General features: G+C 47.3%; 2 protein-coding genes and 1 pseudogene across 3 annotated transcripts; all 3 read right to left on the bottom strand.

The window, feature by feature from the left end:
• Positions 1–35,752: 35,752 nt before the first annotated feature.
• Positions 35,753–48,509, bottom strand: LOC100191932 (uncharacterized). The gene is made up of 7 exons (NM_001137356.1): positions 48,172–48,509; positions 43,422–43,488; positions 37,047–37,093; positions 36,582–36,669; positions 36,302–36,435; positions 36,114–36,212; positions 35,753–36,037 (listed from the first exon to the last, which is right to left on the bottom strand). Exons 1-7 carry the CDS (start codon positions 48,391–48,393, stop codon positions 35,963–35,965), a joined length of 732 nt encoding a protein of 243 aa, NP_001130828.1. The 5' UTR covers positions 48,394–48,509; the 3' UTR covers positions 35,753–35,962.
• A 3,436-nt stretch (positions 48,510–51,945) lies between these two features.
• Positions 51,946–60,132, bottom strand: LOC103635893 (cullin-1-like). Of its 2 annotated transcripts, none has more exons than XM_020542302.3 (18): positions 59,764–60,129; positions 59,541–59,640; positions 56,665–59,437; positions 56,530–56,577; positions 56,027–56,230; positions 55,829–55,906; positions 55,571–55,660; positions 55,401–55,481; positions 55,234–55,296; positions 54,901–54,936; positions 54,746–54,832; positions 54,510–54,659; positions 54,385–54,440; positions 53,971–54,253; positions 53,690–53,833; positions 53,386–53,604; positions 53,124–53,291; positions 51,946–52,436 (listed from the first exon to the last, which is right to left on the bottom strand). In XM_020542302.3, exons 3-18 carry the CDS (start codon positions 56,854–56,856, stop codon positions 52,335–52,337), a joined length of 2,001 nt encoding a protein of 666 aa, XP_020397891.1. In that variant the 5' UTR covers positions 56,857–59,437; positions 59,541–59,640; positions 59,764–60,129; the 3' UTR covers positions 51,946–52,334. The 2 variants fall into 2 exon arrangements, with proteins under 2 accessions (XP_020397891.1, NP_001333753.1); NM_001346824.1 differs by having other exon boundaries at positions 52,022–52,436; positions 56,665–56,850; positions 59,764–60,132.
• On the bottom strand, positions 57,260–57,437 carry LOC111590064 (uncharacterized; annotated as a pseudogene).
• Positions 60,133–71,276: the final 11,144 nt, after the last annotated feature.

Raw genomic sequence — 71,276 nt, 5'->3', positions numbered from 1 at the left:
ACTAACTAGTTTGCTCTATATTATGAGTTCTATAGGTGCCAAAGGTTCACTTCAAACCAATAAAAAGACCGAAAAAGGGATTCAAATATAGAGAGCAAAGTCAGCCGAAGTGTCCCCTGGTCTGGCGCACCGGACTGTCCGGTGCACCACCGGACTGTGTCCTGTGCACCAGGGACTCCAACTCCGAACTGCTCACCTTCGGGAATTCTGGAGTCCGCTCCGCTATAATTCACAGGACTGTCCGGTGTAGCACCGGATAGTGTCCGGTGTGCCAGCGGAGCAACGGCTACTTCGCGCCAACGGTCGTCTGCAGAAGGCATTAAATGCGCTACAGTGCGCGCTAGAGTCAGAGCAGAGCCAGATGGCGCACCGGACAGTGAACGGTACCTGTCCGGTGCACCACCGGACTGTCCGGTGGCCCAGAAGATAGAAGCTCCAACAATCAGAATCCAACGACTGAGTGACGTGGCAGGCGCACCGGACTGTCCGGTGTGCCATGCGACAGCAGCCTTCACCAAACGGCTAGTTTGGTGGTTGGGGTTATAAATAACCCCAACCACCCACCATTCATTGGATCCAAGTTTTCAGACTTTCTACACCTTACAAGAGCTATAGCATTCAATACAAGACACACCAAAGAGATCAAATCCTCTCCCAAGTCCAAAGATCATTCCCAATCAAATAGTGACTAGTGAGAGAGTGACTTGTGTTCATTTGAGCTCTTGCGCTTGGATTGCTTCTTTTTCTCATTCTTTCTTGTGATCAACTCAATTGTAACCGAGGCAAGAGACACCAATTGTGTGGTGGTCCTTGCGGGGACTTTGTGTCCCGTTTGATTGAGAAGAGAAGCTCACTCGGTCTAAGTGACCGTTTGAGAGAGGGAAAGGGTTGAAAGAGACCCGGTCTTTGTGACCACCTCATCGGGGAGTAGGTTTGCAAGAACCGAACCTCGGTAAAACAAATCCTTGTGTCTCACTCTTTATTTGCTTGCGATTTGTTTTTCACCCTCTCTCTCGGACTCGTTCATATTTCTAACGCTAACCCGGCTTGTAGTTGTGCTTAAGTATATAAATTTCAGATTCACCCTATTCACCCCCCCTCTAGGCGACTTTCAAAGATGTTGAAGGAGCAAGGCATCACTGGCGCGAGATTGGTGCGCGTATTCATGCATCGATGAATTCAGCCCTTGATGGTTCACCGAAGGCCGATGTCCATGTATTCCAGCGTTAATGACCCTGACCGTGGCTCCATCGAGCCGCTCACGCTGTCCGAGATCAAGGCGAGGGTTAAGGTTATCAGTGTGCTGCCGTCAGAGCCCTTCATGGATGAGGATTTACTGCACCCCCTTTCTTGGGGCATGCTGGTGATCTGGCAAGCCCTTCTTTCCATTCCTCTCTCTTTTCATTTTGCTTCGTTCGTGATGTTGAGTCATGGTTCCTGCAGGGGATTAGTCCTCTGGCGCCCAGCCTTCCACCACTCCCTGAGGGGGGGGGCACAGTCCAACTGGAGCACAAGCGCAAAAGGAGCGACAGGGAAACCCTGGGGCGCATGAGTCACCTTTAAGCGAAGAAGAAGAAGAACAAGGACGTTGCATGCCCCACTTGGTCGAGCGAGGGAGCTATTCTTCCTCTTGTCTTGGAGGGAACGTCTTCTTTAGCTTTTGGTGGAACGGGGACCGTGGCGCTAGTAGGTAGTCCATCATGCTCGACGATGTCGCAAACCAGCTCTAACATTCTGGCTGAAGTGAGCAGACCGGCCATGGATTCTATCCTTGTCGCAGCGCCTGCTGTTGATGTCGTGGCAAATACGGCTGTGAGAGGGTCGGCACAGGCGGCGGCGTCCCCTGTGATGCCCTCGGATCTTATGGGGTGTCGTGTGGAGGCGTTTCCCTGGGTTGCACCGCAGTCTTCCGTTCCTTCGCCGGTCGCGTATGGGAAAGTGGTTACTAGGACGTGATCGTCCCAGTATTTCAATTTGCTTCCCTTCTTGCTCCTGGTCCTATGTTCCCTGCCTGGTGTTCCTTTCCCTTCTTCTTCTCGTCCAGCGCGTACGTGGTGCACAAGTCCGTGAGGGACGTGGTCTTGGTGGTCAGAACGGCATCTGCATCCCCTGGGCCCCCGGACTGCAGTCACCAGGAGGTGCCCCCTTCTGGTTCCTAGGGGCGATCCCACGGGCGGAGCGCCACCCTCCTCCCCTGTGGCAGCGGCGCCGTCATCTTAGGTCGTTTCGGGGACGACGAGCATGACCATCTTGGAGGTGGTCCTTATCGAGTTGTCTCCACCTGCGTCGGCCCTAGGGGAACCCCTGGCGGCGGGCGTGGGTTCCTCTAGCGTGTCTTCACCAGTGAGCTCGCCTACTCTGCTACCACCTCTTATTGCCCTTGCACCACCGTCGGCTGCCATTGCATCTGATAACTGCTCAAAGGCTAGGCGACCAGCCCCCGGGTCCCTTAACCTTTGGGAGCGATCAACAGCGGTCATGGTCGCTCGCAGAGGGTGGCGATGCGAAAGCCGAAGAGCGAAAGCGGCTTGAATCGGCCTCGCTCCCAGATATCGCGGCTCTAGAAACCATTGAACGCATGCTCGGTGGTTTCGAGGATGCGATCTTGATTGCTCAGGCATCGGTGACGGGGGACCTCGTCCCTTCGGGCGGGTAAGTTTTTCTTTTGTATTTGCTCTTCACATGATCTTTTGTTCATCTGGATTGCTTGTATGGCTCCCTTCTCCAGCAACTTCTTGCTCGAGCAGAGGCTCGGGTGGAGGCGCTGCGATCAGCTTAGGTGGAGGTAGGGCAGCTTTGGGCGAGTGCCGCCTGCGCTAAGGAGGAAGAGCATGAGCTTGTTGACCTCCGCTCCAAAATCCCATGTCTCCAAGGCGAGGTTTCATCTTTGCGCGTGGAGTGCGACAGTGCTTGCAGCGATGTGGATCACCTCTGGATGAAAGTTCTTGACTCGGGGAGACGCTCTGTGGAGCGAAGGGTCGTGCCGAGCTGGCTAGATCATCCTCGCGGAAGGTGGAGGTTTTCTTGGATCAGGTGGGCTTGGAGCTTGCAAGGGAGTGTGACACGACTGAAGGTCCACTTCCTTCCTTATTCTTTGCGCCTTGATCATCTGTCGCCCCTGGTCGGTTCATGCCTTTTCTCCCACAGAGCTCCACAAGATGCTTGCTCTGGCACAAGATGTGAAGACCGTGGCAAACGAGGTGTAGGTGGCGACCGTTGACAAAGCATGCAAGCTTTCACTAGCTTACAAAAATGTCATTATCGTGGGATGCCGAGCGAACTCCCTTCATTCGGAGAGGAGCTCTGAACTCCATGAGTTATTCCTAGTTGCTAGCATGGTGTGTTCCCACCTCTCTCCTCCACCATCGACTGAAGCGCTCCTGGCTGATCTTCTATGGGAGCTACCCGACCATGTGGAGCGATCTGTTGCTGAAGTTGTTTGCCGAGTTGGTGGCATCGCCCTTAGCTAAATGGTTTCTCACTTTGATGAAATCGATGCCACCATCATCGCCGAGGGTTATGCCGCCGGTAGAAGCAATGAGGATCTAGATGCCATCGAGGATGAAGTCCGTCCCTTCACCTAGTTGATCATGAGTCGGATCGACTCCCTGACCGCCTCCCTGACCAAGGAGCCTCCCACTGGTGGCCCATCTTCCTCTACTTAGATGATGACACCTAGGATTCTTGTACTGTGCCTCCGTGTGGTGCCTTAGTATGTATAAGAACGCTCGTTTTCTATTTTTCTATGTGCCTCGGCACGAACAAAATGTAGACAATGGTTTCAATGTGCATCCTCGTCTTTCATTGATTTTTTTGGGACAAACATACATTTCTGTGCCTTGCCTAGGTGGGGTAACATTTTTCTTAGCTCTCTCGTCGGGATGCCCTTGCGCTTTGCACCTGCGCCTCCCTATCCGCTGACCTCACACGTTTGGGAACGTCAACAATGCCTAGGATCGTCTTTTGGCCTCGTCCTTGCTTGTCGAGTCTGATGGCTTTTGTTGGGGACTTGTTCTCAAATGCTATGAGTTAAGAACAAGGCAACACAGAAAATGTTAATCGGTAAAGTCCTTCGTCCTTCGAAGCATTATTTCCCTTAGGATATAATGATTTTCGGACGAAGGTTATGAAGGGTGTACCTTCATAAACACAGCATACAATGACGAAGAATGAATCATAAGGAATATGAAGGATAACATAAACAATTATATATTATTATCAACTTATTTTTGCATTATTATCATAAAGAATCAGAAATGACATCGAATTACAAAAGTACCTTCAGCTTGGAAGGAGATGAAAGTACAGGTGTGACGCAAAAGCAAATGCCAAATCAGCGTGAACAGTACGGGGGTACTGTTCACCTATTTATAGACACGGGACACAGCCCATACAAAATTACATTCATGCCCTTTACATTTGGTAATGATTCTATAGTAATCCACCAAGGTCTGAATAGCCTTTTCATCTTTATGTCGGTTTCATTTTCTGCTACCACGCCGAAGCTTTCCCGCTCACATCTTCGGCACTGCATCAACCTTCGTATTATCTTGGGCTTCTCCTACTGTGATATCGACTCGAGTCCGAAGATACCTGTTCACATATTATGCTCCAGAAATACTGTTAAATCCTGTTTTTGAGGACCTTCGTAAGCCGAAGGCCCCCAATAGTAGCCCCTCGCAATATTAATTTGTTTAAAATAATAAATTTAGATTGCGACATGGACGAAGGCTTTAAGCCGAAGGTCCGAAAAAACACCTTCCCTTTGCTAGAATAGCAACATTCACTGACAGGCGGGGTCTTTCAATTTTCGACGCACTGGGCGTATAAATAAGATCATACCGCAAGCTCATTTGGCACGCTCTCTTGCCATCTGCTCCCGCTCACTCAATTTTTAGCTCTTGCGCACCAAGATTTGCTTAGCTTTTAAGTTTTGAAGCTTCGACATCGAAAACAGTTTTTTAGTGTTTCCGAAGATGTCTGAAGATAAGAAGGCTGCTGCCGAGATGAAGCTGAGTCTCGATGAAGAGAAGAATCTGGGGTTTCTTATAGCAATGTCGAAGACCAATACAGAAAAAATCACCAAAGAGATTTTGGAAGGTTTGTCTGAAGATACTGGTGACAGCGACAGTTATGATGTGGATAGTGGTGGTGAAGACTCCGAAGATCGCCCTTGGCGACCAAGCCATGCGGTTTTCGGCAAATCAAGTATCAAAGAAAATCATCTTGTCAACATGAGAGGAAGGTATTTCCGGGACTTGTCCGTTGTTAGGGCCGACGAAGGAGAAAAGACTTGTCCGAACCCTGAAGAAAATGAAGTCGTAGTGTACCGAAGCTTTTTGAAAGCTGGACTTAGATTTCCCCTGAGCAACTTTGTCGTAGAGGTGCTGAAAATATTCGAAGTGTATCTTCACCAACTTACCCCCGAAGCAATCATAAGGCTGAATATCTTCGTGTGGGCCGTGAGAAGCCAAGGTCTGGAGCCTGATGCGAAAAGTTTCTGCAATATACACGAATTATCATACGAGACAAAACCTTGGGGTAAGGAACAGTATCACAATAATTTTGGCTGCTACAGTTTTGTTTCTCGGTCTGGGTCAAGCTGTCCCGTGCCAACCTTTCGGAAGAGATGGCCCGACGACTGGATGACAGAATGGTTTTATGTGAAGAATGACATGACAGTACGTGAAGATATCAAAGGTATAATTATGCGCCCTATTTGGCAAAGCTTCGGCCTGCGGAGGCCGAAGGTTGAAATGAATGAAGCTGCCGAAGAATGCCAGAGAGCCTTCGGTGTTATTTGTTCTTTTATTGGAACGAGAGATTTGGTACAAGAGCATATTGCCTTCAGAGTATGGCCGCTCGCGGAGAAATGGGAAATGCCGCAAGAAACCATAAAGGAGGCCGACGAAGGTGGACTTATCAGGCTGAAGTATACTTTCAAGTTCGGAGATAAATTTGTTGAGCCAGATGATGACTGGCTAAAAAGCATTGAAAATTTAAGTGATGAACTGCTTGGGGCTTACTCGAAGGCCGAAGATACTGCACTGTCAGCAGCCTTCGGAGGCCGAAAAAAGAAAAGACTGAACCGGGTGTTTGACGCAATCGGGTTCGTCTACCCTGACTATCGCTATCCCGTTCGAGGGCAGAAAAGAAAAAGCACAACCTCTGCGAAAGAAGAAGCTGCAGCTGCTCCTAGTGAGCCAGCACCGAAAAGAAAAAGGATAAAAGTCCTCACACATCGGCCACGCTATATTGAACCAGCCTCGGTGCCTGAGTTCACCGGAGAGACCTCTTCGGCCACCGAAGCTGAAAAGCCAACCAAGCCAACCTTGCTGCCAGAAGTCGCAGAAATGGCCGAAGCGCCAACAAGAATAGAATTGGAAGAACCAGAGATTTTGTTACCAGCAACCAAAGAGATGGCCGAAGTGCCATCGACAGAAAAAATGGAAGACGTAAAGGGATCAACCGAGGGATCAAAAATATCAGAAGCTTTAAGTCCTTCAGCAAATGTTGAGACAATAAAAAACCAAAAGGGGCCAGCGGTGACTCCGAAAAGAAAGAGGATGGTCAATGTGTTAGATGTTTTGGAAACAATTAAGTCCTCAAGCACAACTCCGAAGAAGACTGTTGCAATTTCCGAAGCAAAAACTGAAATTTCTGATACTAAGGCTCCCGAGCCAGAAACTGAAGCTGAAGCTGGGCCCTCAGAGCCTACAAAGGTAAAATCCTTGGAAACCGAGGAAGAAAAAATAACGGAGCCAATTCTTGTTGAAGAAATCAGTGTTGTTGCCCCCGAAGCATCCCCCAAAGTCCTTGATTATATTGTTCGTCATGCTTCGGGGAAAAAATTATCAGAAAAAGAGAAGCAAGAGGCCCAGCTCTACGCCCAAAAACTGAAGTATCCAAAGGGGGCGTTAATATTCAACGGCAGTGGAGAAGAAGACTTTTTGTATTGTCTCCCTGACAGCAAGGAGATTTCTGTCTGTCGGGAGATAAGCAAGAGCTTCGGATTCCCAACACTAGAAGACGGGCTCTCGGTGTTGTCGAAAAACGAACTGGCCGACAGCCTGGCATACAATAGCTTAAAGGTGCGAAAAATGAGATCTTTGTATATTTTTTTTTGTTGAGACCAAAATTTTTCGTTTGCTTGAATCTATTGACGTAAACACATTTTTCTTTGCAGGGCCTTATACTTAGCAATGCCCTCAGAGCCCAAAAAGATGCCGAAGATGAAGGGTGCGCTATAGCCCTGAGCAACCTTCGTTCCGAAGTAATTGAACTGAGGAACGAAGGTCTCGAAAAAGATAAAATATTACATTCATTGATAAATAAAATAAAAGAAGACGAAGCTGTTTTTAAAGGTCAAGCTGAGGCTCAGAAGCGTGAAATTGAAGATCTTCGAAAACAACTGGCCAGAGCCAAAGAGGAACGCATACTTGAAGAAACGAGGCGAGAACTTAGCGACCAATGGGCAAATCATTTAGAGGGAACTGTTGAAGAGCTTCGCTCGTCCAGGAAAAGATGCTATAACAAATCTATGGAGTGTGTTAAGAAGTTGAAAACTAGCTTCGCCAGCGTCGGCGCATTCTCGAGCGAAGAAAATTTTACAAGAGGTAACCCCGAAGGTGCCATCGAATGGATTAATCACGAAGCTGAGGCCTTCGAGGAAATTTTAAATAGCCGCGGAGACATATGTGCTTTCTCGGGTGCCAGGGGGATTGCCACCATTTTGGAGAAAAAGGGCTGCGAGCACGTAAAGATTTTAGCGCAATCCGAAGCTACCTTGTCCTTCGAAGATGCGAGAGATCTTTCAGCCGAGGCTAGCATGGTTGGTGGAAAAATTTTCACCGATATCTGGGATAATGGCGGTCGAGAAATGGCTCGAGAGATTATCCAAAAAAGCGAGAAAGGTATTCACGATGCTAGAGAAGTGGCTGAGGCTGCTGAGAAGAGCGCAGAGCCCGAAGGGCAACTAGGTATTAACTAATGGTTTTTATTGTGTTGTAATTTTTGGTTTTAAACTTCGTTCGCAATTTGTAATAGCAATGTAGCCGTATCCTGTCCTCCTTCAGATCCTGCTAAAGCGTCTCCGGGCTCTCACCCGAAAGGAGACGACGAAATTAAAAAGATGGCTGAAGCTATCATGGACGAAGTTGTTAATCGGCTCCTGAATGAGGCTGCAGAAGTTGTTCTGAGAGAAGATTAAGTACTATTGTAAAAACTTCTGAAATGTAACATGTGTGACATCTTGTAGCCCTGAATGTAATATACCTGCTTTTATTGTTCAATTCTTTACGATGCATGAAATTTTACATACGTACCGTTTTTGAGTCCTTGACGAAAAAACACCTTCCCTTCTTTTCATGCTTCGTGAAGAAGAATTTTCATTTGTCACAACAATATCCGTAGTGTTCTGATGAATAATATCCAAGCTTCGTGAAGATATTTTCCGAAGCTACACTTCCGAAGATCAATAGTGTATCTCCTTGCGACTTAGCATGATTTCCCCTTTTTCAAAACATTCTTCTGAAGATCGATATTGTGTCCCCTTCTTGTGCCATATGCAGCATGATGTATGATGCTTATGCTATGCGAAATGATGCGATGATGTTATGTTATGTAAGATGGTGTTTATTCCGAAGATACACACACATTCCTGCGATAAAACACATAATCTTTTTGAATCAGCGTTGTCTTTTTGCTATAAGCCTCCCTTAGGAGCTTCTTTGCCTTTTACTTCAGCGGAATCAGCGTTTATTTTTCGCTGTAAGCCTCCCTTAGGAGCTTCTTCGCCTTTTACTTTCAGCGGTATTCGCGTTGACTTTTCGCGCTTCGCCTTTTACTTAGGCGGTATCAGCGTTGACTTTTCGCTGTAAGCTCTGCATTCCCTTTGGAACGACTTTGGAGCAGAAAACTTACACTGCGCTCCCTTTGGAACGGCTTTTTGTGACTTCGGCAAACTTACTCTGCGTTCCTTAGAATGACTTTTTGTTGCTTCGAAGAATTTTTGATAATTCGAAGGTCCTCTTTGTTATCGCAAATCTTTAAGCTTCAACAACTTAAGCCTGTGGAGAAAATATATTTTCCAACGAAACTATTACATGAAATCTAAACAATGTCCTTTATTGCACAGAAAATAAAACTGAATGAAAAAGACTGCTATCAAGGTAGGATATTTGTCAATAGATGTGCTTTGACTCTGGCACAGTGCTGTTGACTGTGCGAGCTTCGGACTGTTCTCTGAAGTCCCTTTGGTGTGGAGCATATTGGCTCCCTTCTGGCTGCTGGCCTTGTTGCAGCGGTGGTGGAGGCGGAGGCTGTTGCCAGGAAGCTTGAGGTTGACTCGCCGAAGCAACAGAAACTGCAGGGTGGTTGCCTACATATTCTGGGATGTAAGGCGAATGATACGAAGCAGTGTGCATGACCTGCTTCGGTTGAGCCTGTTGTGCTGCAGCTTCGGCTATTTCCTTTTGCTTCTGGATGGTAACATGGCACATCCTGGTGGTATGGCCTTTGTTCTCACCACAGAACAAGCAAAAAATTCTTCTTGGTTGATCGCCAAATCTTCCGCCGAAGCCCCTGGCGCCTCTGCCTCTCGGAGCTGGTGGTCGGAAGGAGCCTTGCTGTTGCCCCGAAGCCTGTGAGGAGCACTGTGGCCTTTGCTGCTGGCTCCCCCTATCATCATTTTGAGTAGAGTTGTGAATTGATCTAACGTGCCTCGGATAGAACCTCCCTCTGAAGCCCCTGGTCATTTCAGAAAACCTGAAAGCCTCCTCCCTTCTTTGACGAAAATCATTATCGGCTCGAATATACTCGTCCATCTTTTGGAGCAGCTTCTCCAAAGTTTGAGGAGGCTTCCTAGCAAAGTACTGAGCTGAAGGTCCTGGCCGAAGCCCCTTGATCATGGCCTCAATGACAATTTCGTTGGGCACTGTTGGTGCCTGTGCCCTCAAACGCAAGAACCTCCAGACGTACGCCTGAAGGTATTCTTCGTGATCCTGGGTGCACTGGAATAGAGCTTGAGCAGTGACCGGCTTCGTCTGAAACCCTTGAAAGCTGGTTAACAACAAATCCTTCAGCTTTTGCCATGAAGTGATCGTTCCTGGTCGAAGGGAAGAATACCAGGTTTGAGCAACACTCCTGACAGCCATAACAAAAGATTTGGCCATGACTGCAGCATTGCCACCATACGAAGATACTATTGCTTCGTAGCTCATCAAAAACTGCTTCGGGTCTGAGTGGCCATCGAATATGGGAAGCTGAGGTGGCTTGTAGGACAGAGGCCAAGTTGTAGCCTGCAGCTCAGCGGACAGAGGAGAAGCATCATCAAAAACAAAATTCCCATGATGGAAATTGTCATACCAGTCATCTTCGTTGAGGAAACCCTCCTGATGAAGGTCTTGGTGCTGAGGCCTTCGGTGTTGCTCATCCTGAGTAAGATGACGAACTTCTTTAGAGGCTTCGTCTATCTGCCTTTGTAGTTCAGCTAGCCTGGCCATCTTTTCCTTCTTCCTCTGCACCTGTTGATGAAGCATCTCCATGTCTCTGATTTCTTGATCTATCTCCTCCTCTGGCGGTGTCGGGCTAACAGCCTTCCTTTTCTGGCTTCGGGCCTCCCGAAGGGAGACTGTCTCCTGATTGTGGTCCAGCGGTTGCAGAGCTGCAGCCCCAGTTGCTGAAGCTTTCTTCAGCGCCATAGCGAAGGTTTATGATCGCCGAAGGTGTTCAAAAACTCAAAGAGTGGAAGTGAGTTCACCGGAGGTGGGCGCCAATGTTGGGGACTTGTTCTCAAATGCTATGAGTTAAGAACAAGGCAACACAGAAAATGTTAATCGGTAAAGTCCTTCGTCCTTCGAAGCATTATTTCCCTTAGGATATAATGATTTTCGGACGAAGGTTATGAAGGGCGTACCTTCATAAACACAGCATACAATGACGAAGAATGAATCATAAGGAATATGAAGGATAACATAAACAATTATATATTATTATCAACTTATTTTTGCATTATTATCATAAAGAATCAGAAATGACATCGAATTACAAAAGTACCTTCAGCTTGGAAGGAGATGAAAGTACAGGTGTGACGCAAAAGCAAATGCCAAATCAGCGTGAACAGTACGGGGGTACTGTTCACCTATTTATAGACACGGGACACAGCCCATACAAAATTACATTCATGTCCTTTACATTTGGTAATGATTCTATAGTAATCCACCAAGGTCTGAATAGCCTTTTCATCTTTAAGTCGGTTTCATTTTCTGCTACCACGCCGAAGCTTTCCCGCTCACATCTTCGGCGCTGCATCAACCTTCGTATTATCTTGGGCTTCTCCTACTGTGATATCGACTCGAGTCCGAAGATACCTGTTCACATATTATGCTCCAGAAATACTGTTAAATCCTGTTTTTGAGGACCTTCGTAAGCCGAAGGCCCCCAACAGCTTTAGGGCCAACCGTAGTCGCATCGGTGGCGCCCAGACTGTCACCTACCAGGGACTTGACGAGCATCGAGACCAGCTCCAAGATGGAAGGTTCACATGCGTATGCTGCCTTGAACGAGGCGGTGGCTGTGATGATCCCACGTGGCCCCGACATCTTCAGCTTCAGGTATGTGTAGATGGGCACAACCATGAACTTGGCGTAGCACGACCTCCCGAGGATGGTGTTGTAGCATCCCGGGAAGTCTACCACCTCGAACTGCAGTCGTTCGATGCGGTAGTTGGCAGGATCCCCAAATGTGACGAGGAGGGTGATCCACCCGATGGGGTAAGCCTGATGGTCTGGGATGACACCATGGAACGACGCCGAGCTTGGGCGCAACACTGAGCGCGCAATACCCAGATCATCGAGGGTCTCAACGTACATGATGTTGGGACCACTCCCATCCATCAGTACCTTGGTAAGGTGTTTGACCCCACGACTGCCTCGACGATGAGGGGGCATGTCCCGGGATGTGGGATCACATCGGGGTGATCATAGTCGAAGACTATCGGGAATTCCTACCATCGTAGGTACCGCGGGACCATGAGCTCTGCGGCAAATACTTCTTGTCATGCCACCTTATGGTGGCGTCTGTATGGAAAATGGACCCAGGCCATTTGGCTCAAAAGGTTTTGGTGTTTGATGATCAACATAGCCTATAGACTAATGTGTTTGTTAGTGTTTGTATTTATAGTTCACAGGATGCGAAGAGGATTGGACTAAGGCACTGAGGATGCAACACCTCAAAAGAAGATATAAAAAGAGCTTAGAAGTCCAAGACTCAAGAACAAAAGAAGCCCAAGGAAACAACGAATAAATCCATGAAGTGGGCAGACAGCCAGCGCCCTAGTGGTGCACCGGACAGTGAACAGTACCATGTTCGGTGTGCACTGGACAGTCTGCACAGAGGGGCCCACAGCGAGGCGCCCTCGGGCTGTAGCACCGGACTGTCCGGTGTGCACTTGACAGTCTGGGTAACGGTCGTATCCAACGATCGACTGCTACAGACCCCAACGGTCGGCTGATGTGGCTAGGGCACCGGACAGTGAACATTATTTGTCCGGTGGGCACCAGACTGTCCGGTGCGAGCGTCGACAGAAAGTTGTTGCTTCTGTCCAACAACTATAATTGTGGGGGGCTATAAATACCCCCCAACCGACCATTTCAAGGTGTGGGAGTCCAAGCAACATACCAAGGCATGTTGTACACATTTCCAAGTGCTCAAACACCCAAGTGCTTAATAGAATCACTCGGTGATTAGCGTAGGTGCTTTGTGAAGTTCTTAGGTTAGTTAGACCGCATTAGCGCTTGCTTTAGGTGAAACCTAGTTAGTTGAGTAAGTTTAGAAAAACCACACAGCCCCTCGGCTCTTGCGTGAGCCGTTATAATTATACCGAGTGGGATGAGAGTCTTGTGAGACTGTGACAACCGTGTTTGTGTCACGACCGCCATCGTGTACCAAAGGGAATAAGGCCCACGGTGTTTCCGCTGGAAGCTCGTTAGTGGAGACGGCGAGGAGCGTCCGAGAGGAGCCGAAAGCGGAGCACCACTTGCGCGTGGAGAAGGCCCACGACTCTCTATGGAGTTATTCGACCGAGGTGCTTGGCCCTCGTGTGGGCTACCCTTTGCGTAGGGGCACCAATGAGGATTAGTCGGAACCTTACGTGGTTCCAGATACCTCGATAAAAATACCGGCATCATCCATGAGAGTTTGCATCTCTGCCTTGCTCTTTACTTTCCACATTTACATTAAGTATTTAAGTTTCAATCTTGTCTTTTTGGTAGATTGTTTAGATTGAAACTTAGCCTTTGCGGTAGAGATAGCAACACTTAGACAAAACCTAGTTTGCAGATTCTAGATTGTTTATTTGCATAGGTTTTGCTCTAGGGATTTAATTGTGGCCTAGTTTAGAAAGAGTTTTTAGAAGTCCAATTCACCGCCCCTTTTAGGCGTCACCGTTTCCTACAATTGGTATCATAGCTTGGTTTGGCTCATTTTTGAAACGTTTTAGCTTCACCGCGAAATGAGCCGACATCTTTTAGAGAATGGGGATATTTACCCATAGGCCACCACACTTCAACGACACTAACTTCTCATATTATAGTGCTAGAATGGCTTGTTACCTAGAGGTCGTTGATCTAGGTGTTTGGAGAGTCACTCGTGACAGGATGAAACCACCCAAGAATCCCGAGAGCCAAAAATTGCTTGTATGAATCTCTTAGCATGGATAATTTTAAACAAGTTTTTACATTAAAAACTTCTAATGAGTTTTGGCTAAAATTGCATGAGCTCCATGACGGCACATCAAATGTTCGTGAGCAAAAACATTGCCTAGTCTTAAATGAGTATAATTCTTTTGCTATGAAGGATAATGAGCTTGTTAGATATATGTATTCTCATTTGAATCCAATCATCAATGAGCTCAATTCTATTGACATTAATAAGCTAGGTGATGTGGACATTGTGAGAAAGATTATCTCCCTACTACCACAACAAAGATATGGAGCATCATCACCATTCTTCACAGCATGGAGGACTTGAGTCAAATGACCTCGACCATTGTGATTGGGAATATTGCGACATTTGACTTATCGTGAAAATGGGTCGACAAGAGGAGCCAACTTCTTCAAGGCCATATGCTGTTGCATGTGATGAAAATAGTAAAGAAAAGAAGAAGGCTCCCGCTCCAAGTTCCTCAAGTGATGAAGAGGAAGAAGAAGAAAGTGATGATGATGAAGATAATAAACCATCAACATCATCCTCTAAGGACGAAGAAACAATCCGACGCGTCAGAAATGTTATGGGGATGACCCATAAGATTAATATAATGGGTGTGCCTTATGGCAAGAGGTAAAATGAGTATTCCATCCTCTACTGATGATAGCAGTAGTGATGATGAAGGTGAGGGAAAACCATCATAGATGAGCTTGCGATAGCCGTAAATTTTTTTCAAGATGTATGCACTAAACAAAAGGCTCAACTTAAAACTTTAAAAAATAAGTTGATTAGCTCTCAAAATGATTGTAAATGTTTACTAGAAAATTTTAAAACATTTGCAAATTTGAATTGTGAGCTATCAACAAAAAATGAGCAATTTGAGTCTAGTTCTCCATCCTCGGCTACCGATGATGGCCTTATTAAAAAGAATGAAAAACTTAAGGCCAAGTTAGCTAGCTCTCAAGAAGCCATTGAAAACTTGCTAGGAAAAATGGAAATTCTTAACATACATAATAATGAGCTAACTACTAAGTTAGAAAACATTGGTAGCACTCCAAGAGTATCTTTGGGTGAAATACCTGAAATTATTAAGAAAGATGCTTCTACTTCTTGTTTTGATTTAATTGATGATTCTAACCTTTCCAATCAAGTTTCTGTTAAGAATATTGCTATAGAAACATGTTTGGATGAGATTGCAATGAAGAATGAACAATTAAAGCAATCGGTGGCTCGCCTTGGCAAGGCCTTGTATGACAAGAAAAGCAAAGGCAAACAAATCCAACCTGCTCAGGATAACACCACTGCAGGAGTGAATAAGCCTGTGGAGGGATAAAATGTGATTTGTAGGCTGTGTCACAAAGAAGGCCACAAGTCTTACCAATACAAGGCGACCACTGGGGATAAGCAAAAGCAAAAGCTCAAGCAAAAGCCATCAAGCAAAATCTCCAACACCTACATCAACAAGGTGGATAAAAATGTTGCTACACCATACTTAATCAAGAAGAAAAAGAATGGAAAGGTGATAGCAATCAAGGCCAACAAGCAAGCCAACAAAGGAAAGGGGGCCAAACGCATCTGGGTGCCAAAGAAAATTATTTCAACCATAAAAAGCACCAAGAAGGTTTGAATCCCAAGAGGGAAGTGAGAAGTCCGAAGGACTATGGGGAATTTGGGGACTTGGCAAAAATTGGGATGTATATCATGGGATGCATCATATTGGATCAAGTCTATTGCCAAGTTAGGTTAGTGAATACTTTGGACCCAAATTCCCCACCCATGACTAAGGTAACTAGATTTATTATATTCCTTTTTTAGATATGCGTATCTATTTTCTTGTATCTAGTCTTTACCTTACATGCCTAGTTTTACATGTGATATTTACTTTTGATATTAACTACATGCATACTAGGACAATCATATGGTAGGAATGCTCGCTTTCAATTCATATTATTGAGCAAGCCTACATGGTTTAAAATGTTTGGTTAAGCACGACACATAGCTTATTCAACATTCCTAAGAAAATAATACATCAATTGGTATCTTCATATGACATATACTACAGTTGATATAGTACAAGTGGTATAATAATTCAATTGGTATCATTTAACTTATATGTGCCAAAGCTCGGATTATAGATAATTTGTCCCTCTTGATATCAAATCAAAGTGCATGTCTCCTACAAGTATTCAAAAACTTGTATGCACATTTTCAGGGGGGTTACACTATAATCTAAGTATTTGAGACTAATACATATTTTTAAGTCTATTATATGTAGTAGTCTTATTGAAGGAAAATGGAGTCCCTGGATAAAGACAATAAGCTTCCACTGCAAATCTACAAGTAGTTTCATGTCTCACATGACTACATTTGGTATCTTTTACATGTCTTCTTTAGTTTTTTATTAGACTAGATTTCATATTTAATACTTCCCATATTGCTATAAATGCATATGCTGTCAAAATATATATGTTACCTATGCATAAGGGAAGTCAGTCTAATCAAATCATGTCTTGTACCTCTATTTCTCATATGCTTTTTCCTAAGTAGAGGATCTCTATCAGGGAGAATATTCCTTCGTCTCTAAAGGGGGAGAAGATTCTTTCAAACAGACAACACTCGTTTAGGGGGAGTAATCTTTTAGTGCTTCAATTGTTAAATCTCTTAAGAGTGCAAGTATTTTTTTTTGCTTCCTACATGCTTTTAATGTCTTCCTTTCCGGTGGCTGATGCCAAAGGGGGAGAAGTTTTAGGGACCAAAGCAATGAAAACTATATCAAATACCAAACATCACCAAATTAAATTTTTGATCTTGCAAGTAGTTTTGGCTCTTTGGTCTAAAATAGGAAGTAAGTAAATTATGGAGTTAGGGGAGACTTAAGTCCATAATATCACTTTGTGGGGACACTCATGCATCCTAGCAAGTAGATTGCATATTTTCATTCAAATGTTTGTTATATTTGTTTGTTTTGGTTGGGTTGTCATCAATCACCAAAAGGGGGAGATTGTAAGGAAAATAGACCCTGGGCCATTTGGCTCAAAAGGTTTTGGTGTTTGATGATCAACATAGCCTATGGACTAATGTGTTTGCTAGTGTTTGTATTTATAGTTCAAAGGATGCTAAAAGGATTGGACTAAGGCACTGAGGATGCAACACCTCAAAAGAAGACATAAAAAGAGCTTAGAAGTACAAGGCTCAAGAACAAAAGAAGCCCAAGAAAACAATGAATAAATCCATGAAGTGGGCAGTCAACCAGCGCCCTGGTGGCGCACCGGACAGTGAACAGTACCCTGTCCGGTGGGACATCGGACAGTCTGCGCAGAGGGGCCCGCAGCGAGGCACCCTCGGGCTGTAGCACCAGACTATCCGGTGTGCACCGGACAGTCTGGGTAACGGTCGAATCCAACGGTCAACTGCTATAGACCCCAACGGTCGGCTGACGTGGCTAGGGCACCAGACAGTGAACATTGCTTGTCCGGTGCGCCCATCGACAAAAAGCTGCTGCTTGTGTCCAACGACTATAATTGTGGGGGAGGCTATAAATACCCCCCAACCGGCCATTTCACGGTGTGGGAGCCCAAGAAACATACCACGTCATATTGTAGAGATTTCCAAGTGCTCAAACTCCCAAGTGCTTAATAAAATCACTCGGTGATTAGCGTAGGTGCTTTGTGAATGTAACACCCTGAATTTGGGGGTATAAAATTTCTTTGCTCATATTCACAAATTCAGGTGTTACTTCCTTTTCTCATCCTTCCTCATTCTTTTCTCTCTCATTTCTATAGGAGCTAAGTGCTTATTTTACTTGTAATTATAGTTTATTATGTTAAACCCTAAGGGATTATGAATTGTTGCATCATGTTGAACCCTAGATTTCACTTTTGTTTGGTGCATAATTCTCAAAAAGTCTAATTTGGATTTGGGGCTCATTTGAATTTGAATCAAATAGAATAAGTAAAAAAAGAAAAGGGAAAAACAATTCAGAATAAAAGAAAAAGGCAAAGCAGCCCACTTACCCGCCCCCCTCGGCCTTTCGGCCCAGTCGGCCCACCTCGCGCGCGCGCCTCTTCCCCCCCCCTCCTCTCTCTGCGCAGCGGGCCCGGCCTATCGGCGCGGCCGCCTTCCGCGTACCCGCCCCCTTCTCTCTCTGCTCGCCCGGCCCCACCTGTCGGCGCTCCCGTTTCCCCGCCCGCACCCGCTTTCTTCTCTCTCTCTGCGTCGCGGGCCCGGGCTGTCAGCCCCGTCGTCCCCGTGTAACCGCCGCCGAGCTGCTCGCGCCCGCCTTCCCCGCGCCCACGTCGCGCGTGGAGCTCGGAACTGACCCGCCCCTGGCCACTTGAGCCCCGAGCCCCACTCGCCCTCACCCTCTCCCCCATTTGCGCTCCAGTAGACCCTCTTTCCCTCTCGCTGCGCGCACGCAGAGCGCCGCCGCCATAACCCCGCCGTCCCGAGCTCGGTTCCCCGTCGCCGTTGGAGCTCCGCCACGCCCTTAGCCCCGGTGAGCTCCGCCCCGATGTCCGCAACCCGGAACGCGCCCCAATTCCCTCTCCCCCTCCCTATTTCCCTCTGCCCGCGCTCACCCGTCGTCCGCCGTGCAGCCGCCACCGTCGACCCGGGCCACCGTCGCGTCTCCGTCGCCGCCGAGGAGTCCCCGGAGCCCGCCTTGAGGTAAGGGACCTCTCCCGCCCCTATCGCCCCTTGTTTTGCTCTCTGCCGTGTGTAATTCCTCGCCGGAGTAGAGTAATCCCGCCGCCGAGCCACTCCGCCGTGAATCGCCCCCCTCCGGTGCCTCTGCCCCGACCCAGACCCTACCGGAGAACTCCCCGCGCCCTCCCCGACCTCCCCGACCACCCAGGTCACCCCGGAGCCCCGCCAATCGCCCGCGCCCCTCGTCTCCGGCGAGCCCTCCGCCGCGGGGACGAGCGCCGCCGCCCCAGCTAGCCGTAGGGAAGACCCAGGCCGCCCATCCGATCTCCGCCGTTCAACCCAGATCGGGCGGCCCTGATTCAACTCGCCCGGACCTAATCCTGGCCGTCCGCCGGAGATCCAGCGGCCCAGGCCCACTGCCCCCTCACCCCGTCTCTCTGCCCGTTAGGCCCCGCTTGTCAGCTCGCCCGCGCGCCCGCGCTGTCCGCCCGGCCCCGCCTGTCAGTCCGCCCGCGCGCTCTGCCCGCCCGGTCCCGCCTGCCAGTCGCCCGCGCCCGCGCTGTCCGCCCGGCCCCGCCTGTCAGCCGCTCACGCCGCCGCGCGCCCGCGCGCCCGCCGCGGGATCTAATCCTGGCCGTAGATCTGAGATCCAACGGCTGTAGGCGCCCGATACCCCTTCGCCCGCGCGTTTTCTTAAAGAACCCCTCTGTTTTCTGGAAATTGCGCCCGCCGTCCCTGGTTTCTCGCAGTTAGGTCCTCGGACCTTTTATTTAATTCAAAATAAGTCCTTAGGGTATAATTTTAACCCCTAAACTTGTAAAATTCATAACTTTGTCATATGAACTCCAAATTAGGTGCTTCAAATTGCAAAATGTTCATAATATTATTATCTATCTGTTTATGCAATGTTTCCCTGCTGTTTCCATGTCCCAATTAATGGTTAATCATTAGGATAAAGTTAATGTTATGGGAACCCTATTTGAGATAAATAAAAGATAGTAGACTTTAATAAAAGTTGGAGCACTTAAGTTTATGGACTCAAACACTTAAGTTTAGGAACTTAAACCAGGTAATTATTTAATCCCACCACTGACTTGAACCTGATTAGTGGATAATGAATCACTTCGTATAGTCCTCTACCCCAGACCTAGGGAACACTAGAGTGCCTATCACTTTTCTGTTATGAACATGTGACCTCTCTCTGCTGCATATGTTTGGTATATTGTTTTTGTTTGTTATTTTCCCAAGTGCATAGTGTGAATGATTGCTTTACGTAGACAACGAGCAGTCTGTGTTTCCCGAGGCAGTTGCAGAGGAAGTCCCTGATCAGCAGTTTGGTGAAGGCAAGTGTCCTCTGTCCCATTATGTCCTATTCATTTATAACTTACTACCCCGCATTACTTACTTGAAACCTAAGGATTGACTAGCTTTACACTTCACTTTGTCCTTGATGACCTATTGGGTTGTTATGGTTAGCACTTTGCTATTGCTTTAACATAATCAATGAACATGATGTGACTATTTATGATACTGTTATCCTGATGATGATGTTGATCTTGTGATACTCTAGGGGGCTCAGGCTGTTTCCTGAGTACCTCTCCGTAAGGACTGGTTCGTTGAGAGACCACCCGGGATAACAGTGCAACCATGAGGGTGAAATGGGATGCCCTTAGCTGATTAATTAGATGAACTAGAGGTGTAGTTGCTTAGCCGTCGTGCCGTCAATGGGGTCCAGGCACAGTGCTTGCTCTGCCGAGGCTGAGTGCCGAGGTTCTTTCGTTTTGCTCTTTGTTAGTCACTCTCCTGCGGGGAGGGGTACTGTGTTTATCAAACTGGAGAAACCTAACGGGCAGCTACGATCTCTAGGGAATCTTTGTAAAAGCTACGTAGTGAAGCCCTGCCGGACCACCTAGGTAGTGGTCAATGGGGAGTAGCTCTCCCCGGGTAGAAAGGGAATCATGACTCATGGGTAAAGTGTGCGACCTCTGCAGAGGGCAGTGAAACTGGTATATCAGCCGTGCTCACGGTTAAGAGCAGCCTTGGGATCCTCTTTGATTAGAGATACAGATGGTTCAAGATACAAGGATTATGTTATGGTTTCGGTTCGACTATGATGATATTGTTCCTCGATGAGGAAATGGTTTACGGGTTGGTTAATGCTAAAATCTGGCCTCTACTAATGATAAGTACCTGACCAACTAAAAGCAACTGCTTGAGCCTAACTCCACATAAAGCTAGTCCACCTCAGCCAAACGGGACATTTGCTGAGTACGTTGATGTGTACTCATCCTTGCTTTACCACAAAACACCAGGTTGCCCGCATTGTAATCACTGCTCAGGAGAAGGCGAAGCCTTGGAAGGAGACTTCCAGGAGTTCCAAGACTACGACGAATTCTAGGTGTGGGTTGGCAGCAACCCCCAGTCAGCTGCCTGTGGAGGCTTTATCTTTACTGCGTTTCGTTTAGCACTTTGATTTACTTGTTAAGACAATGACTATGTGGATGTCTATGACTCTATGATGTAATAAGTACTCTTTTATGTTATTATTCGAGCATTGTGTGATGATGTTCATTTATGTAATCGCTGTGTACGTGAGTTCTGATCCTGGCACGTACATAGTTCGCATTCGGTTTGCCTTTCAAAACCGGGTGTGACATAAGTGGTATCAGAGCCCATGCTGACTGTAGGACCGCTGACCTAGAGTAGCACTGGTCGTACTAAGGACTATTGACCCTCCCCCTCACCTTGACATCTGATGTTACTTCAAAAAAGTCGGTCACCTCGACCAACCCTATGTTTTACTATCTATCTATACAATACCTTGTTAAAATTTTTACCTTATTCTGTCTTTGGTTTATTCACTTGTCATATTAGTTCTGCTCTTACTCTTATGCTTACGGTGTCTTTTGTAGATGGCTCGTCTTAGACACACTGCACGTAAGTCGGTGATCCCTTTCCTGCCGTCTCGACTTGCGGAGCGTCCTCTGCACCGCACCGTGTCCGGACAGTCGAGTCACCTGGAGAGGCTGCACCACCGCCTGCGTGAGGAGCAGGAACGCCGGCGCCAGCACGGAGAGCAGCAGGGCTCTTCCTCCTCACCCCAGCAGGAGGTGGAGACCGTGAGGCCCCGTTCCTCTGTTGCCCAGCTGGAGGCGCCCCTTGTTCCACCGCGGGACGTCCCGGCTGTTGGAGGAGCTACTGGTGGAGATCCTGGAGGAGACCCCGACGACGACGACTCAGACCACAGCATGGAGTCTTCTGAGCCGCAGGAGGCGGAAGGATGGGTCGCCCGACCCATCACCCGTGACGCCGCTCGCGGTTGTCACTTCCACGACGCACTCGACACCTTGCTGCGCCAGGCTTTCGACCGGCACACCTGGTCGATCGAGTATCGTTGTGTAGTCTACCAGCACAGTCGCGGGAGGTACCCGGACCGCTGGGAGGCTACCTGCCTAGTTCGTCGTCCGGAGGATGACCTCCGGGGTGCGGAGGCCGTTTCGGAGCACTATTCCATCTCCGAGAGGGACACTGCAGAGGCGGCTATGCAGGATGCAGCACGGCGTGCACTCTCCCAGTACTGTTCTTTGTTCGGTGGGGTGGCCGACGGTCTTAACCTTCGGTACTACCCCCGCCGCCCTACTGGCAGCACAGAGAGTGTGGTTGTTTCACCTGTTGGTGAGGCTAACCCTAGGTTGAGCAGCACAGTCAACCTAGTCGCGGTGCTTAACACTGAGCTGGATCACTCTCTGGACGAGCTAAGCAGGGCTCGAACGGAGATTGCGGAGTTGCGTGCTGAGTTGGCAGAGCGCCACCACCAGGAGGGTGGTTCTCCCGCACCTGTTGGGACTCAGCACCCATACCGCTCACCGCCACGTGGTCACCACACTTATGGTTCCCCTGTCTGTAAGACCAGGATAGATCTGGATCCTTAGATCGTTAGCGTCGGAGTTTGTAATAATTCTTAAGTCAGATGTCTCAGTCTTAGGTAGTCAGTTTAGTTTGCTTATCAGTTGCTTCCATTTAGTTTAGTTTGCTTATCAGTTGTTTGCATGCTTGTTATGATGAACTTGTGCTGGATTCGAATCTTTGTAATGACTGTTGCCAACCTGCAGGTTTCCCCTGCAGTTCGGCTTAGCTAGTAATGTTAATGAAGTCAGTTGTTTAGTTGGGAAGCCATTTACTCTTACTTTCCTTACTCATCTGAGAAGCTGTGTTGAATCATGAATGAGGATCAGTGAAGCTCTTTTGTTCACTCAGTGTCATGAAGAATTCTGTATTCTCTTTTCTTATGCTGAAGGGTTGTAAGATCAATGCTGATGTATGAATGTCTTCCACAGATGTCTGACAACAGGCGCCGATGCAACAGGCGTGCTCAGCTGGAGCAGCATGACCAGCAGGAGGAAAATCAGAGGCAGCCTCCCCCACCACCCCCGATGTCAGTGGAGCAGATGTTCTTGATGCAGACCCAGGCAGTGCAGGCCATTGGGCAGACTCTGGCAGCCATGCAGCAGGCTCAACAGCAACCCCAACCCCAATTGCAAGTGCAGATGCCCCAGATGCCACGAGACAAGCGTGGTGAGTTCATGAGAGGGCACCCTCCTACCTTCGCCCATTCTGCTGACCCCATGGATGCAGAAGACTGGTTGCGCGCAGTGGAGAGGGAGCTGCGCACCGCCCAATGCGACGACAGGGAGAAGGTTCTGTATGGTCCCCGCCAGCTGAGGGGAGCAGCCCAGTCCTGGTGGGAGTCCTACCTCGCCACCCATGCTGACCCCGAAGCTATCACTTGGGAGGAATTCAGCGAGAGTTTCCGTCGGTACCATGTGCCGGAGGGACTGATGATCGTGAAGAAGGAGGAGTTTCTGGCTCTGAAGCAGGGACCCCTGTCTGTTAGTGAGTACAGAGACAAGTTTCTGCAGCTGTCTCGTTATGCACCCGAGGATGTCAACACTGATGCCAAGAGGCAGTACAGGTTCATGAGAGGTTTGGTGGATCCCCTGCATTACCAGCTGATGAATCACACCTTCCCCACCTTCCAGCACCTGATCGATAGGGCAGTCATGACCGAGAAGAAGCGTAAGGACATGGAAGATCGGAAGCGCAAGATGATTGGACCCCAGTCCGGAGGCATCAGCCGTCCACGTTTCTCAGGCAGTTCATCTCAGCAAGGCAGACCTGGTCACCCACAGGGATATCAGAATCAGAATCAGCGTCCGCATCAGCAGCCGTTTCAGAGACAGTACCCGCAGCAGCAGCAGCAGTATCGTCAGCACAGCCAGCAGGGAGGTAATCAGTATCAGAAGCAGAACAACCAGGCACCTCGCCTTCCTGCCCCAGCAGCGAATCAGAGCAACCAAGCAGCCCCAGCACAAGGAGGAGGCAGAGGATGTTTCCACTGTGGAGATCAAGGCCACTGGGCGATGCAGTGCCCAAAGAAGACGGCTCAGCAGCAGACCAACCCCAATGCTCCAGCAAGGCAAGGTGTACTGCAGCCGGCAGCAGGCAATCGTAACCAAGCGTACAACCGTGGAAAGGTGAACCACTTGGAGGCCGAAGCGATCCAGGATGCACCAGATGTGGCAGTAGGTATGTTCTCAGTCGAATCTCATCCCGCGAAAGTGCTATTCGATACTGGTGCAACTCATTCATTTGTCACTGCAACATGGGTAGAATTGCATAGCATCTCAGTAGAGGCAATGATGCCACCCATGAGGATTAATTCGGTTGGTGGCAAGGTGCAAACAGATAAAATATGTTCAAACATAATGGTGGAAATAAGGGGGATAGGATTCCCCAGTGACTTAATAGTAATAGACACCCCTGGGATAGATGTTATTCTAGGGATGAACTGGTTAATGAAGTATGAAGCAAATGTTAGTTGTGACAAGAGGACCGTAACATTGAAGTCCCCGTCAGGAGAAGAGGTAGTGGCCGAGCTAAGGATGCCTAAGTCAGAAGAGGGAGTCTGTCACCAGATTTCAGTCGATAGTAAGGAGCCCAACCCGCTCGAGGCTATCAAGGTTGTGTCGGGCTTTCCGGATGTGTTTCCCGAGGAGCTAACGGGCATGCCACCCGAGAGAAAAGTCGAATTTGCCATAGAGCTTATCCCTGGTACCGCCCCCATTTCAAAAAGAGCCTATCGAGTGTCTGGACCAGAGTTGGTGGAACTCAAGAAGCAGATAGATGAGATGTTAGAGAAGGGTTACATTAGACCAAGCACCTCGCCTTGGGCCGCTCCAGTGTTGTTTGTAGAGAAGAAAGATGGTACCAAAAGGATGTGCATAGACTACAGAGCCTTGAATGAAGTCACTGTCAAGAACAAGTACCCCCTGCCAAGGATAGAAGATTTGTTCGACCAGCTCAGAGGTGCCAGCGTATTCTCAAAGATAGATCTAAGATCTGGTTATCATCAACTCAGAATCCGACCCTCGGATATACCGAAGACGTCATTCATCACCAAGTACGGGTTATATGAGTTCACGGTTATGTCCTTTGGTTTGACAAATGCGCCAGCCTTCTTTATGTACCTGATGAACAGTGTGTTCATGGATTATCTGGACAAGTTTGTGGTAGTGTTCATCGATGACATTCTCATATACTCTCAAAGTGAGGAAGATCATGTAGAGCATTTGAAGATGGTATTGCAAAGACTTCGAGAGCATCAGTTGTATGCCAAGTTGGGCAAATGCGAGTTCTGGATTCACGAAGTCTTGTTTCTGGGTCACATCATAAACCAAGATGGGTTGGCAGTGGATCCAAAGAAAGTAGCAGATATCCTGAACTGGAAAGCACCGAAGGACGTTCGTGGGATCAAGAGTTTCATTGGAATGGCTGGGTATTACAGGCGTTTCATTGAAGGCTTTTCAAAGATTGCTAGATCGATGATAGCGTTACTAGCGAAGAAAGTTGAGTTTAAGTGGACTCAAAAGTGTCAGGAAGCATTTGAGGAACTGAAGAATAGACTGACTACAGCTCCTGTGTTAGTTCTGCCTGATGTTCACAAGTCATTCTCAGTGTATTGCGACGCTTCTTACACCGGATTGGGATGTGTGCTAATGCAAGAAGGGAGAGTTGTAGCGTACTCATCTCGACAGCTGAAGATCCATGAGAAGAATTATCCCACACATGACCTGGAGTTGGCAGCAGTGGTTCATGCATTAAAGACCTGGAGACATTACCTGTATGGGCAGAAGTGCGACATCTACACCGATCATAAAAGTCTGAAGTACATATTCACCCAGTCAGAGTTAAACATGAGGCAGCGAAGATGGTTGGAACTGATCAAAGACTATGAGTTGGAGATACATTACCATCCGGGCAAAGCCAATGTTGTTGCAGATGCTCTGAGCAGGAAAAGTCAAGTCAATATGTTGGCCTCGCATCCAATGCCGTATGAGTTAGCCAAGGAGTTTGATAGACTGAGCCTCGGTTTCCTGAATAGTACGCAAGGAGTGACAGTGGAATTAGAGCCCACCCTAGAGCGGGAGATCAAAGAAGGGCAGAAGGATGATGAAAACATCAACAAGATCCGGCAGCTGATCCTAGAAGGAAGAGGCAAAGACTTTCGAGAGGATGAAGAGGGGGTAATCTGGTTCAAGGACCGATTGTGTGTTCCCGACCTCAAACCTATTCGGGAACTGATCCTCAAGGAAGCTCATGAGACAGCCTACTCCATACACCCTGGAAGTGAGAAGATGTACCAGGATTTAAAAAGGAGGTTTTGGTGGTATGGCATGAAAAGAGAGATCGCAGAATATGTCGCCATCTGTGATAGCTGTCAGAGAACCAAAGCAGAGCATCAAAGGCCTGCCGGATTGTTGCAGCCATTGCGGATTCCTCAGTGGAAGTGGGATGAGATCGGGATGGATTTCATAGTTGGCCTACCTCGTACCCGGGCCAGCTACGATTCCATCTGGGTGGTTGTGGACCGCTTAACAAAGGTGGCCCATTTCATACCTGTGAAGACGACATACACCGGAGCAACGTTAGCTGAGTTATACATGCCACGGATAGTCTGCCTTCATGGTGTGCCGAAGAAGATAGTGTCAGATCGAGGAACGCAGTTCACATCTCATTTTTGGCAGCAGCTACAAGAAGCTTTGGGCACACATTTGAACTTCAGCTCAGCTTATCACCCGCAGACAGACGGCCAGACTGAAAGAACTAACCAGATCCTAGAAGATATGTTGAGGGCTTGTGCGTTGCAAGACAAGTCAGGATGGGACAAAAGGTTACCTTATGCAGAATTCTCCTACAACAATAGTTACCAGGCCAGCTTGAAGATGTCACCGTTTCAGGCACTCTACGGACGGAGTTGTAGGACTCCGCTGCATTGGGACCAGCCTGGAGAGAGACAGGTGTTTGGCCCCGACATCTTGCTTGAAGCCGAAGAGAATATCAAAATGGTTCGGGAGAACCTGAAGACAGCCCAGTCAAGACAGCGAAGCTATGCTGACAGAAGGAGAAGAGAACTGAGTTTCGAAGTGGGAGATTACGTCTATCTGAAGGTGTCACCTATCAGGGGAGTCAGAAGGTTCAGAGTTAAAGGCAAGTTAGCACCCCGGTACGTCGGACCATATCAGATTCAAGCCAAGCGTGGAGAAGTGGCCTACCAGCTCGACCTACTAGAGAGCTTGTCAGAAGTGCACAATGTATTCCATGTGTCGCAATTGAAGAAGTGTCTGCGAGTACCAGAAGAACAGTTACCAGTGGAGGGTTTGGAAGTCCAGGAGGATCTGACATACATAGAGAAGCCAACGCAGATTCTGGAGTTTGCAGACAGAGTCACCCGGAGGAATACCATCAGAATGTGCAAAGTCAGATGGGGTCACCATTCGGAGGAAGAAGCAACCTGGGAACGAGAAGATGACCTGAAGGCCAAATACCCTGAACTCTTTGCTGACCAACCTTGAATCTCGGGGCGAGATTCTTTTAAGGGGGATAGGTTTGTAACACCCTGAATTTGGGGGTATAAAATTTCTTTGCTCATATTCACAAATTCAGGTGTTACTTCCTTTTCTCATCCTTCCTCATTCTTTTCTCTCTCATTTCTATAGGAGCTAAGTGCTTATTTTACTTGTAATTATAGTTTATTATGTTAAACCCTAAGGGAGTATGAATTGTTGCATCATGTTGAACCCTAGATTTCACTTTTGTTTGGTGCATAATTCTCAAAAAGTCTAATTTGGATTTGGGGCTCATTTGAATTTGAATCAAATAGAATAAGTAAAAAAAAGAAAAGGGAAAAACAATTCAGAATAAAAGAAAAAGGCAAAGCAGCCCACTTACCCGCCCCCCTCGGCCTTTCGGCCCAGTCGGCCCACCTCGCGCGCGCGCCTCTTCCCCCCCCCCCCTCCTCTCTCTGCGCAGCGGGCCCGGCCTGTCGGCGCGGCCGCCTTCCGCGTACCCGCCCCCTTCTCTCTCTGCTCGCCCGGCCCCACCTGTCGGCGCTGCCGTTTCCCCGCCCGCACCCGCTTTCTTCTCTCTCTCTGCGTCGCGGGCCCGGGCTGTCAGCCCCGTCGTCCCCGTGTAACCGCCGCCGAGCTGCTCGCGCCCGCCTTCCCCGCGCCCACGTCGCGCGTGGAGCTCGGAACTGACCCGCCCCTGGCCACTTGAGCCCCGAGCCCCACTCGCCCTCACCCTCTCCCCCATTTGCGCTCCAGTAGACCCTCTTTCCCTCTCGCTGCGCGCACGCAGAGTGCCGCCGCCATAACCCCGCCGTCCCGAGCTCGGTTCCCCGTCGCCGTTGGAGCTCCGCCGCGCCCTTAGCCCCGGTGAGCTCCGCCCCGACGTCCGCAACCCGGAACGCGCCCCAATTCCCTCTCCCCCTCCATATTTCCCTCTGCCCGCGCTCACCCGTCGTCCGCCGTGCAGCCGCCACCGTCGACCCGGGCCACCGTCGCGTCTCCGTCGCCGCCGAGGAGTCCCCGGAGCCCGCCTTGAGGTAAGGGACCTCTCCCGCCCCTATCGCCCCTTGTTTTGCTCTCTGCCGTGTGTAATTCCTCGCCGGAGTAGAGTAATCCCGCCGCCGAGCCGCTCCGCCGTGAATCGCCCCCCTCCGGTGCCTCTGCCCCGACCCAGACCCTACCGGAGAACTCCCCGCGCCCTCCCCGACCTCCCCGACCACCCAGGTCACCCCGGAGCCCCGCCAATCGCCCGCGCCCCTCGTCTCCGGCGAGCCCTCCGCCGCGGGGACGAGCGCCGCCGCCCCAGCTAGCCGTAGGGAAGACCCAGGCCGCCCATCCGATCTCCGCCGTTCAACCCAGATCGGGCGGCCTTGATTCAACTCGCCCGGACCTAATCCTGGCCGTCCGCCGGAGATCCAGCGGCCCAGGCCCACTGCCCCCTCACCCCGTCTCTCTGCCCGTTAGGCCCCGCTTGTCAGCTCGCCCGCGCGCCCGCGCTGTCCGCCCGGCCCCGCCTGTCAGTCCGCCCGCGCGCTCTGCCCGCCCGGTCCCGCCTGCCAGTCGCCCGCGCCCGCGCTGTCCGCCCGGCCCCGCCTGTCAGCCGCTCACGCCGCCGCGCGCCCGCGCGCCCGCCGCGGGATCTAATCCTAGCCGTAGATCTGAGATCCAACGGCTGTAGGCGCCCGATACCCCTTCGCCCGCGCGTTTTCTTAAAGAACCCCTCTGTTTTCTGGAAATTGCGCCCGCCGTCCCTGGTTTCTCGCAGTTAGGTCCTCGGACCTTTTATTTAATTCAAAATAAGTCCTTAGGGTATAATTTTAACCCCTAAACTTGTAAAATTCATAACTTTGTCATATGAACTCCAAATTAGGTGCTTCAAATTGCAAAATGTTCATAATATTATTATCTATCTGTTTATGCAATGTTTCCCTGCTGTTTCCATGTCCCAATTAATGGTTAATCATTAGGATAAAGTTAATGTTATGGGAACCCTATTTGAGATAAATAAAAGATAGTAGACTTTAATAAAAGTTGGAGCACTTAAGTTTATGGACTCAAACACTTAAGTTTAGGAACTTAAACCAGGTAATTATTTAATCCCACCACTGACTTGAACCTGATTAGTGGATAATGAATCACTTCGTATAGTCCTCTACCCCAGACCTAGGGAACACTAGAGTGCCTATCACTTTTCTGTTATGAACATGTGACCTCTCTCTGCTGCATATGTTTGGTATATTGTTTTTGTTTGTTATTTTCCCAAGTGCATAGTATGAATGATTGCTTTACGTAGACAACGAGCAGTCTGTGTTTCCCGAGGCAGTTGCAGAGGAAGTCCCTGATCAGCAGTTTGGTGAAGGCAAGTGTCCTCTGTCCCATTATGTCCTATTCATTTATAACTTACTACCCCGCATTACTTACTTGAAACCTAAGGATTGACTAGCTTTACACTTCACTTTGTCCTTGATGACCTATTGGGTTGTTATGGTTAGCACTTTGCTATTGCTTTAACATAATCAATGAACATGATGTGACTATTTATGATACTGTTATCCTGATGATGATGTTGATCTTGTGATACTCTAGGGGGCTCAGGCTGTTTCCTGAGTACCTCTCCGTAAGGACTGGTTCGTTGAGAGACCACCCGGGATAACAGTGCAACCATGAGGGTGAAATGGGATGCCCTTAGCTGATTAATTAGATGAACTAGAGGTGTAGTTGCTTAGTCGTCGTGCCGTCAATGGGGTCCAGGCACAGTGCTTGCTCTGCCGAGGCTGAGTGCCGAGGTTCTTTCGTTTTGCTCTTTGTTAGTCACTCTCCTGCGGGGAGGGGTACTGTGTTTATCAAACTGGAGAAACCTAACGGGCAGCTACGATCTCTAGGGAATCTTTGTAAAAGCTACGTAGTGAAGCCCTGCCGGACCACCTAGGTAGTGGTCAATGGGGAGTAGCTCTCCCCGGGTAGAAAGGGAATCATGACTCATGGGTAAAGTGTGCGACCTCTGCAGAGGGCAGTGAAACTGGTATATCAGCCGTGCTCACGGTTAAGAGCAGCCTTGGGATCCTCTTTGATTAGAGATACAGATGGTTCAAGATACAAGGATTATGTTATGGTTTCGGTTCGACTATGATGATATTGTTCCTCGATGAGGAAATGGTTTACGGGTTGGTTAATGCTAAAATCTGGCCTCTACTAATGATAAGTACCTGACCAACTAAAAGCAACTGCTTGAGCCTAACTCCACATAAAGCTAGTCCACCTCAGCCAAACGGGACATTTGCTGAGTACGTTGATGTGTACTCATCCTTGCTTTACCACAAAACACCAGGTTGCCCGCATTGTAATCACTGCTCAGGAGAAGGCGAAGCCGTGGAAGGAGACTTCCAGGAGTTCCAAGACTACGACGAATTCTAGGTGTGGGTTGGCGGCAACCCCCAGTCAGCTGCCTGTGGAGGCTTTATCTTTACTGCGTTTCGTTTAGCACTTTGATTTACTTGTTAAGACAATGACTATGTGGATGTCTATGACTCTATGATGTAATAAGTACTCTTTTATGTTATTATTCGAGCATTGTGTGATGATGTTCATTTATGTAATCGCTGTGTACGTGAGTTCTGATCCTGGCACGTACATAGTTCGCATTCAGTTTGCCTTTCAAAACCGGGTGTGACAGTGAAGTGCTTAGATTAGTTAGACCACATTATCGCTTGCTCTAGGTGAACCCTAGTTAGTTGAGTAAGTTTAGAAAAACCACACAACCGGGCTCTTGCGTGAGCCGTGGTAATTGTACCGAGTGAAGCGAGAGTCTTGTGAGACCGTGACAACCGTGTTTGTGTCACGGGCGCCACTGTGTATTGAAGGGAACGAGGCACGCGGCGTTTCGGCCGGAAACTCGTTACGGGGAGCGTTCGAGAGGAGCCAGAAGCGGAGCACCACTTGCGTGTAAAGAAGGCCCGTAACTCTTTATGGAGTTACTCGATCGAGATGCTTGGCCCTCGCGTGGGCTCCCTTTGCGTAGGGGCACCAACGAGGATTAGTTGGAACCTTGCGTGGTTCCGGATACCTCGGTAAAAATATCGACGTCATCCACGAGAGTTTACATCTCTACCTTGCTCTTTACCTTCCAAATTTACATTAAGTATTTAAGTTTCAATCTTGTCTTTTTGGTAGATTGTATAGATTGAACCTTAGCCTTTGCGGTAGAGATAACAACACTTAGACAAAACCTAGTTTGCACTTTCTAGATTGTTTATTTGCATAGGTTTTGCTCTAGGGATTTAATTGTGGCCTAGTTTAGAAAGAGTTTTTAGAAGTCCTAATTCACCCCCTCTTAGGCGTAACCGTTTCCTACAACACCGATCTCCGTGTGCCTCTCCCCCTCCAAAGATCATGAGGCACCCCGTGGTCTTGGGGAATTTTTCAGCGGGGGCTTCTTGTTATGTCGGCTTTGTCGACTCTCCTGCTTTGCTTTTTGGCCGGCGGATTGGAGATGAAGCGCTTTAGGAGTTCGCACTCCCGGAGCTTGTGGCGGACGGGAAAGCCATGACTTTGGCACAGTGAGTCCATCAGCTTCTGGAAGTGGTCGTTGTTGGTCTTTGCCAGCGGCCTGGGCGACCGATCCGCGACAGCGACTTCTCCTTCCTCGGTGCGCATGGGGCGGTAATTTCTCCAGTGTCTGTCGGGATGCTCCTGCCGATCCTTTCTCTCGCTACTGGGCTTGCCAACATCGCGTGAGCTTTTTCCCTTGTGGAAAATAGCCCCACCGCGTCCTCCCTATATTCGAACTTGGTCGCAATGTCGAAGAAATCGGTAGCTGTCTTTGGTTGCACCCATCCAAGCTCGTGGACCAGGGCATCGTTGGTGGTGACGTAGGTGAAGGCACTCACCACATTAGCGTCAGTGGCGTCTGGTAGTTCGTTTCTTTTCTATGAGAATCTCTTGATGTAATCCTGGAGGATTTATCTGCTCTTCAGTGCGCACCTCTTTAGGTTCCAAGAGCTTCCAGGGCACTTGTAGGTGCCCTAGAAGTTCATGACGAATGCTCTTTGGAGGTCAGCCCAATCATGCATGGTGTCGCTAGGTAGGTGCTCGAGCCAAGCCCTTGCCCTTCCAAAAGATGGACAGGAAGAAACTGGATGACCAAGTGGCCATCCTTGATTCCCGCCATGCGGCACGCGAGCCAGTAGTCTTCCAGCCATATGACAGGGGTTGTGGAGCCATCGTACTTGGTGACGTTGGCTGGCGTGTGTACCTTCGGGGGAAACTGTCCCTTTCGGATCTCTCGCCTGAAGGCGTGTGGTCCCACCCCAGGCGGGCTGGGGCTGCATGTGCATCTTCTTTCACGTGGTTGCTCGACCTCTCCTTGCTCCTATCGCCTATTGTCAAGGATGTGCCTAGCGTCGCGAATATCTCCGATGCGATGGTTTATGTGGACACACATCGAAGTAGATTAGGAGGCCTATGCTCCCCTGCTTCTAGACGAGGTCGTGTGTGTGCCACGGCTCTCTGTGCCGGCACGATGCTGTTGATCCGCCTCAGCTTGTTGTACCGTGGCTCTCTCTACTAAGTTGTCGAGGTTGTGGTACATCACATTTCGCTCGGGCTTGTTTGGCTCGGGGATCGATCGGAGCATCATGGCTACCGTACCCATGTTCTGCCCGGGGTTGAGGAAGTACTACGCACCATCGCTGCTCTCCGTGATTTGGTCGTAGATCTTTTTTGCCTGAGGCTGTTCAGCCTTGAGGCATCTTTGCTCGATGTTTCTGTAAACTCGGTCGAGCCTCTGGACGAGCGCGTCAAGCTCGTCCTGCTGCTGACGGAGGGTGGCTTCACGGGCGAGGATACGTGCCTGACACTGGCGCTGGTATTCCTCCTCCTGGAGGGGGATCCCGAGTCTGCCCCCTCGTTGTTGCCTCGTGGCGGTGAGGCCATGAAGTAGACTCTTTCTTCCACCTCGTCAGAGTCTAGGTCATGCTCCGTCGAAGCGCTGCTTGAGACATCCTCAAGAAAGGAAGGATGCAAGCCGATGTCCGACAATGGCCACCATGGTTGATGGTGGGGCCGCTATCGCCCACCATTTAGCAGCGACGACCGATACCTTGAGATGCTACTTTAGGGCGGCGACGCGTCTCTTGAGGCACCATTTCTCCACCTTGGTTCGGGTTGAACGCTTGGGCCCTAGGCCCATGGCACTAGCCTTGTCGTCGCCAACCAGGCGGAGCTCACCGGTCTCCTGGGCGAGGAAGCTGAGGGAGCCAAATATGATCTGGCTCTCGGGAGCGAAGGTCTCGCTCCCGGTGGATGCTGAGTAGCTGGCCATCGAAGTGAAAAAGTTGCTTTGGCACGCTTGCAGTTCCCTACCTGGCGCACTAACTATCATGGTTTTAGAAACTAGGGGACAATAAGATTTATGTTTGGAGAGGATGCAAGTGCGGTCTCACTCCGAATGGTGGATCATAGAGATTCGCGCAGAGAACTAAGACACTAGGTTATACTGGTTCAGACCGAAGCCCTAGTCCAGTGTAGTGGTGATCGTAGTATTGCAGTAGAGTGTGTTACAATGAATGTACTTGTGTGTTTGAATGAAGGTTGCCCTGTCCCTTTTTTAGCTCAAGGGTGGGCTTTAAAGTGGGGACTTGTATTCTACATGGGGAGCTCGGCTTGCTGCCTCTGGATGACATAGTCTCCTGACGTCGTCCGTAGCGTCGTGTGCCACTGTACCCCTAGTATGGTGTTCCATCTTGTCCTTTCGGTATATGAGTCCATGTAGCTTGCTTGGTGCCAACATCGTGGTACCTATCAGGTCCCGTGAAGTGGGTTTACAGTAAGGTTCAAGGTCGTGTCTGGTACAACTTCGTCTTCCATCATACCCCTTGTGTCTACTATAAAGCACGTGTAGGTATACGCCCGGTATGGTGTATTGTCTCGTCCTTTCTGGTGTATGGGCCACTGTAGAGACTCCGGTGCTGAGGCCCCATGTGATTAGAGTTGACTGGCCCCGCGAGTCAGTGAGGGCTTATCCACGGGCGCACGAGGGGACGTTCCATCGTGTCTGCCTGACGTCTTTTGGTACTGGTAGGTACGACCTGGGCGTGGGTTGGGGTCGTTGTGTCTTGTCGCGGCTGTCGTGGGCCGACAACATCGACCCGGAGTCCTTCCTTGCAGATCTGTTTGGTGGAGACTCGATCATTCGCCCCGCCTCTCAGACTTGCTCGGTTTCTCGACAATGAGTTGGTCGGTCGGTCCGCCTTGCAGAGTTGGTTGGCGCAGTTGGTCATCGGTGTTGGGCACCTTCCAGAGCATTGCCTGAGACACCCTCGGGCGAGCCATGCTCGTGTTTGTCGCTCGAGGTTGGCCTCGGGCGAGTCATAATTGTGTATCTCGCCCAAGGTTGGTCTCGAGCGGGTCGTGAGTGCGTTTCCTGTCCGAGCTTGGCCTTGGGCGAATCTTGACTGAGTCTCTCGCCCGATGTTGGCCTCAGACGAGTCATGATTGTGTCTCCCGCCTGAGGTTGGCCTCGGACGAGCGTGATTGTGTCTCCCGCCTGGAGTTTTCCTTCTTACCCGGCGAGAACTTGATCGTGGTTTGCAGGCCTTGCCTTGGGTACCCCGTTCCTGGATACCCGTCATTTAGCTTTAGAAAATAAGAACTTAATGAGACACAAAAATATTAAGCTATTTTATGTAGTTTTTAATTTTAGTAATTAGTCTGTTACTCCTAAAATTTCAGAAAAAATAGTACAATATAATAATTAATTACCGATTTTTGTCTAAAATTATATAAATTTTGGATACCAGTAAAAAATAGAATTGAAAAGGACAAAATTGATGCCATTTAAATTAGTGCTACATCATCAAAACAAAAAACTAAAACTATATAGAGGTTATTTGTCTGTTTTTATAAAGTTGAGTGGTCCATCTTAAAAGTGGAGGGATGAATTAGACCACTCGCTAAAGTTCAGAGGGTTATGTAGACTTTTTCCTAAGTTTATTTGAAGCTAGATGCTGCTACATATATTCCGCAGCTTAGCTGGTATATTACAGGTCTCTTATGCTTGCTGGAAGCTGGCGCTGATTGATCACGACCATCTCCAGGTGTTTGCTGTGGGAAATGTCGCTGAGCTTGTGAAAATACGAACCGAAACGGTATAATGTAAGGGCACCGTATCTAGTGTATAAATGATTATGACGCTAATATGTTAGCATCAAATTATGTCCGTTGGATCAACCATCTACGACTGAGTCTATCGAATTACACTCGGTAGTAGATGATGGATCCCTATAGACAAAATTTAATATTCTTATTCTTTTTACATTACATATGTTGTCTAATTTAAGTTACTAAATTTTGCACGTGGCAGTCCGATATTTCCTTTCAGTTTCGTTTAGCTAAAAGTCGAGAACATACAAATAAGCAGATATAGGCGTAAAAGATAATGTAACAGGGATGTTTGAACTGTAAACAAAATCTGTCGACATCAAAATACAATCGATACTCATGTGGTCTAATGCTTTTTATTAACTTTCCTTATTGATACTTTGGGCCAAAAAAGGGTGTCAAAATGTTTTAAGCTGAGTAGAATGGGCACACAACTGCACATATATGATGCATCATCAGATTTGGATCTGTTGCAGATTCTGTGCCACTACCATCATGACAGGAATGCATAAGCACCCTAGTTCTTTGGGCACCAAATATAGTTAAACACCCTAGTTCTTCTTTGGGTATTCTCTTGCACCAAATATGGTTGACCCAACTCTTACATTTGTGCTTCCCATTTCAATCTGCAGGCACAAACATATATTGGTATTAATGCAGCTATCAGCCTACCATGTTTCTTCACTCACGTATTTCTCTTACCGCTTGTTCAAAATCAGCCGACATGCCCATAGACAATTCGCACTGCTCTTCGGGTATTCCAAGCTCCTTGCACACCTCTTCCCGGCAGTTAGCCAGCGCCTATGAATTTAACAGACATAAGCGCACATATGCATGCCATATTGCCACTCGTACACAATTTCTGCATCCCAGAATATACTATATTTTACCTTGAAATTCTCAGGGGTTGAGGAGTAATCAAGCATCCCAATTGTCATCAGACCAGAGAACACAAGGTTCGGGCAGTTCAGTTTGACATGCTTTGCTAGTTCCATGCATCCTGAGGGATCTACTCCAAATTTCGCTGCAAGAAAAAAAAATAGTATTCAGAACTACATACATACATGACCTCCCAGCATGCTCGCGGATCAGCCTACAGCTTCCAAATGCATATCCAAGACTAAAGACCAAGTTCACACTAGTCTTAAGAAAGGAAATGAGAGTACTTACATTCTTCTCCACTAGTGTTGACTTGGACCAAAACCTTAAGAGGTTTTCTCCCCAAGTCAGCTACCACTCGATCAAGACGGTTAGCAATCTGAAATAATGATTATTACATTTAATCTGGTTATAGGTTAAAGATTGAAAAACTAAGACATCATCATGAGTAACACAAAGTTATGTGACACAGCTATTGTTATTTAGGACCTAAGTCATGCAACAATATCTTGCTGTACAGAAGAATGCTAGGTTTGAACCCAAGCTGAATATACATAATGAACACAGAAAATAACAAGTTATACTTGATGCTGATAGGGATGAGTCTGACAGTATAATTAATGTTTTCCTCCTCATGACTCGGCAAAGGAGACCCTTTTACTAGAAGGCAATCAAGTGAATGACAGAGTGAGCCACTGATGTATGAGTGCCTCAAATCTAAGTGTTTCCCAAAAAAAGATTAAATTGATCACATACCTTCTCATCATCGACACTCTCAACCATATCAAGGTTTGGCACGCCAGCTAAAAATTAAAGGAACGAGAAAACAAACATTAGCTCAAACCATGAACTAGATAAGGGCACAAGTGCCAAAATCTGCACAGAATCAAAATGAAGTAATAGGATACAAAGTCGTATTTTTAATAAAGTCAATACCTTTGTATTTTGAACAATGGTAAAAAAACAGTAGTAGGCGAGCATGACAAAGTACTCCCTCCATACTGGTAGTGTTTGGTTGAGGAGCTAAGTAGAACGGAGTCGTTCCATCCCTGATTCTAAGAACGGAGCCGCTCTGTTCTGTGTTTGGTAAACTGGAACGGAGCGGCTCTGTTTTTTGTTTGGTTGCAGAGTGAACTGGAACGGAGCGGCTCTGTTTTTTGTTTGGTTGCAGAGGGAGGCGCGCGAGCTGCTGCGCACGGATGGGAGGGCGAGCTGTGGGAACGGGCTGGGAACGGAGCGGCTCCGTCCCATTGATTTTTTGGAGTGGTATGGTTCCGGATCTGAGGAGAATATTCCCTAATTGGAGTCACTCCGTTCTAGTTACTTTGTAACCAAACAACAACAAAACTGAGACAGAACGGCTCCGTTCTACTTGGCTCTTCAACCAAACACTATCTTAAGGTCGTTTAGGACACCATTTGTGATACCAAGGAGTGATTCAATGCATGGTGATTTTCCACCGTATGCCCCTATTAAATAGAGCATCAGGTCCACTTAAATCACATCTATGTGTTTATCCGCTTGGTTGTCTTTATTGAGCGAAAGGCTGAGATCGTGGGTTCGATGCCACGAAACATTTTTTTGCGATTTTGGCTGCTGCCACATTTGCATGGCCCAATTTGATAGCGGGAGCACGCGTGCTGGCATCGGGAGCATGCGCCATCGGGAACACACGACGAAATAAGTGCATGAGCAAAACTGTCAAGAATGTGACGCATGTGTAGGAAATAGTAGTGCTTGATATATTGATATGAGATGGGGTACAATATATAGACTCACAACCCTAACCCTAATGGGCTGGCAGCCCAACAGTGGTGCCGGCCCACTCACACACAGTCTAACATCCCCGCAGTCGCAACGGGAACACCACACACGATGAGAATGGAGTAGAAGCCGAAGGTAGTAGCCGACGGGTTGAATCCCCCCACAGTCGCAGCGTCGTGAGGGTGCAAATGTTGCAGCTGTAGCAGAGACCGGTGTGTGCGCCAAGGAGACGATAGCCCCTAGATGCCGAGGTAGCCGAAGTCGAGGTGGTCGCGGTCGGGAGACACGCAGCAGAAGCCTGTTCTTCGAGAGGGGTTGACGTTCGAGCATCAACGATCGGCGAGGGCGACACAACAAAAGAGCACTAGCAGGTCGACCTTCTTGCTTCTTTGATCGTCCGGATGTCGAGGAGCGCTGCCAGAGAGGCCGACGGCAGCGCACGCGTCTGCGCCGGTCATGGTGTCCGCGCCCGCGACAGAATAGAAGGGGTAACGGCGAATCCGGTCGGGAAGGCCACGACAGCGACGGATCCGATCGGGAAGACATGATCCGGCTAAAGGGACGACAGATCAAGCCGGGAGGTCACAACAACGGTGAATCCAGCCGGGAAGGCTACGGTAGCGACGGATCCAATGAAGACGATGAAGGGGTGGGCGGCGGACCGGGTCCAGCCGGGCAAGGCCTGCACCGGTCCTGGCGGGTGGTTTTGACGACGGCGATGAAAGAAGCTCGATAAGTTTGCGTTGTTGGGTGTCGACGCGGGTAGTTAGGAGGCGGCCAGTGCGATGAGGAGGGGCTGCACGGGCGAGGGTGTCGGCGGAGGACGTAGCGGAGAGGGAGCCCGCGGTGGTGGGCAGAGGCCCGGAGCGGCGGCGGACAGTGGCGCAGGAAGGCCGGGGAGGGCGTTGCGCGTGGGGGCGGCGGCGCACAGGAAGGCCGGAGAGGGTGCTGCGCGTGGGGGCGCGGACGCTGAGGAGGGACACGAATGCCGGGGAGGGCGGTGCGCGTGGGGGCGGCGGCGCGCAGGAAGGTCGGGGAGAACGCTGTGTGTGGGGCTGCGGACGCCGGGGAGGGCGCTGCGCGTGTGGGCGGCGGCGCGCAGGACACGCAGGAAAGCCGGGGAGGGCGCTGCGCGTGGGGGCGGCGACGGCTGGGGCCTGCGCACCGGGGATTGTCGGGGGGGGGGGAGGCGAGCTGCCACGGAGCTGGCCCACACACGCCGGGTCGTCGTGCCCGCGCCACCGGGGATTGTCGGGTGGGGTGTAACACTCCAAAATCACATTCTGAATAAATTAGGAAACTCATTTCGTGATTTAAATAAAAGCGTTTTCAAATAATAAATTACCTAAAAGATTCTTATGTGAACTATCCTTTGTGTTAAAGATCTATTCAAAAAAAAGAATTAAGTTAAACTATCTCTTAATATAGAGTTTACATAAGAAGTTATATCCTTTTAAATAAATATGTGAAGATTATAGATTTATTTTATTGCACTTCTAAAATGTGGTTATGTGTTTGAATTATTTTCTTTAATAATTATTATTGTAAAACATCTTACATGAATTATTCCTACTAATTTTCATTTGCTTAAATGGATAAATTAATTAATAAAAATGTTTTACATTCATTTTGAGTTTTTGTTTGGTGCAATTTAGCTTGAAATAGAAATTTTAAATTAACTCTAAATTAGACTTGAATTTTAAATTTAAAATAGAAAGCAGAAATTAGAAATATACTAATATAATGGGTCGATGTATGTTTGGTTGATTTGTTTGTACACGACGTCCTTTAGGTAAAGTCGATACAAATTAGGATATCACAATAAGATATTTAACAAAATACTCCTTTTACCCGCGTATAACACCCAAAAATTAAAATTAAAATATATTCTAAGATTTATCTAAATTGAAGGTCTAATATGATTAGTACAAATTAACAACAATATTATTGGAATAAAAGAGATAAGTTAGAGTTCCTAACAGATAGGATATGATTGTAACAGATAAGTATCAGATTAGATCTGTCATGTAACCATCCACCTAAGATAGGATTGTAACAGATAAGTACCAGATTAGATCTATCATGTAACATATTTGGTTTCGAGTTTGTTAGAGTTCCTAATATATAGGATATGGTTGTAACAGATAAGTTAGATAACCACATAATAGATATGTTAGTGATAGGTTAGAGGTCTTTCCCACAAAATAGGCTTGACGCTTTCCGCCTAATAGATATCCACCATCGTAGGCCCTTTTACATGCAAGACTGTCATGCAGCATGAATTTAACAGTAGGTACAATCATGATAAGTTGGTAACATGTAGGTCATGCGTTTGTAAACAAACCTTTCCCACCTTTAACAAACTTAATTAACCAATCAGATTGCGTCATGTCACCTATTTTTGTGCAGCGCTACTAATCTCTACTACTTATTAAGGCAGTAAGGGGTAGACTGTCATTCCGTGTTCTGTCATTCCCATTCTCTGTTCTGCCTTTCTGATTCCCCCCTCCCCGCACAGTCCATTCTCACCATTCCCTGTTCTGCCTTTCTGATTCCCCCTCTCCGCACAGTCCATTCCCATGTTCGGTCACCATTCCATGTTTTCTTTCTCATTCTCCCCTCCCCACAAAGCCCATTCCCACGTACATCCCACGCCTAGCTAAAACTAGCTAAAATTAAATTAAAAAAACAGGCCCCAAGGGGATTCGAACCTGCAACCCCTCAAGCAAATGTGTTCGTAGCTACCACTACACCACATGTGTGTTTATGTTTACATCTATTATAGTAAAAACATATACTACATCTCTCCTGAAGCCCACTTGCTACCCTTGCACACTGTGTAGTAGTAGATAAGTATCACCGAGATTATTAAATTATCTTTTTGTATTAAGGGAGTAGTATTTAAAGAAGAGTCTTGCATGCAATTTCTTTTGTTTGAATATTGTTTTCAACTTAAATTCCTTTTTTGCACGTATGACATTTATTCTCCGTAATATTTTTCCATGGATCTGACTTATAAGTCATTTTCATAAACCAATGCCAAAGATGAATCCATGTTTCTTACTTGGAAACCCCGAACAAACACCACTAGCACAAGGCGCTCGCGTTGGCGTCGCTCATCGACGACGAGAAGAAGCTTGGCGACTACCAGTTCGACCTCTGGAAGCAGTCTTACGTGGCCCATGCGCCGCTGTGTATGGCAAGCTCCGGCGCAGCCGCCGCTTGGATGCGTGCGGTCCAGAGCGGCTGCACCGCGTTGTCCATCGTCAAACAGGGGGACCTCATGGTCGTCGCCAATGTCGATGACTCTCGGGTTGTTCTGGGCACCGCAACCGACGACGGCGCCATCACGCCGTCCAGCTCATCATCCACCTGAAGCTCAACCTGCCACGTAAGTCGCTACTGACCGGCCATGAATTCTTGTGCGCTGGGATGACGGCCATTGTTGCTGTTGTGTGAGTGTCCTCGAACAAGATGTATGTAGAGGAGTAGCACATCCGGTGGTGCAACGACCAGGTGTACTACCTCGCTGATGAGCCCGGGGTGCACTTCATTTGGCAGCCCAGCCAAGAGTCATCGGTACTCACCATGTCGCGCGCGTTCGACGACTACTATATCAAGGATTGTGGCGTCATCTCGGCGCCGGAGGTGACGCAGAGGAGGACCGACAACAATGATCACTCGTCATCGTCGAGGTAGCTTTTGTGCCGGTCTGCCTTTAATTCTCTTCGCAAACACACACTTGCCTTTTGTTTAAGCAAGCGTGTATGGTGGTGCGTGCCTGATGACTAACGATGTACGACGAAACTTCTACCAGCAGATGTGGCACGTGCTCTCCAATGATGAGACCATGCAAATCATGACATATATCGAAGAGTGTATGATACTGATGGTTGCAATGTAGTAGTGAAACAACTAAATTAAAATAACAAAATTTATGTATGGCTAGGATCACAAATGGATTATGAAACATTTTCTTATAACAATATAAGACACATTTTGTATATAAGTTATCATGGTATTATATGTTTCCGTTGCAACGCATGGGTACTCACCTAGTTTATTAAAAATGTGATATCTTCTAGGTCAAATAATTTGTTTTAATCTGTTCAAGTTGTCTTAGGTTAATTTGATGGGACCTAATAGGCTTCCCTAGCATTGTTTATCCCACACCTTGCAGACAAAAGAACTATTTGGTAGTTTTGCTATTGCTCTACTTGGTTTTGGGAAATTAATGTTACATTATGGTCATGTTCCAGTTATGCTGTTGTTTTAATTATTGTTCATTACAAGATCATTGTGTTAATTGAAACATGGAGCTTAACTTGAGATATCCGTGCTACCACAAGGGTGGAATGGGACGTCCTTGGCTGACTAATTAGGAAAGCTAGTTATGGTTGGAGCAGCGGTTGTTGTGGTTGGAGCAAGTGAAGTACTGGAGCGCACCGGTCAGGCTCCGGTAAGACGTCACATCGACGACCGGGGGCCCGTCGTCCTCAGAGAGCTTCGCCTGAGTGTCAACAGGAGTGGAGCAGGGCTTGCAGTCAAACATGCTAGCCCACTCTAGAATGTCGATGGCGTACTGTCGCTGGTGCAGGAAGAGTCCCTGGGGGCGACGTTCAGCGGTGATGCCAAGTAAGTGATGGAGAGGCCCCAGGTCCTTCATCACAAACTCCCTCTGGAGGGCGATGATCGTGTGTTGTAGGAGATCAGCGATGGATGCCGTGAGCATGATGTCGTCGACGTAGAGGAGGAGGTAAACGATGTCCTCGCCACGTTGGTAGATGAAGAGGGACGTATCTGACTTGGCCTCGACGAAGCCGATGGAGGCCAAGTAGGTGGTGAAGCGGTTGTACTAGGCCCGCGGCGCTTGCTTGAGGCCGTAGAGGGAACGGTTCAGCCGGCAGACCAGATCCGGGTGAGTGGCGTCGACGAAGCCGGTGGGCTGGCTGCAGTAGACAGTCTTCGTCAGAGTGCCATGTAAGAAGGCGTTCTTGACGTTGAGCTGATGGATCACCCAGTTCCGGGAGAGGGTGAGGGAGAGGACGGCGCAAACGGTGGCGAACTTGACGACGGGGCTAAAAGTCTCGTCGTAGTCCACACCGTTCGCGTCGTCCTCTCCCTCTCCATGTAGGAAATAGTAGTGCTTGATACATTGATAGGAGATGGGGTACAATATATAGACTCACAACCCTAACCCTAATGGGCCGGCAGCCCAACAGTGGTGTCGGCCCACTCTCACACACACAGTCTAACAGCATGAACAAGAAATGTCTTCAAATATGAAATCGGCTAAATAGCCAGGACGTCCTTATTTCTGAGTACGGAGGGAGTATATATGTAAAAAATAACATAAGTAGCACAAACCAAGTAGGGCTCTGGCTTTGTTGCTTTGCAGATTCCCAATGAAGTGCCACTCAATATCCTCAGGAAGCTACAATGAGACAAACACTTGCTTAGACACTAACATGATTTGTTTGAAAAAGATTAGGTAATTGACAGCATGTATTCCCTCCATTCCAAATTATGATGTTCTGGCTTTTCATGTATAGATACATGTCATGCCTAGATATACAGTGAAAGAAATGTATCTACAAAAAACAAAATGTCGTATAACTTGGAATGAAGGGAGTACTAGAAAACATGCCCTACGAGATGCGGGGAAACTTAGACATTGGACCAATTAGAACTTCAGAGAATATCCCCAAAAGCAATGAAAATGGAAAAGTTGTCAACTTTCATCAGCTACTGGATAATCATGGACCACTCTAAGGACCTAGATTCTCCTACAGAATTTAAAAGGTCAAACATGAAAATGATTGACCAACTGATGTCCAACTAGAACCCTCATTCCAAATTACTAAATTGAACTATAAGTTAAAGATGAATTGATAGCATTTCCACTCTCAAGATATTGATGGGTGGGGCAGGGGTTCAGAGGTTTTCTTGACCTGTGTGAGAAGGTCTTCTTCTTAATACAATGTTCGGGGGCTGTCTTACCCCCCGCAGGTCAAGTTTTCATGTACTGAAGATATATTTAGAACATGAACAAAGCTGCTATACACTTTCCAGGATCAAACATAGCAGTTTGTTTAGTACAGATAATATGTCCATTTCATTAGTCCAAATGTATTCCGATGTGGTGCCTCTAGCAACCAAACTTGTGGCCCTTTCCAGCTTACCAATTATTCTACTTAACCTGCACTGTAAGAGAAGTCACTGACATTCATGTCAATGTCATTTACAGGTGTGCAGAACAACTTGAAATGCTGGATTAAATTCACTCTTTAGGGCTAGTTTGGGAACTCCATTTTCCCAAGGGATTCCTATTTTCCCAAGGGAAAATGAACTAATTTCCCTTGGGAAAATGGAAATCCCTTGGAAAAATGGGGTTCCCAAACTAAGACTTAGTGTTTTGAATTTTCATGCAAAAAATATTTTTTACAGAATCGAATTTGGCTGCCAAAAAACTAAATATTTGGCACCCATTGGTATTTCCTTTTACTCCTAGGGAAAAAAATCAAGGGAACGTATCTCGTGCTCACATGATGTCCGTGCTCATGTGAGCACTTTAAATCCTGACTGTTCCTACTTAATCCAACGATTAGTGCCTTTTATTCACTTAAGCCCTCCCACCTCAGGTTCTTTTCTTAATTATTCTGTCCTTTTCCCTAATCCAACCGGCCCCGTGATTGACGCATGCAAATACAAATAGATTGTACCACAGTTTTCAAGCCACTATAATAACGCACACAGATCCCCCAAACAGATCGATCGCCTTTCATGCCCAAGAAATACGCTCGAATTTCCTGACGCCGCCTTCCGTTCATCCCATCGCACACGCACGACATGGAGACCTCTTCCTGTGGCGTAGATGGACCTGTTGAGTCTTCGATTGTAGTCCACCATGACCACACAGTGGAAGGAGGTAAAGGCCAGCAGCCTGACAGACCTGCCGCCGGCCAAGGAAGCAGCGAGGAGATACACAGTCATGTCGCACATCGCCTCTCCTTTGAGTCCTGGTTAAATGAATCACGTATTACGTTGACTGAATCATCTTCCCAAGGTTTAATTACGCCAAAAAAGCAGACTGTTCCTGCAGTGGTATGATTTTGTTTTAGCTCATGTTGTTTTAATGTCCTGTAGAAAATATATTTGTGAGATAAAAATATTTTTTTATCGTTTCATTGTGCAGTGTTCATCATTTATACCAGTCTGTGTCGATGAAAGAAAGCCTGTTCTTGGGATGTCCTTTCATTCTATAAAGGACGTGGAAGAGTTCTATAAGTCATATGCACATAATGGAGGGTTCTCAGTTCGTATTGGTCCTCAAAATTTAGCTCTTGATGGGGTCATCAACAAGAGATTTATGTGTTCAAGAGCAGGTTTCAAGAAGGTGAAGGAGACAGATGATGCCCCTAAAAATCAAAAGAACCATGCCTTGTCAAGATGTGGCTGCAATGCAAATATATATGTGAAGCTGGGAACAGATAAGAAGTACTATATCACCTCAATGATTGAGGAGCATAATCATCCACTATGCTCGCCTGATAAAACTCTTTTCCTCCGATCCAATCGTTCAGTCAGTCAAAGGGCGAAGAATACATTATTTACATGCCACAAAGCAAGCATAGGTACCTCACAAGCATACAGAATTCTACAAGTAAATGATGGTGGCTTCAATAATATTGGTTGCACGAAGCGAGACCTTCAGAACTACTATCGGGGTCTTAGAGAGAAAATAAAGGATGCAGATGCACAATTATTTGTGGCACAGCTAGAGAGAAAGAAAGAGGCAAATGCTGCATTTTTTTTATGATTTCATTGTGGATGAGGATGGAAAGTTGCTTTACATATTCTGGGCTGATGGTACAAGTAGGAAAAATTATTCACATTTTGGTGATCTTGTGTCGTTTGATTCTACTTTAGCACAAATCAGTATAATATGAAGTTTACACCATTTACTGGTGTCAACCATCATATGCAAAGTATCTTTTTTGGAGGTGGATTCTTAATAAATGAGAGAATTGAGTCTTATGAATGGTTGTTCAAGACATTCCTAGCGGCAATGGGTGGAAAAGCTCCAGTGCTTATCATAACCGATGAAGATGCGAGCATGAAATCTGCTATTGCCTCTTGTTTTCCTGAAACGGTACATAGATTTTGTATGTGGCACATATTAGAGAAAATTCCAGAGAAGGTTGGCCATGCAAAAACAAATGAGGAGGATTTTTGGCATACTTTGAATAACTGTGTGTGGGGTTCAGAAACTGGAGATGAATTTGAGACACGGTGGAATGCTTTCATAATTAAGTATGGTCTAGAGAGTAATGAGTGGATGGCTAATAGGTATGAAATTCGCGAGTCGTGGATTCCAGCATACTTCAGACATACACCACTTGCGGGTCTACTCAGGACCACTTCAAGATCTGAAAGCGCAAACTCATTCTTCAATCGTTTTATACATCACAAATTATCTTTTGTTGAGTTCTGGCTTAGATTTGACACAGCTTTGGAGTGTCAACGACACGAGGAATTAAAGGAAGATCACATGAGTCTGCATACCTCACCTCTTTTGAGTACCCCATGGCTAGTGGAAAGACAAGGGAGCATACTGTACACACGTAATGTGTTCAAAAACTTTCAAAAGGAAGTGCAAGCTGCTAGAGACCACTGTTCCATTATAAACATCACACAGTTTGAGAGTATGAAGATGGTGGTTATTAACGATGGATCTTTGAAGGATAGAGTGGTTCGCTGGTACACCTCCAATACATTTGGGAATTGCTCATGCATGTTATTCGAGGAGATGGGAATTCCATGTCGCCATGTCATTTTAACATTGAGATGTGAAAAGCTTAATGAACTACCTTTGCCTTACTTCTTAAAGAGGTTTGAAACAAGATGCAAGAGGTAAAAATATCTATCTTTTATCATACTATGTGTACATCATTTACCTGATAATATTCTTTTTGTTACTTTAGAGAGAGTGTGTATGATGAGGAAGGTAACTTATTGGACGAGAAGTCATTAGATGCTGATGAAGTGGATAGAAGAAAAAAGGTAGCAACTGTGCGCAACAAGGTAGAAGACATGATTCAACAAGCAAAGAGTTCAAAAGAAGGCATGATTTTTTTGGTGTCAAGCATGATGAACATAAAAAAACTTGACCTGCGGGGGGTAAGACAGCCCCCGGGTATTGTATTAAGAAGAAGACCTTCTCACACAGGTCAAGAAAACCCCCGAACCCCTGCCCCACCCATACACAGCGGCATCGAAGCCCATGTGAGAACGACCACGACCGGGGCTGAGCCTTAGACCTGTGCTTTGGCGTGGGACAGACGAGGGGATTTTTTTAACCACAGCCTGAAATTCGCTCCCACGGGGAGTCGAACCCAGGACCTGAGGAGTGCTACTCAGACCACCTAACCAACTCAGCTAGAGGCCCTTTCGCAAGCATGATGAACATAGAAGCTTCTCTTTCTCAGATTGTACCTACTATGGTGCAGACTAGCCAACAAGAGTATGAAGGTTTCATCGGTTGCGAAATTCCGAAAGAAGTATATATACATCCACCAAATGATGTCCGCTCGAAGGGAAGGAGTAAAAGAATCAAGAAATCTAAAGAACTATCTAAGCCACGCAAAAGAAAAAGTACCTAGTCTGGGTGTATTTGTGTGCGTTATTATAGTGGCTTGAAAACTGTGGTACAATCTATTTGTATTTGCATGCGTCAATCATACTATGTGTATTTGCATGCGTCAATCACGGGGCCAATCGCGGGGCCAGTTGGATTAGGGAAAAGGACAGAATAATTAAGAAAAGAACCTGAGGTGGGAGGGCTTAAGTGAATAAAAGGCATTAATCGTTGGATTAAATAGGAACAGTCAGGATTTAAAGTGCTCACATGAGCACCGACATAGCGTGAGCACGAGATACGTTCCCAAAAATCAAAGCTCGTCACTCTCAAGATATTGATCACGGGAATTTGGATACTTAATTTAACGAGATGCTGTCTCTAGTTTTAATGTTCTATCAGATAATCAATTTGCACGGCGGAGGAACCAAAAGCAAGATTCTATTGGAGTCAGAAAGCGGGTGACCAATTCAACCCAACCTGAGGCGCCTTGTCGATGAGCTCCTGGACGTAGTTCTCGCCGAAGCAGCGGTGGCCCGCGTCGTAGACGCCCCGGATGACAGGCACCGGCTTGGTCTTGCTCACCGCCACCACGCGCACGGACCCCGGCGCGCGCCCCGCCCGCGCCGCCGCCTGCTGCGCGCGCGACAGCACCGACCGGAGCGCCGCCGCCGCGACCTCCGCCGCGGCCACGGACGCCATCTCTGCCTTCGCCGACGACGCCACCGCCGACGTGAGGGGTTGGTGGTGGCCTGATGTGAGCAGCCTCAGAGCTCTGATTCTCTGACGGGCCTAGTTCGACCCTTCGAAGATTGGAGTGGGATGGTTTTTCTCCTATTTTTGGGTTTTTTTTGGCTTCCTTTTTGTGTAGAAATGCTCATGGTTGGCAAAGGGTTTCCACACGTCTCTCCGCATTTAATAAACCAGTTTTATTGAGAGGGGTATCATCATATTTACTGTGTTTATGTTTAGTTGAATAGTCTAATATAATAGAGTGGTTTATGGATTATTTTATACTGTGTTTGGCAAAAACAACGGAGTCGTTTTATTTTTATTTGGTTGAATAGTAAATTAGAGTGAAGCCACTTTATTTTTTATTTGGTTGGAGAGCCGTATGACTGTAGATGAGAGGAGAGGGGGAGAACGCTCGCATCCGGTCATTTTTGTGGAGCGAGAGTGTTCTAACTATTTATGATAAATTTCCATATGAAATTCAGGAGCCACTTCGCTCTTATTTTGTTAGAAATCAAACATCCAAAAAATTGGAATGGATCCACTCTATTCTCCCTCACTCCTCAACCAAACACACCCTTAAATTTTTTTGAAACAAACCGGCTAGAGATTTGTCTGTTATATTAAAGAGAGGAAAAGCCTAGAAAGCCGAGGTTTAAAATACAGATACACCCCATGAAAACAGGACCAAGCCCAAGCACAAACACATAAAACAAAACAAAACGAAAAAGAGACTAGGAGAAAACCCAAGCACAAGCACACAAAACTAAAGAGATGTTAGGAGATTAGCAGCTGTTTGACTCCTACACATAAGAATTTCAAGTTTCGTCTATTCATCCTCCCCTAATCAAATTTCAAATAGTGAGTTTATAAGTGTGGTGCTTAGTCCTTAGCTTATCTGTGTTTACATCTAGACTCCTAGATAGTTTAAGTGGTAGTGGTAATATCCCTATCCATCCTTTGTATTTGACCACGTTAGCTCTATTTCTTAAAGAGGGGGATCCATCATAGTACTTCTCTACAATCCTAAACCCAATCCTTATACACCTCGGTGGCTCCATCACCGTCATATTGGAAAAAAAATTCTACTTAACTCGCTAAATTATTGATGGTTCTCTATTTCACCCACATCTATAAAATCAGGTATTCTACCCCTTGAATTATTGAAAACCGTCTAAATAAACTCTTTTGATATGGTTTTGCGACGTTTTTAAATGTCTATAGAATCCCTATCATAAGAGCTAATTATATAATTTAATTAATTATAAAATATAATATTATAACCCTTAAAAGATCTAATAATTGAATGATATTAATGAGTTCGACTGCATGGGGCCGTCGCTCTTCCACACCACAACCACAAGTCATCGCTTTAACATCCCCTTAGGCCTTGTTCGTTTGTGCCGGATTGGTGGGTCGGATCGATTCCTAACCGGATTGCTTCTCTAATTTATATAAACTTTGATTAGCTAGAACGATTTCGGGTGCAATTCGACAGAAACGAACAAGGCCTTAGGCTAGTTTAGAAGAAGGGGAGATAAACTCCAGAAGAGATTTTCTCCCACAAATAACTAAGGTCTTATTTAGGAGAAGAGGACTGAGGGGGCTTGGTAGTGTTTGGTTGGGGAGCGAAGTAGAACGGAACCGTTCCATCCCAGTTTTGGTGTTGTTTGGTTAGAAAGAAACTAGAACGGAGTGGCTCCAAAAGAAGAATATTCCCTCCAGATCCGGAACCATCCCGCTCCAAAAAATTGAGGGGAGGGAGCGGCTCCGTTCTCAGCCTGCTCTCCTCACCGCTCTCCTCACCGCGCAGGTACACCTCTCTCTCTCTGATGGCCGCCGCCGCCACCTACCTCTGCTGCCGCGCGCGCCCGACCTTCTTCTTGCTGCCGCGCGCCCGCTGCCGCGCGCAGGCCGTCTTCCTGCCGCGCGCAGGCCGTCCTGCTGTCGCCGCGCGCAGGCATTCCTGCTGCCGCGCGTTTCTGCCGCCGCGCGCAGGCGTTCCTGCTGCCGCCGAACGATCTGGCCGGAGCAGCCATGGCCATCTCTCTGCTGGTCCCGGCGCGCAGATCTGGCCGGAGCAGCCATGGCCATCTCTCTGCTGGTCCCGGCGCGCAGATCTGGCCGGAGCAGCCATGGCCGCCTCCCTCTGTGCAGCTCCCTCTACTGCTCCCTCTGCGCAGCTCCCTCTCCTTGTGTCTTTTTTTGGTTGATTGTAAACTAATTCACTTCTTGTTGATTGGAAACCAGATTGATTGCACAAAGAAGGAGAGCCAAGAACAACTGCAGCAAAGGTATACTTGTAAGATGAATTTGTCGCTCTATTGATTTGAATATACTGTCTTCATGTGTTGTGAATTGGTTATGTATTTTTTGTTGGCATATAGATGGATGAGGGCGATGATTTTCTAGTCTATGTAGCTGCTGCTCATGTGGTTCTTTCGATGATGGCAATTGTTATTAGAGCTCGAAAGAGAAAACGACACGGTCATGCACCCGTAGGACAAATTACTTATGCCAAGTACTATTCTTATTTGCTGAACAATCCTAATGTTGCACAAGGGTTTGTGGAGGTGTCGTTGTTGTACAAGCTTAGTATGCTTACTGAGTTCATTAATGGTAATATGTAGGCTCGCTAGGAATACTTCATTTTGGGTGACATAAACTAGTATGTCATGCTTCTATGTATCCATAAACAAGGCACTTTGGGAATACTTCATTTTGGGTGATATGAACTTGTATGTCATGCTTCTATTTATTCATGAACATGGCAATTTGGATTATATGAGTGTTGTGATGACTTGTGGTTTATATGTTATCATGTCAAATATATGCATGTTGTGATGAACTTGTATGTCATGCTAATGTCTACTTCAGTGACTCTTCAACCAAACAAAGGATGGAGCCGTTCTGTTCCAGTTCACTCTGCAACCAAACAAAAAACAGAGCCGCTCCGTTCCAGTTTACCAAACACAGAACAGAGCGGCTCCGTTCCTAGAATCAGGGATGGAACGGCTCCGTTCTACTTGGCTCCTCAACCAAACACTACCTTAAATCTCTTGTTATGCTAAAAAAATTTACTATTTAAAATTAAAGAGAATGAGATTTTAGCCCCTCCGTTGCTTACAAACAAGCTCTAAATATCTTATTCAAATAATTTTCCCTAAAATTCCTCACCCTGGTAAAAGAGCTCTAAATATCTTATTCAAATAACATTCCATAAAATTCCTCACCCTATTAAAAGACATGGATCTCAAAGGGATTTGAATTTCCAAACTTAGGATCCTAAAATCCCAGATGGATTTGAGTTTCCAAACTAACCCTTAGCTTGTCCAATTAACCGTTGTCTAGTCCTTCTGGAGCTGCCTGGCTGGTAAGAGATGCATCGCGTATATATGCTTTCTATTCTACTGATTCACTTCTTTTATATTTATATATGCTTCTTTTTAGTAATTAATGATGTCTGAAGAAGATTGACTGTGTCCATGGCATGCAAGGCATGATATGGAAGGTACATTCAGATACAAACCGATACTGCAAATTCGCATAGTATCCACTCATTTCATATAGCAAAGCAACCCCCAAGCATAATCTCATCTCAGTTAACTGAAACATTGATACAGACATATAGGTAAAACATTGGCATAGATGGCAAACAAGTACTTGAGTGCCTCTCCTATTCCTCATATCATCATCATATCATCTAATGCAGGTCAAGATTGTCTATTTTAACGGCCAATTTACAAATGCGAGCAGCCCTTGCTGTGGCAGGACCCATAAGCACGCAAATCACCATAACGCACCTCAAATCATGGTAAAAGTTGACGCACCACCACCTTGCAGGAGATCGCCACCCCCGTGGTATTGCACTAGTCTGGGAGCTGTTTTGGACTTTTGCCACTGACCACCAATCAGGCAAGGTATTTGTACGTATTAGCGTTGTCCTTGTCGCGCTCCAAGTAGTCCCTTGTAATGAGATCCTCAATCCTCTTCTTTATGGCTTTGAAGTCAGGCTGCAGTATCACACAGGCCCAAGTAAGAAAACGGACAGAACGCATCGAGTAGCAAAATCAAAATCTATTTTTCCCTATATGATTATCCTGGATTACGCGGCCATGGACGAGTTAACAGTTATCTTTGTAGACATGTGGCAATATGCCATTCATATGTAAGAACCGCCATAACATGATACCAAATTCAACGTGATTACGGCTTCGTTTGGTTTGAGGGACAAAAGATGAGTCCCTTCATTTTAGTCTCATTTAGTCCCTAAATTACCAAACTGTGGCACTAAAACAGGGATTAAACTGCTTTAGTCTCTAGTTCCTCAAGAGTGACTAAAAGAGACTAAACCATATTAATTTCACCTTTCCCCTCGTTTATTTCAGTTACACTAATGGAGGGAGAATGCAATGGGTATTTTGGCCTTCTTATGATTCATTTAATGTGTTCTGGAAACTTGTAGTCCCTACAACCAAACAGGGTAGGACTAAACTTTAGTACCTAGACTAAAGGAACCAAACAGGTCTAAAGCAACAACAGGATACCCACTGTACTACAGAAAATTGTAACTGAATTACTGATACACTTATTGCAAGAACTAAATAAAAATTGTGCATGAAATAAGTTCAGTCGTGCAGGTATTGTAACAGGGACCAAGCTACGAAGAACTTCTCAAATAGGAGATGAACTGTCAGTACCTTGAACATGCGGCTCAGCTGCTCAACACATTCAGCAACCAGCTGTTGATGACCCATAACTTTGCGGCTCTTCATAATGCGCACAATTGATGCATCAATTGCATACCTCCTGTCTTTGTCAACATCTTCAACAACCTTTTTCTTCTCATCAACAGGAGGGAGTGGAACCTGGAAAGAGTGATAACAAAATGAAATACAAGCATAACAGCAACTAAATTATAAGTATACCAAACAGCAAAACAACAGTGAAAACAGGAAATACCTTGATTCTTCTCATTCTGTCAGTAAACTTTGAATTGAACTCAAAAACATCATTGGGAGAGATGGATCTACTAGCCGGTTCCTTGTTAAGGATCTTGTACTTCGCACAAGAAAGAGAATGGAGCAAACGCACTACATCATCATCTGACAGGTTTAATTGTGTTACAATCTCAGAATAACTAAGCCTGTCAGATCCATTAAACAGTAGTAGCAATGCAGCCTGTCAAAACAAGTCGTTTGTCAAAAACTGTCAGACAGGTTAGTATAGCAGCATTTATTGTGACACAGAAAAGATCCAAGACTACCTGATATGTTGTAACAATAAGTTCAATAGGTTTAGCATCAAACTTAGCATTGATGTTGCAGGTTCCCAAGGAATAAATCCATGTCAGCTTCCTGTGCTTTGTTCTTGTTTGATAGAACTCCTTGAAAACCTCTACACATTTCACCTAGAAGCAGACATATATAAAGTCATTTCCAAGAAAATAAACATTGATCTAACATGCTTTTTTTAAAATGAGCTAATATGGTCCATGATTCAAGTGCAGTGGTTGGAGCCCTTCAAGTGATCGAACGGTTAACTTACCATCTCGGCAGGAAGGTTTATGTCAAAAGTTTTGTAGCTTGGCCAGAATCCCGTTGTCAAAACAGTAACAGCTAAGTCTATCCCAGGATTCAACTCTGGATGTCCAGCTACAAACTCCTCAAACTTAGTTTGATGATCTCTAGCGACAGTAAGGTCAGTAACCATGCCCTCCATTTTTGAAGTAAACTGTCCCCCACACTGTTGTTTGAGCTTTGTCAGAATACTTCTCTCATGCTCATCATTAGCACTTTTGTCAAAAAGTAATCTTCTTGCAAGCTTCTTCCTGTAAGTCAGTTCACATATTAAAAACATAACCAAGTTCCAAAGGGCATTATTTCCTTGCACACTTGACACAAAAACATTTTTTAAATTACATAAACACTAATAATACCATGTAGGATAACAAGCACTCACCTATAGAACTCGGCAAACAGGTCTTTATCACTGATGTATGCAAGCATTCTCACCACCTAAAACCAGTCGCGATCAAATGTAAAGCTCCGGCACATAATTTATCAATAGCAGCAAAAACAAAGTACCTTCTCAAGGGCATCTTCGATGGCTTCATCACTGAGCTTTTCACTGCAACCTTTCTTCAGAATATTGTCGCAGAAGGTAGCCAACAACTCGGCACTCGAACTGCCAGAGACACCTTTGTTACAGAAGACCTCAAAGGCTTCTTTAAGTGCCTGTGGTAAGAATTATATGGGAATGGGACACCATTTGCAATTTTATGGCAACAACAAAATGAAAATGAGATGTTTCAGTTGAAGACCTTATGGAAGAGTGTATGTCCCTGGAAACATTCTGTCACATAAGCTACATATTTGTCATGCAGCTCGATGATTTTCCACACAAAGACCTAGAAACAAGAGTAAATGTAAGGTAAGATAACACACAACAAAAGCAGAGTGCAATCAAGATACACACCTGCTCCTGCATGCCAACTATATCCTTCTTTTCTGGCTGTAAAAGTGATGAATTATAAAAAAAATAATTTAGGGAAGACACGTCAGAAAATTAATCAAATATAGCAAGAAAAATCAAACAGTTAGGTAGCAGAATATCAAGCATACAAAGTGGTAATACAAAGAAAAAGGACTGGAAATGGGAACTACTCAGCAACCTGACAGTAGAGGTAAGATGCAGGCTGTTACAAACTATTAATGTGGAGTTTTTTATGTTGCTATATAACTATAAAATATGAATCAGAAAGTTCATAAAGGTAACATAAATAATTTAACAGCTAAAGAAACACTGCACCTTCTTATTGCTAGCAGAATCTTCTGCTTGCTTGACCAAGGCTGTGCCCTCATTTGTAACATGCTGCAGACAAAAAAAAAATCAATCAGAACTGCACATCATGGTTCAAAGGAATGAAATGGATGAGCTAAAAGAGAACTCAGGCACCCTGCAAGGGAAATTAATACCGTTTTAAACATGTTAGAAATAGGCTCCAGACCGCGGCTGATTTTGGAGAAGAGCCTGTACATCCTAGAAAGGTCCTCAACCTTAAGTGATAGAGGGATGCAGTGAATATTCAACACTGTTAGGAAGTCATGCATTCATTAGATGATGATGTTAAGGTTTTCAATACAACCTTATCATCACGAAGCAAAGCAGAACATCCAGAATGCTCCTTCTCCAACAGCGGGGTTGCATACTGAGCAAGCAATTCATTTTGCACTTTCTGTGAAAATTCAAGATTATAAAAAATGTGAGGGCCATACGAGGAAATAAGTCAAGCTCTATTCAAGAGACATAGCAACATTCTGAATTCAAAACTGAAATATTTGCTGCAAATAAAATATTAATTGAGAATACTACAAAACTAGAAAAGGAAAGGTTTTCCACATACCTCCAACAACTTTTGTTCACTGCTAATATGCAAATAGTGACCAACCCGCTCCTTCTCCCGCTTCAAACACTCCTCAGCCTTTTGAAAGAAGCATCGGCCATTAAGAAATAGCCACACGTAAATACAGATAGGAACAGACAGAAACCTTCTCAATTCTAGGTACCTTAATCATGTAATCTGGGCATGAGTTCTAGGTACCTTAATCATGTAATCTGGGCATGAGTCCTCAAGAATCCAGCTTTGAGCCTTGACAGAGTAGTACTCTGTAGTATCCTTGAGCAAGAAATCTTCAAAGTCATTCTCATAACACTCCATTTGACCCAGCCCAATTTCAACAAAAATATCCAATACATTCTTCAACAGACCCCGGTCAATCTGTTCACCCTCGCGTTCTTTGTCTATCTGTTAAAAGAAAAAATATTAGTTCTCAAACAGATGAAGCTTAGGGATGTATGCAATCAGACAATTGGCCACTAATGCGCAAAAAAGTTTTAAGATTTGCCACATGGAAGAAATTATAGCAGTTTGGTCCCTACTACATTTGAATATTTTCCAACATGTATAACCTAGAAGAAAAACATATGGTCAAGAACACACGGTGATCATATTAATGTCCAAACACGAAACAAAGAAAGAATGGGGCTGCTATATGTTAACCAACCATTTTACTACCATTAACTCAAAGAGATGCAAGGTCTCACCAGAGCTATCACCGCATCTTTAACTTGCCCTTTAATCTCTTGATATATCTGTTACCACAGTTAAATTGATTAGGGCATAAGCGTTGAAAAAGCAAGAGTGAAAACGAAGCCAGAAATAAGTAACTGATGTTTTACCAACTCTCGGAAGCAAGTAAGACCAACTTCTTTAAGTGGGGTAAGTGACCTCCTTGATATGAAGTACCGGTCAAGGTAATGAAAGAAACGCGAGAGCCAACGAACCATGACTTTATGGTTTGACCACCTTTGCACTAGCTCCCTCAGCATAAACTCATCATGTTTCTCCCTTAGCGAAGGTAGTACCTGCATGAAATTAAAAATTAGTGAGAAAGCTCTCAGAAGTGAACGTACAAATACAATGAAGAAAGCATCATACAACTCGTGGGTTCAATCTCTAGTCATAAAAACACCTGTAACTCAAGGAGGGTATATAAGTTTCTTTTATAAATTAAAGATGCTCATTAAACAATAAATTAGCAAGCTGCAGAAAAGCTCCTGCAAATTGAAACTAGCATCCATGTGTATTCAATTATGCAATCCATTATTTATCTTCCTGCCATAGATAGCATCAATTAGTGTCCAACTCCTGTCCATTAGGAGGCGGTGCAAAAACACAAAAAGGTGCTCTCTACAGTCTACATGATATACTAGTACAATGCCCGTGTGACGGTACACCAATCATATTTGATGGTATAGCGCAACAATTGTATGACACCCAAGGGTCCAGTGGCAACCCAGTGTGATGGACCCGCCCCACAAAAATCAAATTTAAGATTAAAGTTGGACCCTTCCAATAAAAAAATAAAATTAAAGTGGACATATGGCCCACATAGCAGATATTAAACTGCAGACACTACACTTTGTCTTAGCCAAAAGGCCAAGAAAGATATGAGTTGAAAAGGAGACATGCCCCCTTTCTATAGCTCGCTCGGTCGCTCATACTCCTTCAGCTAGCGAGGTGGTATTATCCAGGAGCGTTGCGCTGCGTGTGGCTTGGTGTTATGTTGCGCTTAGGTGTTTTCTCACGGCCCATCTGGAAGGTAACGGCCTAGTTGTTAGCCAAGACGTGGGGAGAGAATAAACAGATCGACGCTACGCCCTTCGCGCATGACGCACGAAACTCATGCTTTAAAGGGTATAAAGATAAGAAATGAGCTACAATGTACAAAGAATGGGCACAAAATTGTTTGTCAAGTAGATGGGACAATTGTTTCGCCAATCAAGATGCTTACAATTATAAAATTAAAGAGATTGAATTGTGCTGCAGAAATTTAAAATACACAAAAGAAGGGGAAGAGAGCATGAAAGAAGTTCTGATTACTCCATTCACAAATTACAATCAAACAGATCAGGACAATTGTATATATTATTACAAAAGGGTTCTACCATCTATGACAAACAACCCTCATTCTCCCAAAAAGAAATTTGTATCTACGGAGTGAATGAAATAATCCTGGTTTGCTGTCTACCCTCGATAAGCCCATAACAGAAGCTACAAGTTCCAACAAACAGCGAATGAAAATAGACACAGCAATATCACAGGACATCTAATGAATCTACTGGAGCCAACAGAACAGCAGGCACAAGTGTACAAACAAATGGACACAGAATTGTTACAAGGCACGTCAAGTAGCTAGATCAAGTGTTTCACCAAATCAAGATGCTTACAATAAAATTAAAGAGATTGAATTACCCTCTAAAAATCAAGAGATGGACAGATGAAGGGGAAGAGAGCACTGCCACTGCAATATTTGCAGCATTAGAAAGTTTTAATTAATTCATTTACAAATTACAATCAAACAGATCAGGAAAATTCTATATACTATAAGAATTCACCACCTATCATATATGGCAAACAACTCTCATTTTTTCCCAAAAGAATGTCCATCTACAGAGTGAATGAACCTGACTAGTGATCAATGTATCATTTAGCAGAAACACAGAAGGAAATGAGGACATCGCCATATACACCAAAGCAGGAGTCAGGCTCTAGAGGTGCAGTAGCGCTTTGACTGGTTTCCGTATCTATACAGCCAGGCCTGGTGGAGACAACGATTGGTTGCCTGCATGTCTCGGGCCCAGCAGCATTTTCTTCTCTGCATGCTTGCCAAAGCAGCTCGTTCTTGCACCGCTCGAGACTGGCTCGCCCGAAACAACAGATTCTCACGTCTCCCCGGCGCCTGGTAGAGTGGGCACTTTTGCATGCTGGGAGCCTAGCTCGGTAGCTGGACCAAGCAACCAAACTAGCGCTTCCTGCATCTCGCGAGCCTGGTTCAGCGCGCAGCAAACCAATCAGCCCCTTTGTGAGCAATACAACAGTGATCAGTAATTTTTCATTTACCTCCCTTCAACTCAGTTTCGATTCGATGGCAATTTTCCATTTATCCCCTCCCACCTTAACGTTGATTGCTCACAGAACGATTGGTTGCCTGCATGTCTCGGGCCCAGCAGCATTTTCTTCTCTGCATGCTTGCCAAAGCAGCTCGTTCTTGCACCGCTCGAGACTGGCTCGCCCGAAACAACAGATTCTCACGTCTCCCCGGCGCCTGGTAGAGTGGGCACTTTTGCATGCTGGGAGCCTAGCTCGGTAGCTGGACCAAGCAACCAAACTAGCGCTTCCTGCATCTCGCGAGCCTGGTTCAGCGCGCAGCAAACCAATCAGCCCCTTTGTGAGCAATACAACAGTGATCAGTAATTTTTCATTTACCTCCCTTCAACTCAGTTTCGATTCGATGGCAATTTTCCATTTATCCCCTCCCACCTTAACGTTGATTGCTCACAGAACGTACCAGATTTGAAGTGCTCATGTGAGCCCCAGGCTCTGAGAGCACGATTTGTTCCCCGTCAACAAAAGCTAAAAAAACTCCCATCCAAGCTGCCTTACTCCTCTCTGAGTAGGAAATCTAACCTTAATACAACGCCGCAAATACAAAACAATGAAGTTCTAATACAGACATTCACATGGGAAAGATAGATATGAACAGGAGGCTCACCATGGAGGTGATATACTCCTCGAACGACTCCCGATACTTGTCGTAGAGCTGCTGCGAGTAGTCGTGCGGCGGCTTCTGCGTGCACATGTTGTATATCGTCCTGCGACAAGAGGACCAAAACCTAGATCAGAACCGGATCGAGGCGGATCGCGGTGTGAAACCAAGCGGCCGCTGCGCAGGAGACGGTGGCGGCGAGGAGGAGTAAGGGGAGAAGGAGGCGCACGTGTAGAGCATCATGTAGTCCTCGGAGCTGAACTGAGGCTCGGGCTTGCCCTCGAGGATGTTCTTCAGCTTGGTGATACCCTTCTGCATAAACGCCCATCCCTCCTCCAGATCGATTGTCCTACGCTCCTGCCCTGCCATCACCGCCGGTGGCGGTGGCGGTGCCGGCGCGCTGAGACTCAAATCCTAGCGCCGCCGCTGGGGGTTTGGACCGTTTGGTGGTGCGCCTGGGGAGGATGGCGAGGGTCCTCGACAGGCCAGCTAGAGAGGCGGAATGGGGAAGGACTATGAGATAGGCGAGCGCGTGGGCATGAGAAGAGAGGAAAGAGGTGAGCTGGGCCTGGGTGGTGGCTTAGACTGGTTCCTCCGCACCGAGAGTCCGAGAGACGGGAGTGGATAGCATATGCTTAAATCACTGTTTTATCTTTAAATACTCTTTTCTTTTAAGTTCTCTTTTTCCATCCACATTTAAATAAATAATATAGAATATATACAAACTACATTCATAACTTATTGAGCGAATGTATATTTTGTCCAAAGTAAATTATATTTTATGACGAAGAGAGTATAAATTTATCAAGTTTGACAATTTGTAGCACCTCATACCTATTCCCTATATTCCCTATAACTATCTGTTTCCAAAAATTCTTATGCATAAAAATTAAACTCTTTGTTAGTATATTCCACCGACGATCTCGCCACTAAGGTACTAACGACTGCTTTGGCTTATCAGGATAAGCTGCTTAGGCTTACTGCTTGTAGGAGGAAAGATTTTAAATTCAAGTATGAGAGCACGCTTATAGAGCTTGAGTCTTCTAAAGCTTCTATTGTGGTGTCTGACGAGACTGAATATGATAAGTACGCTCTACACATGTCGAACATCGCAACTTTGTAGATCAAGTACGCCAACTTGCTAGATGAGCGTGACGAGTTGAGATCTAGGTCTATCTTGTTAGGTGCGTGTACCACTTGTCCTAGCTTGAAGACTGAGCTAGTAGAGAGAAACGGTAGTGTCGGGTACCGTAATTAGGGGTATCCCCAATGCTCCTAAACACGGCTGGAAAACATCTTCAAAACAAACCATAAACAGCTGATAAAGCGCGGTTCAAGTCAAGGCCTCGTCTACCAAGGGACGTGACCTCATTCGAGCCCAGCTTCGGGCAAGGACGGTAGTCCCGGACGTATTCACGCCTCGCCCGAGGGTCCCCTCAGTCAGCAGACGCACCCCCGTCTTACCCGAGGCTAAGCTCGGGCGAACTTTGTCGTACAGCGACCTCGGCCGGATCGCCCTACCAACCGACCGTATCGCATGCGCATTTAATGCGGGGATCGCCTGACACCTTATCCTGACACGCGCGCCTCAGTCGGCAAGGTCGAAGTGACCGCAGTCACTTCGCCCTTTCACTGACCGTTCTGACAGGAAAACAGCATTGTTCGCCCCGCTCCGGCTACTGTGTCAACCACCAGGGTAGGACTAGCAACAGCAAGTCGTGACCTCTCCCGAGTTCAGCCTCGGGCGCGACAAGGAGCTCCGCCTCGCCCAACCCCAGGCCTCGGCCTCAGCCCCGGCCTCGGGGAAGGTCTCCGCCTCGCCCGACCTCAGGCCTCGGCCTCGAGGGAAGGTCCCCGTCTCGCCCGACCTCGGGCCTCGGCCTCAGCCTCGGCCTCGGGAGGAGTCACATCCTCGCCCGACCTCAACCCCGGTCTCGGGAGAAGTCTCCGCCTCACCCGACCTCGGCCTCGGACCGACTACGCTACAGGGGATGCATCATTACCCTACCGCTAGCTAGCCACCCTTTGCTACGAAGGAACAAGACTGGAGTCACATCAAACTACTCCGATAGCAAGTAATGATGGTTCCCCGTGTGCGACCATGACGTCGATGGCTCTCAGCTCCCTACGGAAGCAAGGAAACGTCAGCAGGATCCATGCCGCACCGCCAGCTGCGCTTCTACAGGGCTCAAGGCACTTCTCCGCCAGCCACGTTAGCACATGTACAGGGCTCAAGGCACTTCTCCGCCAGCCACGTTAGCGCATAGCTACACCCCCATTGTACAGCTGAGCATCTCCTTGTATCTATAAAAGGAGATGTCCAAGGCCTTCCTGGGGGGGGGACGGACGGAGGGCGAAGGCAGGCGAGCAGAGGTAGGCAGAGTAGGAGAGACGCGGTAGAGGCAGACTCAGACAACTCACCTCAAGGCCGAACCCTCTCTTTCTCTCTCTCTCGCCCTCGCTCTCTCGCAACGCTTGTAACCCCTACTACGAGCACCCCGGTGCAAGATAATATAAGCCTCATCCCCCCGCTTGTGTTCCATCTTGCATCAACCCATCTGGGCAGGGACACACAGCGACAAATTCACTGGTCGGTTGACGGTCCTCGTGGGTCCGAAACGCCGACAGTTGGCGCGCCAGGTAGGGGTCTGCTGCGTGTTAACGAATACTTTCCCGTTGAGTTCCAGATGGGTAGCCTTCAGCAGCCTCTTCAGTCGGGGACGGTGCTCCGCTTCGGGAGTCTCGAGTTCATGACCCGCGATGGTGGCTACGACATGTACTCCTCCCCTCGCAGCACGACAACAACGACGGCCGTCGGCTCGCCCGGCGGAGGCGAACTCGACGACGACTTCCCCCCGTGGCAGAAGAGGAACACCCGGGTTTGCCCCACCACCCTCCTCGCCAGAGGAGGAGGAGACGGGGCAACCGTGGCCGGGCAGGAGGCGGCACCTCGTCGGCTGTCGGACCAGAGCGAGTCGACCACACCGGCACCCCTGCGGGGGACATGTCGGGTGTTATCCTCGCACCTGAGACAACGACGGGTGTCGCTTCCCCGCAACGTGCCAACCCCAAGCGGACTGATGACGCCAGCACCCTCGCGAAGGACTTGCTGGGCGTTAGCCTCGTACCTGAGATAACGGTGCAGTCCGTCCCCGATGCGACTTCGCCACCGTCCATCAACCAAGAGGTACCATCCATTTTCCACCATGTTCCCTTTAGATTCTGCTTCGATCCACCAAGCGACCCCGCTTCGGTGAGCGCTTTCGCGAGGGCATATCCTGACCTTCCAGGGTACCATATGTGGTCAACTTGGGACCGACTGACGACCGTCTCAACCTCCAGACCTGCGGGTTCTGAGGAAGAAGACGACCCTGACTTCAGTTGGGATTTCTCCGGACTTCGTGATCCCAGTGCCATGCGAGACTTCATGTCCGCATGTGACTACTGCCTCTCCGGCTGCTCCGACGATGACCACAGCCTTGACGACGAGGGTTATGGCCCAAGTCGCGAGTGTTTCCACATCAATCAGGGGGATCATGGCGAAGACAACCACCTCGGCATGCCAGAAGATGACGATGCCCCTGTGCCTGCGTCTCGCGCTGAGATCCCGCGGGAGCTAGCTGTGGTCCTAGTCCCTATGGGGGGTTAGGACACACAGCTTGAGCAACTCTGCGAGATGCAGGCCAAGCTCGACGAAGAAGCAGGGCAGCTTGTGCAGCTCTAACAAAACATCAAGCAGGAATGGGCAGGCCGGGCACTCGCCGGAGGAGCGCGTCATCGGGCCCGAGACGTCCAGCGTCGTATCGTCGACGATGCCAGGGCAAGGCTACCCCCGGCCTTCAGCGGGGCCGGCCAGAACCTGGCTGCGGCGACAATGTTACTTCGGACAATGCCGGAGCCGTCCACCACCGAGGGGCGACGTATCCAGGGCGAGCTCAAAGGCCTCCTAGAAGACGCCGCTGTCCGACGTGCCGAGAGCTCTACCTCCCAAAGGCGAGGGTGCCCCTCGGAGCATCGCGCAACGTCCTCCCGACGCATGCGGGAGGCCTCGGTCCGCACCGAGCGCACACGGGACGGGACGCCCGCAGTCCCGGATCGCCTCGGCGACGAGCAACACCGCTGCGACCGTCGAGCCCGCCTCGAGGAGAGGGTGCGCCGAGGCTACCACCCCAGGCGCGGAGGACGCTACGACAGTGAGGAGGATCGGAGCCCCTCGCCCGAACCGCCAGGTCCGTGAGTCTTCAGCCGGGCCATACGACGGGCGCCGTTCCCGGCCCGGTTCCGAGCCCCGACCACCATCACCAAGTACTCAGGGGAGACAAGGCCGGAGTTGTGGCTTGCGGATTACCGGCTGGCATGCCAGTTGGGAGGGACGGATGACGACAACCTCATCATCCGCAACCTCCCCCTTTTCCTCTCCGACGCTGCCCGGGCATGGTTGGAGCATATGCCTTCTGTGCAGATCTCCGACTGGGACGACCTGGTCAAGGCCTTCACTGGAAATTTCCAAGGTACGTACGTGCGCCCTGGGAACTCGTGGGATCTCCAAAGCTACCGCCAGCAGCCAGGGGAATCCCTGCGAGAGTACATCTGGCGGTTTTCGAAGCAGTGCACCGAGCTGCCCAACATCACCGACTCGGACGTCATCGGGGCATTCCTCGCTGGCACCACTTGCCGAGACCTGGTGAGCAAACTGGGACGCAAGACTCCCACCAAGGCGAGCGAATTGATGGACATCGCCACCAAGTTCGCCTCTGGTCAGGAGGCGGTCGAAGCCATCTTCCGGAAGGACAAGCAGCCTCAGGGATGACAGAGGGAAGACGCCTTCGAGGCGTCCATCCAGTGTGGCACGAAGAAGAAGGCCAAGAAGAAGGCACAAGCAAAACGCGACGTCGTTGACGTGGATCTCGTCGCTCCTGCCGAGCACAGGAACCCTCGGAAACCTCCCGAAGGGGCCAACACGTTCGACAAGATGATCAAGGAGTCGTGCCCCTACCACAGGGGTCCCGTCAAGCACACCCTTGAAGAGTGCGACATGCTCCGGCGTTACTTCAACAAGGCTGGACCCTCGGAAGAAGGTGGCAAGGACCAAGGTAACAACAAGAAAGGGGGGAACCAAGGCGAGGTCTACAGCAACGCTTGGAACATCGAACAACTACGTCGCTTTTACCCTTAAAATGTTTCAAGTCGTTCATGTATCTCGCTTTCTTTACAAGCATAAATAAAGTCTAACCATCAAGGAAGGATCAGCCTTGCCTCGGCAAAGCCCGACCCTCCCTCGGGGGCTAGAAGGGGGGAACCCCCTCTGCGTCAAAATTTTCCTCAGAAAAGTTTTCTACCAAAACGACTTTCGTGCTTTTCGACTATATCGATAACGGAATCCTAAAAACGACGAGACGAACCTTAAACGGCAAGGCCGACCGAGCCAAGGGACTCCTACGCCTCCGGGATACGGATACCTCACTCATCACCTTCCGCTGTTGGGGACTTGTTCTCAAATGCTATGAATTAAGAACAAGGCAACATAAAGTGTTAAATGTCAATGTCCTTCGTCCTTGAGACATTATTCCCTTCGGGATAATGGATCTAGAACGAAGGTTGATAAGAATATATTTACGAAGTTAAACCTTCGTAATAAACCTTCAATAGACACTGTAAGATGATATATAAAAAAGTATAAGATGAGTGAATGAATCATAGACTATTCGCATTATATTAACTTAATATATTGAATCATTGAATACAATAATACCTAAGCCTTGGCAAAGGTTGAATTCCGAGAGATGCGATTGCAATTCAGAATGTGTGTACAGTAACGGAATACTGTTCACTATTTATAGGCACAGGACGCAGCCTGTGAGGAATTACAAGTATGCCCCTTATAAAAACTTACAACATTGACTCAGACCTTTATGGACTAGAAGGTCATTCTATCTTTAAGTCGGTTTGTAATGCCGAAGCTTCACGAAGAGAAACCTTCGGCTTTCTTATATAAACAGCTTCAGCCGAAGACCACTTCTTCCTGTAAGACCTTCGGCGACGAAGCATAGACCCAACAGTAGCCCCTTTCGCGGTGCTAGATCGTTTTTCGTAACGAGCTTGATCCGTGAAAAAAGTCTCTTAAGCTTCGGAGCGCCGAAGGTCTAAAAAACACCTTCCCTGAGCTCGTTGTCGAGAAACGATTCAATCTCCCAGCGTGTAGCGGCCCCACCTTGCAGAGTTACTGTTCGGTCTCTGCGGTCCACCATGCAGCGAGTGCGAGCGGGTGTCCGCCTGGTGTAAAAATTCTGGCGCTTCGCCTTCTTACCTGCAGCACTATATAAACAGACGAGTAGGTGTGAAGTTACCACAGCATTCATTGCTATTTGCACTGTTTTGCTGCCAAAATTTTTAACCATCGCCGAAGCTTGTCTGTCGGAATCGAACGAAGCTCCAGTTTGAAGCCTGCTTCGTCAGAAAAAACTTCGGAAGAAGAAAGTGTTAAATTTCCACATATTCATAATTAAATGGCCAGAGTGCGTTCTACTGCCAGGGTTGAGCGTGAGGGAGGCGAAACCGAAGCTTCGGAGACTGTTCCCATCTCCGAAGCCATGCAACGATCCGGGCTGGTAGTTTCTGAAGAGATTCCTGGTGAAGATGCAGAACAAACACAACAAGCACCTGCCGGAGTAGAAGAAGAAGTTATTGAGGAAACTGATCCCGAGGACGATTATCGTATTGCCATGCCAAGTAAGCCCAGCCACTTGGACTTTGGAAAATCCACCGTTTCGAAGGCTGATCTCTCCAAAATGGTAAAGTCAGGCTTTTTCAATGAGGATCAGAAGAAGCTACTACGCTTCGGGGGAGAAGAGACTACCCCGAAGCCGGAAAAGGATGAAATTGTCATTTTTAAGAGCTTTTTAAAGGCTGGATTAAGATTCCCCCTTCATGGGATTATTGCAGAGGTGCTGAAGAGGTTCGGTATCTATTTTCACCAGCTGACCCCTAACGCTATCGTTAGGCTCAGTGTTTATATCTGGGCTCTCCGAAGCCAAGCAGTGGAGCCATTTGCGGACAGCTTTTGCCGGGTTCACGAACTGCATTATCAGACGAAGGCTAGAAAGGATGGATTGCATGATAATTTTGGTTGCTACAATTTTGCTTATCGGAAAACTATGAAGTTTCCTGTAATCAGCTATCGGAGTAAATGGGCAGCAGGGTGGAAGTCTGAGTGGTTCTATGTCAAAGTTAATGATGACAAGGAGAAGCTCGTGCAAAGTCCACTCGAACTAATCTTCGGAGAAACCCGGCCTCTCTGCAACATGTCAGTAGACGGTACCACACAAAAAGCAATGGATGAATTCAGAATTGTTGCAGAGCATATTAGTACAAGAGACCTGGTTCAGGAGTTCTTGGCTTTCCAAGTTTTTCCTAGTTTAAAAGAATGGGAAATGCCGAAGCTGAAGGGGAAAAAGAAAGAAGGTGAACTTGTGCGTTTGCCTTACTATTTCAAATTTAAGAAATACTTTAAAACACCTTGCCAAGAGTGGTTGGAAACAATTGAAGCAATGTGCAATGAAATACTTGGCAACTATTCCAAAAAAGAAGATCAATTGATGACCGCAGCCTTCGGCACCCGTCCGAAACGAAGGCTAAATCGAGTGTTGGATGCCTTGGGCTTTGATTACCCTGATTATGAAAACCTGAACAAAGGTGCTGGGGGCCAAAAAAGAAAAAGGATAACTGAAGCCGTGAATGAAGAAAAAGAACCATTAAAGAAGAAAATTCCGAAGAAGAGGAAAGCTTCTTCTCCGAAGCAACAAATATCCGAAGCAGAAGAAACCCCCGCATCACCTTCTGCTGCTGTCATTGAGGAAATTCTGAAGGTAATGACTGAATCCTTACCTGCGAAGCTAAGTCCACTGGGTCCTCAACTGACAAAGTTTTTTCAGAAGGACAAGGAGCCCGAGAAATCGAAGAAAACAATCAAGGCAAAGAAACAAAGAATTATCACTGTGACAGAGGTAATTGACAAGACGCCGCCAAGAGCTTCGGCCCAAAAAACACAAGCGGCTGCAGAGGGGGCAGATATTGAAATTGCACCTTCGGAGGCCGCAGCTGCCGAAGCTGCCTCAGCTGAAGATTTGAATTTGGAGAGCACAATTGAACATATTGACCAAATACTGCTAGACATGGCTGCAGAAGAAGCTACCACCGCCGCTGAAGAGGCCGTGACCGCAGCGTCGGGGAAAGGAAAAGAAATTGCTGATGAAGCTTGAGAGCACCTAGAGGGGGGGTGAATAGGTGATCCTGTAAAAACTTAAACTTATAGCCACAAAAACTTGTTAAGTGTTAGCACAATAATTGCCAAGTGGCTAGAGAGGAGTCTCAACAAAACACAATACCACAAGAGATCAAACACAGAGATGACACAGTGGTTTATCCCGTGGTTCGGCCAAGACCAACGCTTGCCTAGTCCACGTTGTGGCGTCCCAACGGACGAGGGTTGCAATCAACCCCTCTCAAGCGGTCCAAAGACCAACTTGAATACCACGGTGTTTTGCTTTGCCTTTCAATATCCCGTTTGCGAGGAATCTCCACAACTTGGAGCCTCTCGCCCTTACACTTGAGATTCACAAAGAAATACAGAGTAAGGGAGGAACAAGCAACGCACACAAGACTCAAAATCAGAGCAACAGCACGCACACAAGTCGCAACAAGAGCTCGCAACACAACTCAATGAGTTCACAACTCAACAAGAGCTCTAGGTGCTATCACAATGAACCAAATGCGTGGAATCGATGTCTTGGTGCTTAGGAATGTTGTAGGAATGCTTGGTGTACTCCTCCATGCGCCTAGGGGTCCCTTTTATAGCCCCAAGGCAGCTAGGAGCCGTTGAGAACAAATCTGGAAGGCCATCCTTGCCTTCTGTCGTCGGGCGCACCGGACAGTCCGGTGCACACCGGACACTGTCCGGTGCCCGATTTATTTCCTTAAACAGCGCAGCCGACCGTTGCCGACCGTTGCAGATCTGGCGCACCGGACATGTCCGGTGCACACCGGACAGTCCGGTGCCTCCTTCCGACCGTTGGCCAGACCACGTGTCGCGCGCAGATTCCGCGGCCGACCGTTGGCTCGGCCGACCGTTGGCTCACCGGACAGTCCGGTGCACACCGGACAGTCCGGTGAATTATAGCCGTACGCCGTCGGCAAATTCCCGAGAGCGGCGTCTTCAGGTCGAGGCAGCCTGGAGCACCAGACACTGTCCGGTGCACCACCGGACAGTCCGGTGCCCCAGACCGAAACAGCCTGTTGGCTGTACACAGCCAACATTCTCCTTTTCTTCTTCTCTCTGTTTCTAACACTTCAACAAATATATTAGTACACAAAACCAATGTACTGAGGCTTAGAAACATACCTTTACTTGTGATTTTCACTTTGTTCATCCATGGGCATAGATTCACATTTAAGCACTTTGTGTTTGCACTCAATCACCAAAATACTTTAGAAATGGCCCAAGGGCACATTTTCCTTTCAATCTCCCCCTTTTTGGTGATTTATGCCAACACAACATAAAGCAACTAGAACAAGTGCAAAATCACTTTAAATAGAACTCAAATCTATTTTGATTCATTTTTGGCATATATGGATCATCCTTTGCCACCACTTGGTTTGTTTTTGCAAATCAAACTCAAATCTCTATCTCTAAGTCAAACACACATGTTGAAACATAAAGAGAGTCATTCCAAAAAAGAGATTGATCAAAGATTTCAAAAACTCCCCCTATTTCCCATAATCAAAACTTCTCCCCACAAGAAGCCAACTTTTGACGAAAGAGACAATGCAAGAGTTTTGAATAAACCAAAAGCTCTATTCTACTATTTTCAAAATCTCTCAAGTGGTAGCTGATCCATTTATTGCTTTGGCCTTTATTTTCTCCCCCTTTGGCATCAAGCACCAAAACGGGATCAATCTTGGCCCTATAACCCCATTGCCTCACCAAAATCTTCAATTAAGAGCAAATGGCAATAAGAGTTCATGAGATGAACTTGGAATAAGTTACCCTCTCATCGGAGTGCAGTGGAAGTCTTTCATGGTCCAAGTCCACCTTTTCCCTTTCAATTCTCCTTCGAGACTAAAACAAGCAAACTCAAGCATATGGTTAGTCTTAAAGGGTCAAGTTGTAACACATCTCCCCCTAAACATGTGCATCACTTTGCAACGGACTTGTGAGGTCCAGGGAGTGTTTGTACAACTTGAGCACCACAATAAGCAACAAAATGCAGAATGAACATGATCAAAGGCATAAACACATGTATGCTACAATTCAATCCAAGTTCCGCGAATCTAAGACATTTAGCTCACTACGCAACCTGCAAAAGGTCTTCTCATCTAGAGGCTTGGTAAAGATATTGGCTAGCTGGTTCTCGGTGCTAACATGAAACACTTGAGAGCACCTAGAGGGGGGGGGGGTGAATAGGTGATCCTGTAAAACTTCAAAACTTAAGCCACAAAAACTTGTTAAGTGTTAGCACAATTATGGCCAAGTGGCTAGAGAGGAGTCAAAACACAATAACCACAATAAATCAATCACAGCGATGACACGGTGGTTATCCCGTGGTTCGGCCAAGTACAAAACTTGCCTACTCCACGTTGTGGCGTCCCAACGGACGAGAGTTGCACTCAACTACTCTCAAGTGATCCAATGATCAACTTGAATACCACGGTGTTCTTGCTTTTCTTTTCTCAATCCCGTTTGCGAGGAATCTCCACAACTTGGAGCCTCTCGCCCTTACAAAAGATGTTCACAGAGAATCACAGAACAAGGGAGGGATTAGCAACTCACACACGACACAAAGATCACAGCGAATACGCACACACAAGACCCAGACTTGAGCTCAAAAGACTAGCACACTAGAACGGAGCTCAAATCACTAGAATGTCGAACAAGTGCGCGAGATTGATGTGTGAGTGATCAAGAGTGCTCAAGGAATGCTTGGTCTTCTCCTCCATGCGCCTAGGGGTCCCTTTTATAGCCCCAAGGCAGCTAGGAGCCGTTGAGAGCACATCTGGAAGGCTATTCTTGCCTTCTGTCGTCGGGCGCACCGGACAGTCCGGTGCACACCGGACACTGTCCGGTGCCCGATTTCTTTCCTTAACAGGCGCAGCCGACCGTTGCCGACCGTTGCAGATCTGGCGCACCGGACAGTCCGGTGCACACCGGACAGTCCGGTGCTTCCTTCCGACCGTTGGCTCGGCCACGTGTCGCGCGCCGATCGCGCGGCCGACCGTTGGCCCGGCCGACCGTTGGCTCACCGGACAGTCCGGTGCACACCGGACAGTCCGGTGAATTTTAGCCGAAGTCGCCGGAGAAAAACCCGAGAGCGGCCTCTTCGGCCGAGGCAGCCTGGCGCACCGGACACTGTCCGGTGCACCACCGGACACTGTCCGGTGCACCAGACCGAAACAGCCCCTTGGCTGTACACAGCCAAGTCTTCTCTTCTCTTCTTCTTTCTGTTTCTAACACTTAGACAAGATATTAGTACACAAAACCAATGTACTAAGGCTTAGAAACATACCTTTACTTGTGATTTGCACTTTGTTCAACCATGGGCATATTCTTACATTTAAGCACTTGTGTTTGCACTCAATCACCAAAATACTTAGAAATGGCCCAAGGGCACATTTCCCTTTCAATCTCCCCCTTTTTGGTGATTTATGCCAACACAACATAAAGCAACTAGAACAAGTGCAAAATCACTT

Source organism: Zea mays, chromosome 8, assembly GCF_902167145.1.
Source record: "Zea mays cultivar B73 chromosome 8, Zm-B73-REFERENCE-NAM-5.0, whole genome shotgun sequence".
Lineage (NCBI taxonomy): Eukaryota > Viridiplantae > Streptophyta > Magnoliopsida > Poales > Poaceae > Zea > Zea mays.
Note: the sequence above shows the minus strand (reverse complement) of the source record. Positions and strands in the feature narration are given on the sequence as shown.

Bases quoted from the DNA above. Each gene is read 5' to 3' on its own strand.
- LOC100191932 (NM_001137356.1), bottom strand. From the start codon at position 48,393: ATGGCGTCCGTGGCCGCGGCGGAGGTCGCGGCGGCGGCGCTCCGGTCG. The intron at 36,213-36,301 runs GTAAAATATAGT...TTAAATTCATAG, and splicing joins CAACCCCTGAGAATTTCAAG to GCGCTGGCTAACTGCCGGGA. The intron at 36,038-36,113 runs GTAAGAGAAATA...TTGTGCCTGCAG, and splicing joins CGGCTGATTTTGAACAAGCG to ATTGAAATGGGAAGCACAAA.
- LOC103635893 (NM_001346824.1), bottom strand. From the start codon at position 59,903: ATGGCAGGGCAGGAGCGTAGGACAATCGATCTGGAGGAGGGATGGGCG. The intron at 59,641-59,763 runs GTGCGCCTCCTT...CTCTTGTCGCAG, and splicing joins GACTACATGATGCTCTACAC to GACGATATACAACATGTGCA. The intron at 55,482-55,570 runs GTTGTATTGAAA...CTATCACTTAAG, and splicing joins CTTTGCTTCGTGATGATAAG to GTTGAGGACCTTTCTAGGAT.